The 72,089-nt window shown below is 42.3% G+C and overlaps 1 long non-coding RNA gene across 2 annotated transcripts; it reads right to left on the bottom strand.

Annotated features, from left to right (window-relative positions):
• Positions 1–39,363: 39,363 nt before the first annotated feature.
• Positions 39,364–40,248, bottom strand: LOC127134572 (uncharacterized). Of its 2 annotated transcripts, XR_007808318.1 has the most exons (4): positions 40,089–40,248; positions 39,856–39,977; positions 39,539–39,712; positions 39,364–39,420 (listed from the first exon to the last, which is right to left on the bottom strand). It is a non-coding gene; the product is annotated as an uncharacterized LOC127134572 (long non-coding RNA). The 2 variants fall into 2 exon arrangements; XR_007808312.1 differs by lacking the exon at positions 39,364–39,420 and having other exon boundaries at positions 39,509–39,712.
• Between the last annotated feature and the right edge of the window lie 31,841 nt (positions 40,249–72,089).

Below are 72,089 nucleotides of genomic sequence, written 5' to 3'. Positions count from 1 at the left end.
AATTAAATGAGATAAATACTTTGTATACATTCATACGAGAATCATTACAAAGTTAAACTCTCTTTTCAAAACATTTTCTAAACAATTCACCAACACCTTTTCAGACAAAAACATAAGTGATCCAGCAATTAAGAGCCCATGGATAACCATGGATACAAAGGGTGCTAACACCTTCCCTTTGTATAATGTACCTCCCGAACCCAAAATCTAATTAAGGTATTTCCTGTTCTTTTCCGCCTTTCCTTATTGGATAAAAGAAAAGTCGGTGGCGACTCTTGCTATCCGCGACATTGCGATTAAAAGCAAAACACCCAAAGTCAGTTCACCGTATGACAGAACTGGCGACTCTGCTGGGGACATACTTAAAAAGAGGGGTTACCTTAAAAAAACAAGATCACTTATTTGAATTGTCTGATTTACTTTTAAGGGATTGCTTGGGTATCCTATGCTTGAGTGAAAGATCCTACACCCGGATCTAGCGTACCTTAGGTAAGTAGCAATAGATCATCGCGACTATCCGGCGTATACTGGAATGGTCAAAATGATGGCTACGGTTAATGTGACACTTTGGATGTCCTAATGTTCCTCATGTTTACTTGATGAAAAATTTGGCTTCCGCGTGGTGTCATCAAAGCATTAACCAGACCTTTAGAACCCTAATTGACTCATCCTAGCCATTAGAAAGTAGTGAGATAACTGACTTCGGTTTTGACTGGGGTTGGTTGAGACTCGATACTACACTCTTTGAGATTGGACTTTAGGGAAGCTTTGGTCAACCACTTGGTGTTGCACTGAAGTGGACTTAAAGGAAGGTCAATGATTGGAGATCCTTCTAGAACCCGGTTACTATTCTAGGACAGGTTGAACCAACCAAACTTCAGTGGGGAGGGTACTTACCTATGGAACTCATGCAAGCCTTGAAACCTAAGGATGATTGTTGTGTGACTTGCTTGTGCTTATTATTCACTTAACAACATAACATCATAACATCATAACATCATGACATCGTGGCATTGTACTAACCATTTCAAGGACTTTAAACATTGAAAACATTTCATACATTGCATAGCATAACATTGCATAACAGGTATTCTAAGGGATCAGTGTTCTCACGGTTTTCCTCCAAACAGAAAAATGGACCTCGAACAAACTGTCAAAGATCTCCAGGCTCAAAATGCTCGACTCCAAGAGATGATCTTGAACTTATCCAGGGGGCAGGAGGAACTGAAGGCTCTCTTGCTCGAGAAAAAGGAAGACAAGAAACCTGTGAGTTACATTAACCCGGGAAGAAGGCTCAAGCGACAGGCCGCAGGAGTCGAGATTAGAATTCCGAAGGATCAAGAAGAGGAAACAGAGACAGATTCAGAAGATGAGAATGTTGATCTCTTCAACCCTGAGGATGAAGATGAAGATTATGAGAATGAACAGCACCCTCCAAGAGATGATAAGTACAAGTTGCTGGAAGAACGTATGCTAGCTATGGAGGCTCAGAAGGCGCCCGGTCTGGATTTCGAAAGCTTGGGTCTGGTCTCTGATGTGGTCATTCCCCGCAAATTCAAGGTCCCCTCTTTCACTAAGTATGATGGGGCATCTTGTCCTCAGATGCATCTGAGAGCTTATGTGAGAAAGATTCAGCCGCATACCGCTGATAGGAAGCTATGGATCCATTTCTTCCAAGAAAGTCTGGCTGACACACAGTTAGAATGGTACTATCAGCTCGAGAGCTCTAACATCCACACATGGACTGAGTTAGCGACAACTTTCTACAAGCACTACCAGTATAATTCTGAATTGGCACCTACTCGGCTACAGTTGCAGAATATGACTATGGGATCTAAAGAAAGCTTCAAAGAATATGCTCAAAAATGGAGAGATTTGGCTGGCAGAGTCAAACCCCCTATGACTGATCGAGAATTAGTGGGCATGTTCATAAGCACACTGACTGGCCCATTCTACAGCCATCTATTAAGGAGTTCCTCATTGGGTTTCACTGAACTTATACTAACAGGTGAACATGTTGAAAGCGGCATTCGAAGTGGAAAGATACAGGCAGCTACCTCTGATCCTCTGGAGACTCCTAATGTCATCATTGCTCCTCTGCCAAATCATGACAAGACTGTTAATGCTGTAGAAGATGCTGATAGCGATTGCGACTGGGATAGTTGGATTTTCCCAACAATTGGTGACGGACTCGACAATCGGAAGGCTGAAGACACTATCCCGATTTCCTTTAGTCAGGAGTAATTGTTATTGCTATTTTAGCGTTTTAAAGCATTGTGTCTATGCCCGGGGCACAATAGCTAATTTTTCAAGGGTTTTGTCATTTTCATAAGCATATTCACATTCAATGAATCAATGAACTTTTTGCATTCAAGTATTGCGCTCTTTATCTTTCCTGTCATCTTTTAAACAAAGCTATGTATTCTTACACACACTCATGTAACAAATCCCAGATCCATATCCACTCTGGATCCTGTTGATAATAATTCTGCTACTATTCATTATGACTTTGAAAATCCGATCTACCAAGCCGAGGATGGAAGTGAGGAAGATTGGGAAGTACCTGGAGAGCTTGCCAGACTACTGCAAGAAGAAAAGACTATTCAGCCGCATGAGGCATCGATCGAAATCGTAAATCTGGACCACGTCGCCCGATTTAGCTCTCATTTGACCGCTACTTGCAAATCCATCTTCAAATTACTGAGACAAAATCAAGAAGTATCTCCAAGAACCTCCCATTCTGATATCACCAGTGGAAGGAAGACCTCTAATCATGTATTTGACCGTGTTAGAAAATTCAATGGGGTGCGTGTTGGGGCAACATGACGAGTCTGGTCGAAAAGAGCATGCAATATACCACCTTAGCAAAAAGGTACCGACTGTGAAACAAGATACCCACAACTCGAGAAAGCTTGCTGTGCTTTGGCTTAGGCTGCTCGCCGACTAAGACAGTATATGTTGAATCATACCACTTTATTGATTTCTAAGATGGAACTTATCAAATATACATCTGAGAAACCTGCTCTCTCCGGAAGAACAACAAGATGATTACTGAACTCTGCACGTAGTTCAAAATAAAACGCCATAATTCCGAAGTGGCGACTTGGTAATAAAGCGTATCATTCTACCACAAGGTGATTCTAGAGGCAAATGGACTCCCACATACGAAGGGCCATTTGTAGTTAAGAAGGCATCCTCTGGTGGAGCCATGATGCTTGCTACAGTGGATGACGAAGAGTCCCCGCATCCCGTGAACACGGACATAGTTAAAAAAAATACTACGCATGTACACCCGGCAAGTCGAAAACCTGAAAAGGCGGCTTGGGCAAAAAAGGGTATCCTGGTGGACTGAAAACCTGAAAAGGCGGTCCAGGCAAAAATTAGGGATTAAAGCGTATGACTATGTCCCGTTCTCGGTCAGCTTCACCCAAGTCAAAGGGACTGAACAAGCCAATCGCTTATATCCGACAGCAGGAGATGGGAGGCTTGAAGACATAATGACAGTAGTAGAATTAAAATCAATAGGACTTTTTCTGCATAGCTTTCTCTTTGTTTTCTCGACAATTTCCTCTTACTAGGATTTCTGTCTCCTTGTACACAAATTGCCTGTTTATAGGCCCTCTTTCAAAATCAATACAATTTTGTTTCCAAAAAAATGCTTTTGTTTTACTTTCTCTGTTTTGTTTGCGTAAACGTCCATTGATTTAATTTGAATTAATATATGCATTTGAATATGATCGATGTTTATCAAAAATACATGCATAAAATAGCAATAACAGTTACTAAAAGACTTTAGGATCGTGGATAAGGTCTAACCATGCTTTCCGATGAATCCCGTTGCTAATTCTATTCCCCAACAAAAACCAGCTATTTCCCAGAAGAGGTCGGCATCACTAGATGGACTGGTCATCTCTTCTATCCCCAGCCAGGCCCTGTTGAGTATCTCTACCATCAGACAGGAATCAAGTATCCCCGGCTAAGAAAGGGTCATCAATACAAATATCTCCGACCAGAAGACTGAGATTTATTTTCCCCAGTAGAGTCCCCTAGAAGAACGTTTCAGACGCATAATTCATTCACTACATCATTTCACAGCATACCATGCAATATTCGCATTCATTTTCACAAGCATAAAACATCTCATGCATCATGACACGGCATGAAGCTAACTTTATTTTTCAGGTTAATTATCATCCCGATACATTCAAAATAAAGATCCATTCAGACGGGCATCTTCATCGATTACATTCAAGGTTCAGATACATCTTTCAGATATCCATGCTGACAAGCACTCTGATACCCTCCTAATGGTGGCATCTTTAAGCCCATCCCCGACATTTACTGCAAATACAACAAATACTATCAGATATAGCCTAGCATACGGTTCATTCTGATCCAGCTCAACATATGACTCCTTCAACTCAGATGCGATCTAACGTACGATCCCTTCTGACCTTCAACCACTCCAATACGGTCTAATGTACGACCCAGTTGGACCTTTACTCCTTAGATGCTACCTAGCGTACGGTACATTCTGAAGTGTAGTCTGGCGTATGACTACCCCTTTCATCAGATGCAGCCTAACGGACGACTCATTCTGCTCAGAGACGGTCTAGCGTACGACCCATTTGGATGTTCATCTCCTCAGATGCTACCTAGCGTACGGTACATTCTGAAGTGTAGTCTGGCGTACGACTACCCCCTTTCATCATCAGACACAGCCTAACGGACGGCTCATCCTGCTGCTCAGAGACGATCTAGCGTACGATCCATTCTGACCTTTATTTCTCCAGATACAGCCTAACGGACGGCTCATTCTGCAACTCAGATACGATCTAGCGTACGATCCATTCTGATCTCTCATCCCCAGTGAAGTCACCCGCCTAACAGACGGCTCATTCTGCAATTCAGATACGATCTAGCGTATGATCCATTCTGATCTTTTATCCCCAGCAGCGCATAATACATTTTGACTCCCCATCGAAGTCGACAGCCTAATGGATGACTCACTATACGGCCTAGCGTACGACCCGGTGTGGCACCCATGTCTTCAAATTGGTCTGATGTACGACGCACTCTGAAGCTCTCATCATCAAACTTCCTGGATGGCATCTTTAAGCCCATCTCCGTCAAGACTAATTAACAAGTGCAAATTTTCGGGGCATTCTAGTGTTCAATAATCTTCCACCTCCAGGCCACGAATGGCGTACATACCATTCTAGCTCTCTCGGTTCAAGAATATTGAACAGGGGCAGCTGTCATACCCCAAAATTTGCCCGTCAATACTACAAGGCATTTTTCAAGGCACTCCGACTTATTTTCCAAGGCATTGATCTTAAAAGAAAAAGGACCCAGCACACAAATGACAAAATCCATAAAATGGCCCAAACTGGTGTGCTCGCTAGGCGAGCAATTCCTTCGCCTAGCGAACCCTTCGCTATGCCACTCGCCTAGCGAAGCTTGTGAATAACAGAAAATTCTGGGCTTCATTCTGAGCCCATTAGGTCATAAAAAGAGTATTATAAATACCCCAACTTCAGTCAGAAAAAAGGAGAACAGAAACGGAGGAGCAAAGCAAACATTCACTGACGGTAAACCCTGGAGTCTAACCCTGAGAATTCAGAGTAACCCTAAAGGAAACCCTGAAGGAAATCTGCACCAAAGTTACCTCCGCCCAACTCAATCCGATACCAAAAGTGATCTGCCAATTCAACGTTGCAATTCAATTGCAAACAGGTTTGCGCATCACTACTGTTTTATGCTTCCAATCTGTAATCTCTAAATACATAATGCATCATGATTGAATTTTTGGATATGTAATTAGATTTTGCATGTGAGTTTAAGTATGCCTGAATATCCTGAATGTTTGACCATGTTATTTCTGTAATTGAATGCCATAGGATGTGCAACTTCCGGAAATTGTACTGCTGTCATACTCAAACCCGTAGCCGCTCGCTAGCACATCGCTAAGCGAGCATGTAGCGAGCACTCGCTCAGCCTTCGCTAGGCGAGGCAGCAGCGAACATGACAGTCGCTGAATTTTTCTGTTCTGTTTTGTGCCTACGTGATCTGACTTATTGTAATCATGCATTATTTTGCCAGACATTATGTCGCAACCTGAAAAAAATACAGTGTGCGAAAAAACAACCGGCGAAAGAAAATGACAGAAGAGTCGCCACCGTGCGTTATTCATCCCAAAGGAGGGAAAGAAAACGCTCGAAGTAAACCTGAAAAAAGGAAAGGACAAGACGGGGTCTCGCAACCAAATCTTGGGTTCGGGAGTCGGTTATGCGAAGGGAAGGTATTAGCACCCCTACGCATCCGTAGTACTCTACGGGATCCACTTATGTAGTTCTTGTCTAAAGGGTATGGGTTTATCTAATGTACTATTTACTAAAAAAGGGTTAAAGGAAAAGGACTCGCGCGGATGTCGCATCCGCTGCATACGTATCTCATCTGAATATGAGAATCAGAGTCTTCGTAGCTCGGCTGACCTATGGGTTGGGGGGATGTGTGCTCGCTAAGACATCGCGTCTTATGCCTACGTATCTCATCTGGCCTGAGAATCAGAGCAAAATGTAGTTCGGCTAACTACGGGGTTATGGATTGGGTTTTGGACGAACGACGTTACTACGCAATCTACCGGATGCTCGACCTTTGGAGACTTACTCGCCTGTAGCAGAAGGAGTTAGCGTGTTGCTTTGGGTTTTAGGGTTTGGGATGCTCGAGGGAAAAAAGGAAGTCCTTGACGAAGGAACCGCGCTACCTGCAGGGATATGAATACAAAACACAAAACATGTATCTCAAAGTAAAATGCCACCAAGGGGCTCAAACGTTGCCTCATATCGAGGTCTTCCAGCTAGGAAAGCAGTAAAATGCGGGAAAAATGTAAAAGTACCACGCGGATAAAGATCCGAAGTAACAACAATTAGAGGAGTAAGAAACCCTGAGATCCTTCCAAGCTAATGTCATCAAAGAAAAGTGAGTCAGTACAGGTAATTGGAATGAACCTCCAGGGGTTATCCCATAAATAAAGTGGGAAACCACGCAAGTTATCCCTGCAAAAGTCATGTGAGCCCTCACAAAAATTCAACAAAAGGGTTAGTGAAACACCATAAGCATTTTTTCATGAACAACAGTATGGTTTCAGAAACCTCAAACCCTGTGGCATACACTCAAAAATTAAAAGGTTAAACATTCAAGGCATTGTTTATACATTCATATACATATTAAACCCATGGGCGAAAAACCTAATGAAATTCATCCATCATACCTCATACATTCAGAGTACTCAACTTCAAAGCAAAAGGTAATGGGAATAAAGGCAAACCTGATTGGAGAGCTTGATTGAAATTGAATTGCACCCGTGAGGTTTACAGAACAATCTTCAGGGTTTATGTGAGGCAGAGGTGATTCTGTGTAGTTGAGTTCCCTTCGGGGTTTGGAGGCTGCTCTGAACTCCGTTAGGTCTTCTCTCACTATCTTTTTCCTCAGGGTTTTGTTCCAAGGAAACCTCAGAGTATTTTGCTTCTCTTCAAAATCCCCCTTTTGTTCTGTGTTCTCTCAAGTGAAGCCTTGGTATTTATAGACTGAATTTCATGGTTTTGTGGGCTCAAATGAGAGAGACCCAAGTCCAAAATTTTTTATTATATTTTATTTATTTAATTATTTAATTAATTAATTAATTAATTATTATTTTTTTTTTTTTGTAAAAAATTATTTTTATTTTTATTTTTTATTTTTTATTTTTTGTAAAAAATTATTATTTTTTTCGTTTTTTTCGTTTTTTTTTTTTGGATCTAATTCTGATTGACATGATGAAATGCAATATGAAATGCTAAATGAATGCATGAATGAGGAGGGCAAATTTTAGGGTGTTACAGCTGCCCCTATTCAAACATCAGCTAACCCGAGTAGGATGAAAGCGAACAGCTTATCAGACAAACGGGGTGAGCTGTGATTGAATACCAAAGACAGACCGAAAATTTGTGCTCCGAGAATACCACAAAAACGCGGAAATACACCGCGCTGTTTATCTTTCTTCCGATCCTCTGGCTTAATCTGGAGTTTCGATCCTCTGGCTGGATATACTCAATTTAGTCCTCTGGTTGGATATTAATTTTGATCCTCGGGCTGGATACGATTTTGATCTTCTGGCTAGATCTTCTTCGATCTTCTGGCTAGATCTCCTTCGTTTCGATTCTCTGGCTGAATCTATTTCCTTTGATTCTCTGGCTGAATCTACTTCGATCTTCTGGCTAGATCTGAATTGTTGCGATTTTCGATCTTCTGGCTAGATCTTCTTTATTTCGATTCTCTGGCTGAATCTATTTCCTTTGATTCTCTGGCTGAATCTACTTCGATCTTCTGGCTAGATCTGAATTGTTTCGATTCTCTGGTTGAATCTATTTCCGCTCTTCGGGCTAGACCTGACTTCGATCTTCTGGCTAGATCTGGATTGTTTTGATGATAAATTCCCATCATTAGGATCCCGCATCTGAGGTATACGCTGGTTGACCCTCTTTTGAAATCTACACCCAACCTTCATATTAGATATGCAGCTTCGAGCATATTCCACTTTTGGGCTTCGTACATATTCTTCGGGCTAGAACATGTTGTAACGACTCCTCAATTAGACTTGCTGGGGAAATAAAGCTTGTAGGCGACTTCACTGGGGAATCTTCAAATTGAGCCTCAGGCTGACTCTTGGGAAAACGATTCTCAGGCTGAATCTTCAAAAATGACCCTCATGCTGGATCACGGGAAAACGATTCTCAGGCTGAATCTTCAAAAAGTGACCCTCATGCTGGATCACGGGAAAACGATTCTCAGGCTGAATCTTCAAAATGACCCTCAGGCTGGATCACTCACGCTTGATCCTCTGGCTGGATCTCATGACCTTGGTTGTACATTAATTCTTCAGTCTGCTTGGAAGAACCTGTTTATCAGCTTATGTGTATGCTTAATATGATATGCATGCGAATGCAAATGCTATGCATGGTGTAAAAGAAAAAAGAAATCTGCTAGGGGAAGCAAACTCCGGTAGGGAACAGATCGCTGTATCAATCCTTGAATGCTCTATGGGGAATGATCCGTCTGCCGGGACCAATGAGCCACCCAAAATAAATTGGCTGCTTGAAAAGTCGACCTTGCGGGGGGAGTATCAACTATGGAAACTTGGTTCGGCGAGGCTCTGTGAGGAGAGTCTGTGGGGAAAACACTTCCTGGGGAAATGTCGTAGGAAACGACCTTTGCTGGGGATATGAACTTGCTAATCGTCCTCAAGCTGGGGATTAGAACAAATCTGTTAGAAATAATCTGCTGGGGATGAGATGAACACTGGGAACACCACCCTCTTGTCTGTTGGGTATGCAACCACTCCGTTGTTGCTAGGAAGATACAGTCTGACACCGTCAACTCCGCTGGGGATATATAGTCTGGATACTGTCAACTCTACTGGGGATAGACAGTCTGGACTTTGTCAACCGCTTGGGGATGAGGATTCATGACTTGGCATCCGGTTCCTGTGACCTGCAACCAAAAATACACGTATGCCTCGGGGGAATTACTCGGTTTGAATTCACCGTCCGGGATTAAGCACATTCAAAGCAATTTTAAATGTTTTCCTATGCAAATCATCTGCAAAAGCCAACATTATGTTCATATGCAATATGTTTTATCAAAAATTCAGACATTTTTGCAAACAAACTGATAAATGAAAAATAAAGAGGCTCTTTAACTGAATTATTCGACTCTTAATGGGGAGAAAATTTGTGCCAGGAATAGGCGAGGGTATCAGGAAGCTGATCCCTGAAAAGAGGTGATCGCTATAAAAAAGAGAACTATCCTAATGGCAATGTGGAAACGGGGTCCCACTGAGTTTCGACTCTGCTATGGTTCGTATGTCCTCAAGACGCTCTGCTCATCTTGCTTTCTGAAGTGGATGATTAGTCGATCTTTAACCTTCGAAGATTGCCGGATTGAATGAAACGGTGATATAACACTGATGAACTCAGATCACAGTCATTCGCTTATTCCCTAACTTTTGCCTGGATCGCCCCCTTTTCGGGTTTTCAATCCACCGGGATACCCATTTTTGCCTGAGCCGCCCTTTTGGGTTTTCGACTCACCGGGTGTACTCTTTTTTTTTTATATATCCCTAATTTTTGCCCGAACCTCTTTATTCTTGTTTTTGGTTCGTCGGGATGCCCCTTTTTTGCCTGGACTATTCTTTTTACTGTCCAGCGGGTCTATTTTATGCGAAGTATTTTTTTTTAACTGCGTCTGAGTTAATAGGGGACGGGATCCTTCGCCCTCCATGGTTGTTAGTGTCAAAGCTCCGTCAGATAAAACTCTTTTAACCACGTATGGACCCTCATAGTTCGGTGTCCATTTTCCCCTGTGATCTGTGTTGGGAGGAAGAAATCTTTTGAGTACCAATTCACCGACTTGATACCCCCGAGGGCGCACTTTTTAACCAAATGCTTTCTTCATTCGTCTTTGGCCAAGATACGTCAGTTCTGGGTACGTAGTTCCAACATAGAACCATTTCCCCTTGGTTTGATTGATAACCCAAGCTGAATCCTCGTATACATCCAGGGTTTTAATCTGTATATTGACGGCTTCCTCAAGTCTTAGGATACAAGCTTCGTATTCGGCTTCATTGTTGGTGCAGGGAAAAGTTATTCTGGCACCAAATGGCATATGAACCCCCTTTCGGTGTGATCAACACTACACCAACTCCGCGACCATTGACGTGGACCGCCCCATCAAACATCATAACCCATTTGGATTCAGGGTCAGGCCCCTCCTCCGGGAGTGGTTCCTCTCAATCTTTCGATTTGAGAAACATGATGTCCTCATCAGGAAAGTCAAACCTCATAGGTTGGTAATCATCAATCGGTTGCTCTGCAAGATAGTCTGACAAGACACTTCCCTTGATGGCTTTTTGTGAAGTGTATTGGACGTCGTACTCTGTCGGTATCATTTGTCGCCTAGTAACCTTTCCGGTAAGTGCTGGCTTTTCAAAAATATACTTGACTGGATCCATTTTTGATATCAATAGAGTCGTGTGAGTCAACATATACTATCTTAGTCGGCGAGCAGCCCATGCCAAAGCGCGGCAAGTTTTCTCGAGCAATGAGTATCTTTGTTCACAGTCGGTAAACTTTTGCTAAGGTAGTATATTGCATTCTCTTTTCGACCTGACTCGTCATGCTGACCGAGCACACAACCCATCGACCTTTCTAACACAGTCAAGTACATGATCAACGGTCTTTTCTCTCTGCTTGTAGACTTGCCCCGATCTTGATCTTTTTCTTGTCGTCCTCGATACCAACGTTGATGGTCTCAACCACCTCCTGATAAGGTGTAATAGCTCGGTCCTCCTGTTTCAACAATCTGGCTAACCCTTCAGGCAATTCACAATCTTCCTCAGCCCCTTCTTCGACTTGATAGATAGGATTGTCGAAGTCATACTTGGCCATAGCAGTGTCGTTAGCAGTGAGATCCGGGTGGTCGGCTCTGCATGATGGAGGATCATGCTTTACCTTAGAATGAGAGATTTTTTTTTGGAAAGAGAGAAAAAACGAAAAAAGAAACATTGCCATTTTTTTTGTAAAAGTAAAAAAACTGAAAGAAAGAGAACACAAAATTGTTTGCAAAAGTCGTCCTTTATTGATGATAAAAATAATTGCGAAACGTAATTAAATGGATGGCCCTACAAATGAGCCGTTACACCTTGGGCAAAGTGTAAGACTTTATTATGCATGTAATAAAGGAAAACAATAAAAATCACTCTTTCAGTAGAGTAACCCGAACGGTTTTTCAGACGACCAATTGTCGAGCTTTTCTCCCGGGACACACGGGCGAATCCAGCTATCTAAGTCACAGTCGCTGTCAGCCTTGTCTTCATCTACAGCATTGACGATGTGGGGAGAAACCAAACCCCCGCTGGAGAGAGTACCGGTTTCATTCTTCTGAGATCCCGGAGCATACCCCAATCCAAACTTGTCTTCTTTGATGACTAGCTCCACAAATTTGCCCCAGCCTTGGGCATTACCAGCTTTAACCACTTCGACAACTTGCTTGTATGAAGAGATAGAAGTCCCGACCTTCTCAAACTCAGGTGAAAATACAGCTTCGGGCGCGACCTCATTGATGTTTGTAGTTTCGAAGCCCTGACACAGCATCTCATGCATCTCGCCATCCATCTCTACATACTTAAATGTAGACAGGTGGCTAACAAAAATATCCTCTTCACCACATACAGTGACGATCTGACCTTCTAGTTCATATTTGAGCTTCTAGTGGAGGGTAGAAGTAACAGCACCGACAACATGAATCCAAGGCCGACCTAGCAGACAACTGTAGGCAGGCTGGATATCCATCACATAAAAGGTGCTCTTGAACACCTGCGGTCCAATCTTAACTGGCAACTCAACTTCGCCAAAGACAGCTCTCTTAGAGCCATCAAAAGCCCTCACAACTAAGTTACTTGGCCTCAGGATGGTGTCATCGCAATCCAACTTCGTTAAGGCTTTCTTTGGAAGAACATTCAGAGAAGAGCCTGTATCAACCAAAACATGGGAAAGCACCACCCCTTTGCACTCCATTGTGATATGCAAGGCTTTGTTGTGATTCCTGCCCTCAGGTGTCAAGTCATTATCGGTGAAACCTAGCCCCCGGCTAGCGTTTACATTGGAAACTACCGACTCCAGCTGGTTAACAGTTATCTCCGGTGGAACATAGGCCATATTCAGTACTTTCAACAAGGCTGCTCTGTGCGCCTCAGAGCACAGCAATAGTGAGAGAATGGAGATCTTTGAGGGTGTCTGATTTAGCTGGTCGACTACCTTGTAGTCACTTTTCTTGATAATCCTCATAAACTCATCCACTTCCTTCTCGAATGTGGTCTTAGGAGGATCTTCCTCAGTAGTAACCTCTTCGGTGGATACCTGTTTCCTTTTAGCTTTGGCAGCTGCCTCGGCTTCAGTATTCGCGCGTAATGTTGATGGTGCAAATAGGCGTCCACTGCGAGTGAAGCCACCAACCCCTCCAACATTGTCTACAGCGGAGCTACCAATGTCAATGTCTTCTTCGTTAACTTTCTGCCCCTGGCAGTAGATATCAGCCCCATAGTGCCACGGGATAGCACTGTCTTTCTCATACGGAACAGGTCCTGGTATTGTGATGGTGATCGGACCAACCAAAGTTGGTTGAGGGCTGTCAGAGTAAATTGCGACTGGTGCTGAACTTTCGATGTTCACCGCTGCTGGTTCTGTACTTTCTGGGAAATATATTGTTGTCGGAGCGAGTCTCTCGGGAACATATATTTCTTCAGGAGTGAAATAAAATGTCACCGTTGATACATCATTCTTCACCGGACGGGTCTGATCGAACTGAAGACAACCTTCATCTATCAGCTGCTGAATACCCCTTCTCAAACTGTCACATCCGTTTTCGGCATCTTGACAATTTCTGCATTCTTCCCCACAACCCGGGAAAATCTGTCCTTTCACGCATATCAGCCAGCTCTTTCTGTACTTGGTCCATCGCTAGTTGTGGACGATTTTCCTTTGTCGGGTACCTGTGGACTCGCTTAGGACCAATAACTGCCTGATACATGGAACAAACATTAGACACTGCGGTGACACCTGCAAAACAGACAAGGGTTAATATGCATGGTATGCGATGCACTGCTTGTTCAGTTTTAAGGCACCCTCGTTTTGAAAGGGAATACCCTGCAAATGAATAAGCATGAGATGTTGGATGCAAATATGCAGATGATGTTATGCAATACGAAGGCATGTCAATCAGAATTGATGTATCTGCTTGAACATCTGTCAGGTTGCACTGTCTGGAGAGAAATTAAGAGCACACCAAAACAAAGGTCATGGGATGGATCATGTTATCCTTAATATCAACCACCCATTTTGGTGGATTATGGTTTACATCTTATCAACACCCGAGTTCCATTGATATTAAGGATACCTGATCGGATTAACCATGAATCAAGGGTTTGTTGCAAGTCACGAGCATGGAGTTTAGGTTAAGAACCACCCAAAAGGAGTGTACTAAGGTTTAAACCTGCCAAACATGTTCTACAAAAGGTTCCCATAGTCATAATCCCATCTTTCGGATATTATCAGAGGAACGACTACTCGTATTCCAACAATATTCTCAAGAGAGACTCTTATGAGTGTAGTATCGCATAACAATCGTATCAAATCTTACACTTGAACGACTTTCGCACTACGTCCTACGAATAGGCCAAGATGGGTTTGGTAAACTAAGGTCCTTGGCTTCTAAGGTCTATATTGGAACAAGTAATGTCTAACCACAACTTACTTATGTGACATTATTGATCTCAACATGACCTCCACCAAGTGAATGGGCTTGCAAGTCAACTCGCTAAGGAATAACTCCACACAAGTCGACAGGACTATGCCATTCTCCTATCCTAAGTGCACTCGAGTTCGGGTATAGAACTCGTCTCACAAAGATCACCAAGCAGCCATAGCCAGCCAACAGATAAAGCAATGATATGTACACAATGCAATAAGGTAAAGCAGGTAAATAAATAACCGTACAAAAGCATGAACACCCAATAAACAAACTACAAAAGCTAGGAGGGACTCGCTTAGGGAAACCTGTTCCCCAGCAGGGTCGCCAGCTGTCGCAACCTGAAAAAAATACAGTGTGCGAAAAAACAACCGGCGAAAGAAAATGACAGAAGAGTCGCCAACGTGCGTTATTCATCCCAAAGGAGGGAAAGGAAACGCTCGAAGTAAATTTGAAAAAAGGAAAGGACAAGACGGGGTCTCGCAACCAAATCTTGGGTTCGTGAGTCGGTTATGCGAAGGGAAGGTATTAGCACCCCTACGCATCCGTAGTACTCTACGGGATCCACTTATGTAGTTCTTGTCTAAAGGGTATGAGTTTATCTAATGTACTATTTACTAAAAAAGGGTTAAAGGAAAAGGACTCGCGCGGATGTCGCATCCGCTGCATACGTATCTCATCTGAATATGAGAATCAGAGTCTTCGTAGCTCGGCTGACCTATGGGTTGGGGGGATGTGTGCTCGCTAAGACATTGCGTCTTATGTCTACGTATCTCATCTGGCCTGAGAATCAGAGCCAAACGTAGTTCGGCTAACTACGGGGTTATGGATTGGGTTTTGGACGAACGACGTTACTACGCAATCTACCGGATGCTCGACCTTTGGAGACTTACTCGCCTGTAGCAGAAGGAGTTGTAAGAACAAAAATTGTTCTACAATAGATTCCTTGATTTTGATGATAACAAAGGATGAAACCAAAAATGGCACCCTAACGAAAAGTTTCTAAGTGTGCAGGGTTCTAAAGAAAGAAGTAATAAATCTGATGATGTCATCAGATGCACAACAAGATCAGATACAAATTCTCAAGTATCAGAAGCATCTGAAGTGGAATCTCGTTCAAGAAAGTCTGACTCTGGACAAAACTACAAAGTATCAGAAGCATCTGAATATGAAGTAAAGTCTAGAAGCTCTGATTCTGAACAACGCCCTCTGAAGAATCTATTTAGATCAACATCAGAAGCAAGATTCCTAGTTTCTCCAGTTACACAAATACTCTGATTATGGATTTGCTAATCATGAAAGAGTAACGTTCAAGTCAAGTAAAGATTTTCAAATAGATTTCCTAAACAGAGAAAGAGACGTTAATCTCCACTTCCAAGAGAGAAGATACTACTTGTGGTAAGTAGTCACTTCAAAGATGAAAACTTAAACTGCAGAAGCTATTTAAGTGATGGAGTAAACTCAGTTTAATATCCACCAGGTTCAACCACTACTTCAACTCATATATAAATAGAGCTGCAATCAACATTCAGTAACAAGAAATCAACTAGCCAAAACTATACTGAATTATTTCACGCTCAAGAAAATCATCTTTGCTCTCAAAGAATTTCACTAAGCTTCTGCTTATTAAGTGAAAAATCTGTTCTTAAGTTTGTAATACTTGCTTTCTTAGAAGCACTCTAGATTACATATCTTGTATCTTTTATTTGTTTGATTTCCTCAAGTGATTTTGTGTGGTCTGTAGACTTGAGAAGACTAAGAGATTTTCTTCTCTCTTAGGTGTTGTTTGTAATCTTTCAAGATTAGTGGATTAAGTCCTTGTTGAAGGCGAAATCACCTTGGCCGGGTGGACTGGAGTAGCTTTGTGTTATAAGCGAACCAGTATAAAATCCTTGTGTGATTTTCATTTTGAAAAGCGCTTATTTTTCCAAACAATTCAAACCCCCCCTTTCTTGTTTTTCTCACCTTCAATTGGTATCAGAGCTCCGGCTCTGTTATTGATTTTCTAATCAAACACTTAACCGTGTAGAGAGATCCAGTACGAGAAAAACAATGGCCCACTCAAATGAAAGAGATTCTTACAATGCCAAGCCTCCTGTTTTTGATGGAGAAAAATTTGATTACTGGAAAGACAGAATCGAAAGTTTCTTTCTGGGTTATGATGCTGACCTCTGGGACATTGTCACAGATGGATACAAACCTCCAGTCTTAAATGGAGCTGAAGTTCCCAGAAGCAAAATGTCAGAAGATCAGAAACGTGACTTCAAAAATCACCACAAGGCCAGAACAATACTTCTAAATGTTATATCATACAACGAATATGAAAAAATCACCAACAGAGAGACAGCCAAAGATATACTTGACTCTCTGAAGATGACCCATGAAGGAAACTCCCAAGTCAAGGAGACGAAGGCTCTGGCGCTTATCCAGAAGTATGAAGCCTTCAAGATGGAAGATGATGAAGCTATAGAAGCTATGTTTTCCAGATTTCAAACTCTTATTGCAGGTCTTAAAGTGCTAGACAAAGGATACACGACTGCAGATCATGTTAAGAAGATAGTCAGAAGTCTGCCAAAGAAATGGAGACCTATGGTTACTGCTCTAAAGCTGTCAAAGGATCTGAACAATATCAGCCTTGAAGAACTTGTTAGTTCTCTCAGAAGCCATGAGATAGAACTAGAGGAGGATGAGCCTCAGAAAAGGAACAAGTCCGTAGCGCTTAAGTCCAGATCTGAAAGACGGAAGCCTGACAGAACCAAAGCTCTCCAGGCAGAAACTGAAGATACTGACGATTCTGAACCAGAAGACTCTGATGACGAAGAAGAGTTGTCCCTACTAACCAGAAGAGTCAAGCAACTCTGGAAAAAGAGGAACAACAACTTCAGAAGACCAAGACCCAGAGGGGATAGATCAGAGTCAACTTCAAAAGGTAAAGCTAACAAAGATATTACCTGTTATGAATGTAAAGAAACAGGTCATTACAGAAATGAATGCCCCAAGCTGAAGAAAGACAACCCTAGAAAAGAAAGCTTCAAGAAAAACACCTTCAGAACAAAGAAAGGACTGATGGCTACCTGGGATGACAGTGAATCTGGATCATCAGAATCTGACTCTGATGAACAGGCTAACGTAGCACTTATGGCTATCACATCCAGCTGCTCAGACGAAGAATCTGAAGAGGTATTTTCTGAACTTTCTAGATCTGACTTAGAATCATGTTTGTCAGAAACTCTTACTTCTTATCAGAAATTAAAACAAAAAGTTAAAAACATTAAAGGCCTTCTTAAAGCAAAATCTGAAGAATGTAGTAAACTTGAGACAACAATTCTAGCACAAGAAGATACAATCAGATCTTTAACGTTAGAAAGAGATGAAGCTAAAACAAAAAGCTTAGAATTAGTAGAAGCGTTGTCTCAAGCACCACAAACTTCAAATGAAATTATTTATAAATATGAAGAAGCCTTTCAAAAATTTCTGAAGAATGGAATAGATAGGAGTATTATGGCATCCATGATTTATGGAGTAAGTCAGAATAATAAAAGGGGAATTGGGTATGATCCTAAGGAAGATGAAACCTCTACCAGTAACCAAATTAAATCGCCTTTTTCATATCACTACACACACACACAAGAACACAAATTTAAAAATGCTAGAAGACCCAAAGTTGTAAGAAACTCTGGGAAAACTAATCTGAAAGGACCCAAGAGATTCTGGGTACCGAAAGATAAGATTATCTATGTTGCAGATATCCTATGCAGCAAAGTTCAGACACCAGTCATGGTACCTGGACTCTGGATGCTCGCGACATATGACAGGAAGAAAGTCTATGTTCCAAAGCCTGGAACTTAAAGACGCTGGATTTGTAGGCTTCGGAGGAGATCAGAAAGGAAGAATCAGAGGCTCCGGAACTATTGGTAATGGTACTCTTCCCTCTATATCTGATGTTCTTTATGTAGAAGGATTAATGCATAACTTGTTATCCATAAGTCAATTAAGTGATAACGGTTATGATGTAATCTTTAATCAAAAAACATGTAAAGCCATTAATCAGAACGATGGCTCTGTCCTTTTCACAGGCAAGAGGAAAAACAACATTTATAAAATAAATCTTTCTGATCTAAAAGATCAAAATGTTAAATGTTTAATGTCAGTTCACGAAGAGCATTGGGTATGGCATAGACGCTTAGGCCACATTAGCATGAGAAAACTTTCTCAGCTAACTAAACTTGAGTTAGTCAGAGGCTTACCTAAACTGAAGTTTTCTTCAGATGCTCTGTGTGAAGCTTGTCAGAAAGGAAAGTTTTCAAAAACATCTTTTAAAAAGAAAAATGTTGTTTCTACCTCTAAGCCTCTGGAGCTTCTTCACATTGACTTATTTGGTCCTGTGAAAACAGCATCAGTCAATGGAAAGAAGTATGGACTAGTAATCGTTGATGATTACAGCCGCTGGACATGGGTAAAATTCCTAAAGCACAAGAGTGAGTCTCACTCTGTATTCACCAGTTTCTGTTCTAAAGTGCAAAAAGAATTTGACTCTAAAATTGTTAGAGTCAGAAGTGATCATGGTGGAGAATTTGAAAATAAAGATTTTGAAGAATTATTTGATTCTAATGGAATATCCCATGATTTCTCCTGCCCTAGAACTCCACAACAAAATGGAGTTGTAGAGAGGAAGAATAGGACACTCCAAGAGATGGCCAGAACCATGATCAATGAAACTAATGTAGCAAAGCACTTTTGGGCAGAAGCTGTAAATACAGCGTGTTACATTCAGAATAGAATCTCTATAAGACCTATTCTGGAAAAGACTCCCTATGAACTGTGTAAGGGAAGAAAACCCAACATCTCATATTTTCATCCTTTTGGATGCATTTGCTTTATATTAAATACTAAAGAACATCTGAACAAGTTTGATTCCAAAGCACAGAAAGGTATTATGTTAGGATACTCAGAACGCTCTAAAGGCTATAGAGTATACAACACAGAAACCAAAATTGTGGAGGAATCAATTCATGTCAGATTTGATGATAAGCTTGACCCTGAAAAGTCAAAGCTAGTTGAAAAGTTTGCAGATTTGGAAATCACTCTTGTAGAATCTGAGAAAACTCCAGAAGCAACTGTCACTCCAGACTCTGAAGAAATTAAATCTCCAGAAATTCCAAGGAAAGTTAAAAGTCGTATTAACGTATCTGAAGATTTGATTTTGGGAAACAAAGATGAACCTGTTAGAACCAGATCTACCTTCAGAACTTCTGAAGATATTCCTCTGGGACTAGTGTCTCTGATTGAGCCTACGTCCTGTGATGAAGCTCTTCAAGATATCGATTGGGTGGCAGCTATGCAAGAAGAGTTAGATCAATTCTCCAAGAATGATGTCTGGGATCTCGTTCCTAAACCCAGAGGCACTCATGTCATTGGAACCAGATGGGTTTTCAGAAACAAGCTGAACGAGAAAGGTGAAGTTGTCAGAAACAAGGCTCGACTGGTAGCTCAAGGTTATAGTCAACAAGAAGGTATTGATTATAATGAAACTTTTGCTCCAGTCGCGAGGTTAGAATCTATTCGTCTTCTTGTATCTTTTGCTATTAATCATTCTATCAAATTATACCAAATGGATGTCAAGAGTGCATTTCTTAATGGTTATATTTCAGAAGAAGTGTATGTCAATCAACCTCCAGGTTTTGAAAATTCAAACTTTCCAGAACATGTTTTTAAACTTAAGAAATCCTTATATGGACTTAAACAAGCTCCCAGAGCTTGGTATGAACGCTTAAGCAATTTTCTTCTGGAACAAAATTTTATCAGAGGGAAAGTTGATTCTACACTCTTCTGTAAAAACCTTAATAATGATCTCATGATATGCCAGATTTATGTGGATGATATTATTTTTGGTTCTGCTAATATCTCTGTTTGCCAAGAATTTTCTAAGTTAATGCAGGCTGAGTTTGAAATGAGTTTAATGCAAGAACTAAAGTTCTTTCTGGGAATTCAAATTAATCAAACTCCAGAAGTCACGTACATTCATCAAAGCAAGTACATTAAAGACATTCTGAAGAAGTTTGACATGACTGAATGCAACTCTGCAAAAACTCCTATGCACCCAACTTGCATTCTGGAAAAGGAAGAGGTAAGCAACAAGGTTTGTCAGAAGCTCTATCGAGGTATGATAGGCTCTCTTCTCTATCTGACTGCTACTCGTCCTGATATTCTCTTTAGTGTCTGTCTTTGTGCCAGATTCCAATCAGATCCTAGAGAATCTCATTTAACAGCTGTTAAGAGAATTCTTAAGTATCTGAAAGGAACTCCTAACCTGGGCCTGATGTATGAGAAAACATCAGAGTATAGACTCTCGGGTTATTGTGATGCAGATTATGCAGGAGATAGAATAGAACGAAAAAGCACATCTGGAAATTGCCAGCTTCTGGGAAACAATCTAGTCTCCTGGGCTAGCAAAAGACAGTCAACTATTGCTCTATCAACTGCAGAAGCAGAATACATCTCAGCATCACTGTGCACAACTCAGATGCTCTGGATGAAGCATCAGCTAGAAGATCTTCAGATATTTGAGAGTAACATTCCTATCTTTTGTGATAATACTGCTGCTATTTGTTTAAGTAAGAATCCCATTCTACATTCCAGAGCCAAACACATAGAAATAAAACATCATTTTATCAGAGACTATGTTCAGAAAGGGATAGTAACATTGAAGTTCATTGATACAGAACATCAATGGGCAGATATCTTTACTAAGCCTCTAGCTGAAGATAGATTTCTTTTTATATTAGAAAATCTGAACATTAAAAATTGCCCTGAGTAAAATTTGGCTCTGAAAATGTAAAATGTGAATCTGATGTAAACAAATGTACTTCTGCCTCTGACTCTGATACTTCTACAAGTTAAGAAGATATCTGAGTTAGAAATCTTCAGAAACCAACCCCTTGGTATTCCTGAAGATCAGATACATCAACACGTGGAGCATTAAAACGTCTAACCCTAGAACTTCTAGACAGCTGTCAAAAGAAATCAAAGGTCAGAACGTTTGAAATCTCCTTGAGCAGTGTGCGTACTGTTGGGATTAGACATTCATTTATTAGCTGTAATCATTTTTCCCCCCAAGCGTGCTATTTTGAGTGTTGTGTCTAACGCATTCTGAGGTGTCGTTTTGCATGTGTTTTTCTTAGAGTATATAAACACTTTCTCTCACATTTCACACTTATCACTCTCACTCACTCTAAAACCCTAAACCCTCTCTCGAAGCATTCTCTGCAAGTTTCTTCATCTTCATCTTCTTCTTTACAATGGATGCTCAACAACAACAACTGTTCAACTACTCACAGCAAATGGAGTCAAGTTCCACCGCTCAAACCTCTAGTATTTCAACTCCAACCGTCACCGGTGTTTCTATAACCCCTGTTTATCAAGAACCCCACATTCTTGACCGAGAACGCCACATTAACCTTGCAACCCCTTTTGAAGGATTGGACGTGTTGTGTGAATCATTAGTTGATTTTGACAACCTAAAAAGAAATGGCGTTGATCTTACTAGAGAACTTCGTCAACAAGGATGGGAAACCTACTTCAACAGGCTTTATGGTCCTATCTACCCTCTTCTGGTCAAGGAATTCTGGAGACATGCTGATGCAGATGACCAATTCATTGTCTCTTTTGTTCTAGGGGTAAAGATTGTTATCACTGAAGCATCAATTGCCTCCTTGCTGAACATGGAGACAACTGGAGGAAAAAGGATTTACAACATCCCTCCTAGGTCTAAACGCATCACTGAAGTTATCAACCCAACAATATTCAAACCAAATGTTGAAGGAAACCCCTCTAAGAACAAAGAGCTACACCAGAACCTCCGAGTGTGGCTAAAAATCATTCTGGGTACTATTCACCATCGCCCAGCCTCCAACTCCTCTGATTACATAAATGCTGATCAAAAATGCATTTTATACTGTATTCAGAAGGGTATCCAGATCAACCTCCCTGTTCTCCTTTTCAGATATCTGAGGGATTCTGTCAAAGAAACCAGAAACAATATGAAGCCAAGGTCTTACATTCCTCTGGGAAGATTGCTTTCTGATGTCTTCATTGAGCATGGATTGGTTGACCAATTGGAAAAGGCCAAGCTGATGAATGATCTGGCTATAGAAACTGGGAAGCCTTTAAATGCCAGAAACCTCAAAAGCATGGGAATCATCAAAGAGATTAGAGTCAAGCCCACTCTGGATACATCCTGGGAATCTCTAAAAGATCAGAGGAAGATGCCTCATGGCCTTGCCAGGTTCTTCAAGAATGAACCCAAGAGTGCCATTGCTATCTACCTTCAGTGTCGGCTGGATGAGGGTGTTGATATTTCTGATTTCAGTCTCGACGACTGTCTGGATTCAGAAGAAGATCTAGTCAGATACAAGAGAGGTGTCTCTGAGAAACAGATAGCTGCTGAGGCAAGAAAAGCAAAGAAAGCCAGAATTGGAGAAGTTTCTGGAACCAAATCTCCTGCTCCTTTGCAAATTTCTTCTTCTGGTACGTCTATTCCTCCTGTTACTTCTGTACCTATGGCTTCTTCTCATCCTCTCACAACACCTCCCTTATATACTACCTCTGAAATCCCACCCTCAATCACCAGAACCTCCCAACCTACACCAGTTCTAAACATAGCAAGAACTTTCATTCCTCCCTCTATACCTGCACAAACTCACCAAAGCACTTCTTCTTCTTCATCATCCTCAATGCCAGAATCACCACCTTATGTTTCTGTCTCTTCTGACTCTGAACATTCTGACCCTAATTCCCCCACCATAGCCACTCTCTACGCTCATAGACTTGCTTCTCAACAAACCACAGAACCTGAAACAACTTCACTTCCACCACAACAAACAACAACCTTACCCTCTGAAACTCTACCCTCTGAAATTCAACCATCCGATCCCCACACCGCTGATATCACCCCACCAAAAATTCCCGCTGCACCTGAAGCAGAATCTGAACCCTTAGACTTAAACCCTCTTTACGCTTCATCCCAATCTTCTGAACCTCAACCTGAACCAGAAATTGAACCAGAACCTCTCACTTTAAATCTCAGCCCTCCAAACTCTCCACCTCACACCTCTGAACCTGAACCTGAACCTGAACTTACCATACCTACCCTTGAGGAAGCCATCAGGCAGGTGGCAGAAGCTTCAATCCAGAAGGTCAAGTCTCTGGCTAACAACTCTGAAGTCAGTGATGATCCTAAATCTGTTAGGACACACTGGAACAGAGTCATTAGTTGGATGACCTCTGAGTCCTATAGGCTGAAGAATGTCTCTGAACAAGTCAGAAATGGCTACATCAGAGATGCTGAGGAAAGATTCCAGGAGAGACTAGCCAGAGAAGCTGAAGCCAGAAGGCTAGAGGAGGAGAGATTGGCTAAGGAAGCTGAAGAAGAAGCAAAAAGACTAGAGGAAGAAAGACTGGCAAAAGAAGCAGAAATCCTAAGGGAACAGGAAGCTAAGGCTCTGGCGGATGCAGAAGCCCAAGCTGCTGCTGAAGCTGAAGCTCAGCAGGCTCTGACTCAGGGGGAGTCTTCAACTGCTATTCCGATGATTCTTCAGACTTTGAAGGACCTTAAGGAAGATCAGAATATCCTCCGAGACAGAATGGACAAGCAAGATTCGGTCAATGAGAACATCCAGAAGATGCTTGCCATGATCCTGCAGAAATTGCCTCAGAACCCTTAGGCACTTAGGATTTTATGTTTTGCTTGCCTTTTGTTATTTTTGCTTCTGTCATCTTTTTGGATCTGATGTTTTGTTCTTGATCTTTTTGAATCTGATGCTTTGTGTCTCTATTTTAATGAAATGTTTTTCTCTTTAAGTTAATTTTTATTACTATGTCTTTTTGATTCTGACAAAAAGGGGGAGAAATCATTAAATAGCTCTGATGAAAATTGTCTAAAACCTTAAGCACTCTGCAACAATTGTAGAAATGGCTCTGATGAAAATAACTCTGTTTAAATAGCTCTAACATTAAATTTAAGAAATTGCAGAAAGTTTTCAGAAATCTCATTACTTGGAAAGCTCTGGTAAGAACTTCTGAACTCCCTAGCACTAACTCAGGGGGAGCTTTTGTCTATCTGATCTTATTTTATTCATGTTTCATCTGCTATTTTAAGTTGTTTTGTCATCATCAAAAAGGGGGAGATTGTAAGAACAAAAATTGTTCTACAATAGATTCCTTGATTTTGATGATAACAAAGGATGAAACCAAAAATGGCACCCTAACGAAAAGTTTCTAAGTGTGCAGGGTTCTAAAGAAAGAAGTAATAAATCTGATGATGTCATCAGATGCACAACAAGATCAGATACAAATTCTCAAGTATCAGAAGCATCTGAAGTGGAATCTCGTTCAAGAAAGTCTGACTCTGGACAAAACTACAAAGTATCAGAAGCATCTGAATATGAAGTAAAGTCTAGAAGCTCTGATTCTGAACAACGCCCTCTGAAGAATCTATTTAGATCAACATCAGAAGCAAGATTCCTAGTTTCTCCAGTTACACAAATACTCTGATTATGGATTTGCTAATCATGAAAGAGTAACGTTCAAGTCAAGTAAAGATTTTCAAATAGATTTCCTAAACAGAGAAAGAGACGTTAATCTCCACTTCCAAGAGAGAAGATACTACTTGTGGTAAGTAGTCACTTCAAAGATGAAAAGTTAAACTACAGAAGCTATTTAAGTGATGGAGTAAACTCAGTTTAATATCCACCAGGTTCAACCACTACTTCAACTCATATATAAATAGAGCTGCAATCAACATTCAGTAACAAGAAATCAACTAGCCAAAACTATACTGAATTATTTCACGCTCAAGAAAATCATCTTTGCTCTCAAAGAATTTCACTAAGCTTCTGCTTATTAAGTGAAAAATCTGTTCTTAAGTTTGTAATACTTGCTTTCTTAGAAGCACTCTAGATTACATATCTTGTATCTTTTATTTGTTTGATTTCCTCAAGTGATTTTGTGTGGTCTGTAGACTTGAGAAGACTAAGAGATTTTCTTCTCTCTTAGGTGTTGTTTGTAATCTTTCAAGATTAGTGGATTAAGTCCTTGTTGAAGGCGAAATCACCTTGGCCGGGTGGACTGGAGTAGCTTTGTGTTATAAGCGAACCAGTATAAAATCCTTGTGTGATTTTCATTTTGAAAAGCGCTTATTTTTCCAAACAATTCAAACCCCCCCTTTCTTGTTTTTCTCACCTTCAGGAGTTAGCGTGTTGCTTTGGGTTTTAGGGTTTGGGATGCTCGAGGGAAAAAAGGCAGTCCTTGACGAAGGAACCGCGCTACCTGCAGGGATATGAATACAAAACACAAAACATGTATCTCAAAGTAAAATGCCACCAAGGGGCTCAAACGTTGCCTCATATCGAGGTCTTCCATCTAGGAAAGCAGTAAAATGCGGGAAAAATGTAAAAGTACCACGCGGATAAAGATCCGAAGTAACAGCAATTAGAGGAGTAAGAAACCCTGAGATCCTTCCAAGCTAATGTCATCAAAGAAAAGTGAGTCAGTACATGTAATCGGAATGAACCTCCAGGGGTTATCCCACAAATAAAGTGGGAAACCACGCAAGTTATCCCTGCAAAAGTCATGTGAGCCCTCACAAAAATTCAACAAAAGGGTTAGTGAAACACCATAAGCATTTTTTCATGAACAACAGTATGGTTTCAGAAACCTCAAACCCTGTGGCATACACTCAAAAATTAAAAGGTTAAACATTCAAGGCATTCTTTATACATTCATATACATATTAAACCCATGGACGAAAAACCTAATGAAATTCATCCATCATACCTCATACATTCAGAGTATTCAACTTCAAAGCAAAAGGTAATGCGAATAAAGGCAAACCTGATTGGAGAGCTTGATTGAAATTGAGTTGCACCCGTGAGGTTTACAGAACAATCTTCAGGGTTTATGTGAGGCAGAGGTGATTCTGTGTAGTTGAGTTCCCTTCGGGGTTTGGAGGCTGCTCTGAACTCCGTTAGGTCTTCTCTCACTATCTTTTTCCTCAGGGTTTTGTTCCAAGAAAACCTCAGAGTATTTTGCTTCTCTTCAAAATCCCCCTTTTGTTCTGTGTTCTCTCAAGTGAAGCCTTGGTATTTATAGACTGAATTTCATGGTTTTGTGGGCTAAAATGAGAGAGACCCAAGTCCAAAAATTTTTATTATATTTTATTTATTTAATTATTTAATTAATTAATTAATTAATTAATTAATTAATTATTTTATTTTATTTTTGTAAAAAATAATTTTTATTTTTATTTATTTATTTATTTTTTGTAAAAAATGATTTTTTTTTTTCGTTTTTTTTTTTTGGATCTAATTCTGATTGACATGATGAAATGCAATATGAAATGCTAAATGAATGCATGAATGAGGAGGGCAAATTTTGGGGTGTTACACATTATTGCTGCTGTGTTTCTGTTGGGGTGCAACTCTCAATAGCACTTTGTTTCGATGTTCTAACCCGTTTGCTGAATTTTGTAAGGGTTTACATACTCCCGAAGAAACGGTCTGCTAGGTATTCCACTTTATTTGTGGGATACCCTTGTGGATATTCACCCTAAATTACTCAATTGATTTTAATGTATTAATGCTATGGCAAAGATCCACCCTCAATTATTTAATTGCTTTAATGTATTAATTTCAATGTGGAAAGTCATCCTAATTACCTAATTGATTGTAAAATATGGCCTTTGAATATGTGATCTTGGACCTCTCTTTGTTGCCTTACGGTATTACGGTCATGTCCCGCGAATGTGGGGATACACTTAGCAAAGACCCTTCGAGTAAATCATCATGCCCCTATAAAATAAATCATAGTCCCTCGGATGTTGCCTTCGAATATATGATTTTGTCCCTCGATGACCCTTCGGTGCAGCCTACGACTAAATGATGATCGTCCCTTCGAATGCTAAGGTATCCTTACAAATGTTGCCTTCAATGACCAATCGATGACCCTACGATGTCCCTTAAATCCAAAAGGATAAAACTACTTGCTTCTCAATAGTAAGGACAGTTTTACCCTCATAAGGATAGGAAATGCCTATAAAGACCTTGGGTAGGTATAACTCTTAATTGCTGACTCACAACCTAAAACATTTTCCATACCTCACACTTTGCAAATACTAGAAAATCACCACTTGGCATACATTCATACTAGAATCATTGCCAAGTTATATTTTTCTAAACCGTTTTCAAAATTAAATGAGATAAATACTTTGTATACATTCATACGAGAATCATTACAAAGTTAAACTCTCTTTTCAAAACATTTTCTAAACAATTCGCCAACACCTTTTCAGACAAAAACATAAGTGATCCAGCAATTAAGAGCCCATGGATAACCATGGATACAAAGGGTGCTAACACCTTCCCTTTGTATAATGTACCTCCCGAACCCAAAATCTAATTAAGGTCTTTCCTGTTCTTTTCCGCCTTTCCTTATTGGATAAAAGAAAAGTCGGTGGCGACTCTTGCTATCCGCGACATTGCGATTAAAAGCAAAACACCCAAAGTCAGTTCACCGTATGACACTCCTCGCATAATCTCTATATGGGATGAGGCCAGGCTGATTCGTCTCCCATTCACCCTTAATCTGATTAACAATAAGGGCCGAATCACCATAAACATCAAGATGGTTGATCCTAAGATCAATACATTCTTCCAAACCCATAATACAAGCCTCATACTCCACCATATTATTCGTGCATTTGAAAGTTAATCTTGTTGTAAAAGGAAAATGTGTGCCTTGAGGAGTAATAATCACTGCCCCAATACCATTTCCATATTGATTAACAGCACCATCGAACACCATACCCCATCGGGAACCAGGCTCTGGCCCTTCATCGAGTGTAGGCTCATCACAATCATTCATTTTCAAATACAGAATCTCTTCATCAGGGAAGTCGTATTGTACGGACTGATAATCTTCAATTGGTTGATGTGCCAAATGATCAGCCAAGATACTACCTTTAATAGCTTTTTGAGCTCGATACTCAATATCATACTCAGATAACAACATTTGCCAACGGGAAATTCTCCTAGTTAAAGCAGGATTCTAAAAAATGTACTTGATTGGATCCAATTTGGATATCAACCAAGTCGTGTGATTCAACATGTACTGGCGTAAGCGCTTAGCAGCCCAAGCCAGAGCACAACATGTCTTCTCAAGCAATGAAAATCGAGACTCACAATCAGTAAACTTCTTACTTAAGTAGTATATTGCATACTCTTTCTTTCCTGATTCATCTTGCTGACCCAATACACAACCCATTGAGTCATCAAGCACAGTCAGATACATAATCAATGGTCTCCCTTCAATAGGCGGAGACAGAATCGGGGGCTCAGACAGATACTCTTTGATACTGTCAAAAGCTTTCTGGAAATCCTCGGTCCAATCATGACGCTGATCTTTCTGGAGGAGCTTGAATATAGGCGCACATGTGGCAGTCATGTGGGATATAAATCTCGAAATGTAATTCAAGCGGCCAAGAAAACCTCGGACTTGCTTCTCAGTTTTGGGCGCAGACATCTCTTGTATTGCTTTGACCTTGGCAGGATCAACTTCAATACCTTTTTCGGTGACAATAAAGCCCAATAACTTGCTGGAACGGACTCCAAATGTACACTTGTTCGGATTCAGGCAGAGTTTGTACTTCCTCAAACGCTGAAAAAGCTTCAACAAGTGTTTTACATGTTCAACTTCCGTTTTCAACTTTGCAACCATATCATCAACATAGCGCGTTGATACGTGGCTCCGGCGTTCTTCAAACCGAAGGGCATCATTCGATAACAAAATGTTCCCCAAGGTGTGATGAATGTTGTCTTCTCCATATCCTCGGGTGCCATCTTAATCTGGTTATAACCGGAAAATCCGTCCATAAAAGAGAAGACGTTGAATTTAGCCGTATTGTCTACCAACATATCAATGTGTGGTAGAGGAAAATCATCTTTTGGACTAGCTTTATTCAAGTCACGGTAATCCACACACATTAAGACTTTTCCATCTTTCTTAGGCACAGGCACGATATTGGCCACCCATTGAGGATATGTAGATGTCACCAGAAACCCCGCATCAATTTGCTTCTGAATTTCTTCTTTAATCTTCACTGCCATATCAGGATGAGTCCTTCTGAGCTTCTGCTTCACAGGCACACACTTAGGCTTCAACGACAAGAAATGTTGCACAATATCAGTATCTAGACCAGGCATGTCTTCATATGACCAGGCAAAGATGTCGACATATTCTTGTATCAGCTCAATCAACCCCTTCTTAACAGTCTCTTCAAGGAGTGCCCCAATCTTTACTTCAAGAATGCAGTCTTCAGACCCCAAGTTGACTGTTTCCAGATTCTCAAGATGTGGCTGAATGATCTTCTCCTCGTGCTCAAGCAAACGGGTAATCTCATCAGGAATCTCTTCAACATCATCTTCTTCTGCCTCAAATACAGGGAACTCAAATTTGGGAGATGGCGTTGGATCATTATGTCCAATGGGTTTGATTAACCTGCATAATGATTTTGAGTATAAAAGAGATTTCAGAATTCAAACAAGGCAAATCATTATGCAGATGAAAAAATTGATTTTATTTTCTTTTTAGGGTTTTATGGTGATCACCAATTTCATGCAAAAAGGAAAAATAATTTTGGAAAAACAAACATTTAACATGTGATTATTGAATGAATATCATTGTATTAATCAAATTGTGCCAACAATGTCTTCACTTCTCCTTTTGGCATGGGAAAAGGGTTTTCAAACAAAATGAACACATTACGTTGACTTGTGGATAACTGTTGGAACATCAACAGCAACCCAATTATTGCAGATTCCTCCGGGTATGACAAAGTTGCCAAGGTCTTCCTCTTCATCATCTTCAACAATGGCAGCAGCTTCTTGATCTTCAACAGTGTGATGAAACCACCACTCTGGAACATCCCACGCTCATTGGAAACACCAGAAGAGTACCCTATGCCAGCTCGGGACTTGTTATCCTCCAACTTGATCATTTGCCCCACACCAGTGGTTGCACCATGCTCAATGGCCAACTTTGCATCGTTGTAGGAGACAAATGAAGAAAGTCCTTTCCTTTAAGGCTCAGCAATAGATAAGGCTTGGAACGGAGTCCCAACCTCATCCTCAGCATCAATATAGGAGAAGGAAGATAGATGACTGACCAAGAGAGCCTTCTCTCCCCCTATCACCACCAACTTTTTATTCTTTACGAATTTCAACTTTTGGTGTAGGGTGGATGTCACGGCGCCTGCCTCATGAATCCAAGGTCTGCCAAGCAAACAACTGTAAGATGGATGAATATCCAGGATCTGGAAGGTGATCTGGAAATCACTAGGTCCAATCTTGATCGGGAGTTCTAATTCGCCGATCACAGTTTTAGGCGATCCATCAAACGCATTCACTACCACTCCACTCTGCCTCATGGGAGGCCCCTGGTAAGAAAGTTTAGCAAGAGTAGATTTTGGCAACACATTAAATGATGACCCTGTATCCACCAACACATTGGACAAGGCATCATCCTTACAGGTCATAGATATGTGTAAAGCCAAATTGTGGTCTTTTCCCTCCTCGGGAAGATCAGCATCACAGAAGCTCAAGTTGTTGCAGGCGGTTATATTTGCAATAGTGCTATCAAACTGCTCTATTGTGACATCGTGGTCCACGTATGCCACGTTGTAACACCCCAAAATTTGCCCTCCTCATTCATGCATTCATTTTTTAGGTCATTTAACATTTCATACTGCATTTCATCATGTCAATCAGAATCCGATTCAAGAAGCTTGAATATCATCCGAGACACTTTGTGGGTCCTATCTGGGTGATCAGTCAACACAAGGGAAAGACTTGAGTTACTTCCAATAGGTGCAAATGGGGCCTATCTACCATGCAAAATGCCAAGCTGGAAGGAGCAAAAAGCAGAGTCTGAGCTGTCATGCTCGCTAGGCGAGCAGCATGGTTCGCCTATCGAACCTGGAACTGTCATGCTCGCTAGGCGAGCAGATCCTTCGCTAGGCGAAGCGCACGCGTTTTCAGAAAATAACAGAAAGTCATGGGCTTGAGTTGCCCTCATTTGATCCCACCAAGCTGAAGGAGAATTGCCATCCAAGGCGCAGCGGAATTTAAAAATTTCTCCATTTAGTGATCCTTACGAATGGGCATGATCAGTGATAGAATCGTTACCTCTTGTGGCGATTCAAACCTTTGGTGCAGATCTCTGATAATGATCAAAACCTTTGATACAGATCCACGGGGCGATCACGAACGTTGAACGATGACAACGTCTCTACTCAGTCCACACGAACGGATTCCTTCAATCGCACTGCTAGCTGTTATGAATGAAGGCTTTGAGTGAGAGAAAGAGGGAAACAAAATTCCAAGTCTCTACTTGAATTTCAGTCTGAGTGGAGTGGAGTTGTAATGCTTCTACCCAAGGGGTTCTATTTATAGAACTACTTATGTGGGCTTCAAGCTAAAAAGCCCACTTAAGTGTATTTTGGCCCATATCTTATAATATGCCCAAAATCACTTAAGTATTTGGTACCTTACCATATTTCGTCTCCCACTTAAGTGCACCGTACCTTACGGTGTTCCTTAGTTACTCTATCTCTCATCAATCCGTCCTTTGTGTGTGACCCTATAGGTTTTCGCGGTGTTGGCAATTATATTAAATCACGCATTTAACATAATAAATAGTGAGCGGTATCTAGCAACACATCACTGCTACCCAAGTCACGAAAATGTCATGTGATCTGACAAAACCTCATGTGATAATAATTATGTGTATAATTACCCCTTTGCCCTTATGTCTATATTGAACACAAGGTATAGACCGTGTCACCCTTGTCCAGTTCAATATTGGGCCCATAGACATTTATCCTGTTACGCAGGATTGGCAAATTCCATCTAGGACACTCATGTCCCTCAGCATGCTTCGTGGAGTACCCATCAACTGTCTTTATGGTTATCTAGTTACGGACAACGTTGGATCAGCAATAAAGCACTCGACTCTACATCTAAGATCCATAGTGGTTTCAGGTCGAAGAGTGGTATACACTATTATCACCATGAGAATAACTTATGACACTTTGCATAACCTTCTATATAGTATTCTCATAGCGGGTCAATCCGGTATAAATATTACTCCTAATATTCATACCTATGTTTAAGACTTGATAACTCTTTATCCATGATCCATGAGATGTGATCATCAGTCTACAAACATAATAGTCTTAATGCTTTAATGTTATCCCACTTCACATTAAAGCTCGACTACGGATACTTTAAGAATAGTGTCCTTATGTTTAATGTGTTCTCATGATTAAGTCACACTTAATACATTAAATGGACTATCTATTCCAGGGACTTTATTAATCAACCATAATAAAGAAAATGCCTTTTTATTATTAATAAATAATTCGATACAAGTACCAAAAGTATTGGCCTCTAGGGCTTACACCAACACAAGCCACCAATATCAGGCTATAAATACTAGAGTTTCAGTAGAACAAAACCCTGGAGAAAAAGAGAGAGAAAAGGGTGACCTACGAACTAATCTGCAGCAGCCTCCAGACAGCTCTGAAAAGTTCACTCTGACTCACACACTTTTTCACCTCCGCCTCACGCAAACCCTAACATTGCTTTGCAAACCCATCCGTGCCATTCGATTTTAATCGGTCTCTCCCATCAGGTTTGCCCTTATTCCCATTACTCTATGCTTTCAATTTGAATTCTATGAATGTATGGGGTATCGTTAGGTTTTGCCCACGGGTTTAGATATGCATGAATGTGTAAACAATACCTTGAATGTTCAATCACTTAATTTCGGAGATGGATACCATAGGGTTTGGGTTACCGAGATCGGACTGTTATCAATGAAGAACCCAAAACCCGCAGGCCTTCGCTAGCACCTTCGCTAGGCGAGCCTGCAGCGAAGCTTCGCTAAGCCTTCGCTAGGCGAAGCAGTAGCGAGCGCGACAGTATTTTATTTTTTCTGTTTGCTCTAATATATTTTGTGTTCGTCATGGCATGCTTTCTCCTGATTCTATCCTGTTACTCTAACCTGTTTGTTGAGTTTTTGTGAGGGCTCACATGACTCTTGCAGAGATGGCTTGCGGGGTATTCCACTTTATCTGTGGGATAACATATGGAGGTTTATTCCGATTACCTGTACTGACTCGCTTTCTTTGATGATGTTAGCTTGGAAGGATCTCTGGGTTTCTTATTTCTTTAATCGCTATTACTTCGGATCTTTATCCGTGCGGTAGATCTCTTGATCCCTTCATTTTCCCGCATTTTACTGTTTTCTTAGCTGGAAGACCTCAATAGGAGGCAATGTTTTTGTGTGTTTGCTTTTGTGCCCAAAGACCTCCCGAAAGAGGCACCAGTGCTAAAGACCTCCATGAAGAGGCAATTGACGGATAAAAGGGATTAGTAATCAATCCCCCGTTATTCAGTGCATCATTCTTTAAGCTCACACTACGTGTCGATGCTTCAGAACAAAAGCCCAAGATCCTTTGTCCGGTCAGTCAGTGGAGAGGGTTCCACCTTCCTGAATCCCCACTTTTTGTCATGAGCTCACCTTGTCCAGGGTTAAGAGCTATGAGGTCTTATCCTCATTACCCGCTTGATCTGCTCACCCTGACGTTCAATGTCAGTGGTTAAGAGCCCGTTTGATTACCCTTTTCATGGCTTGTTTGTCGAGGTTGATATGACCCCTCTTGACTAAAGCCCTACCCATATATGTTTGAGCCCCCCTTGTTGGTGTGTTTACTTTATGCATATTTGTTTTGTATGGTATGATCGTCTCCCTATAGGATAGTCTCCAATTTGCATGTCAATTAAGGTAGCGCGGTTCCCTCGTCTAGGACTACCCTTTTGCATGAGCATCCCTAAAACACAAAAAAATTCATTGATTTTTCTTCTCCTAAAAACACGTTTACTCCTTCTACTACAGGCGAGTAAGTCTCCAAAGGTCGAGCATCCGGTAGAATGCGAGGTAACGTCGTTCGCCCAAAACACAACCCTTAACCCGTAGTTAGCCGAACTACGGTTCGCTCTGATTCTCATTCCAGATGAGATACGTAGGCATAAGACGCGACGTATTAGCGAGCACACTGCCCTCTAACCCATAGGTAGCCGAGCTACGAAGACTCTGATTCTCATATTCAGATGAGATACGTATGCAGTGGATGCGACATCCGTGCGAGTCATTTTATTTTGACCCCTCTTTTAGTAAATAGTACATTAGATAAACCCACACCCTTTAGACAAGAACAACAAAAGTGGATCTCGTAGAGTACTACGGATGCGTAGGGGTGCTAATACCTTCCCTTTGCATAACCGGCCCCCGAACCCAAGATTTGGTTGTGAGACCTTGTCTTTTCCTTTCCGTTTTCCAAGTTTACTTCGAGCGTTTCCTTTCCCTCCTTTGGGATAAATAACGTACGGTGGTGACTCTTCTGTCATTCCTTCCTTCGTCGGTTGTTTTTTTTTCACAGGTTGCGACAGCTGGCGCCTCTGCTGGGGACTTATTTTCCCTAGTGGGCCTTTCCTAGCGTTTGTTTGTTTATTGTCTATTGTGTGTTATTTATTTATTTATTGCTTTGCATACTTATCTGCTTGCATTGCATCCTATGTGCGCTTTACTTTTTCATGCATACTGTGCTGGCTATGTATCTGTCTCGCTGTGGGGTGGGATTCACAAGAGGTAAAAGGCCCAATACACAGGCTATGAGTGAACTTTAGGACACCTAGGAATAGAGTGGTTCATGGGAAGCGGGTGGTATGGCGCCACTTAGCAGAACATGGTATCACGAGCAGTTCAGATTCTGATGGGGTATTATCGTTGCATACACCTGGTGTGCATATGATGATATCCTTGAAAGGATTGTTTATCCTGCGTTTCTCTTGACCTCACCCTGGCCTAGATTACACCCGTGAGTGGGCGGGAATGAATCATTTACAGGTACTGATGGTGACTTGTTTTGTTGGTGACCGTGTTCTGATGGTGACTTGTTCTGTTGGTGACCGTGTTCTGATGGTGACTTGTTCTGTTGGTGAGCATGTTTTGTTGGTGACCGTGTCCTGTTGGTGACTTTTGTTTGGTTCTTGTTGGTGACCGTTGGTTCTGAAGTATGGGTTCCAAGTTGATGAATGTGTTCTACGGTTCCCGGTTCCGAATTCATGCTGAAGTTCCGATCCTGTGCCTCGTGATACAGCAATTCTGATTGACATGTCCTTTACATTGCATAACATCATCTGCATATTTGCATCCAACATCTCATGTTTATTCATTTGTGGGTATTCCCTTTCTCGGGTTGGTTTGGCTGATCTGTGCTTATCATGGAGGCTCCCAGGAAGGGTATTGTGACCTATCATTTCTTCGATACTAAGATCGGCCCATTGCGTCAGATAAAAGCTTTGATTACTCCTGACCATGTGGGTCTATTCCAGGATATTTATGGCAACATCTTGCCTATGGTTGAAGACTTGGATGCTTCTCAGAGGAGTCTAAGAGTCCTGTTGGATGTCAAGCTAGATGAAGCTGAATGGATTCGAACAAGGTTCAACGAGTTGAGTCTTATCGAAGAGAAGCGAATGGCAGCTATTTGTCATGGGCAGTTGTATCAGAGTCGGATGAAGAGAGCCTTTGATCAGAAAGTGCGTCCTCGATATTTCCAAGTTGGAGATTTGGTGTTGAAAAGGATCCTTCCTCCTCAAACAGATCACAGGGGCAAGTGGACTCCTAACTATGAGGGACCTTATATTGTCACCAAGGTTTTTGATGGAGGGGCCTTAATGCTCGCAACGATGGATGGCGAAGACTTCACTTCCCCGGTAAACTCAGACGCAGTTAAAAAATACTTCGCATAAAATAGACCCGCTGGACGGTAAAAAGAATAGTCCAGGCAAAAATGGGCATCCCGACGAACCAAGAAAATGAAAAGGTTCGGGCAAAAATTAGGGATTTAAAAATTAAAAGATTGTACACCCAGTAAGTTGAAAACCTGAAAAGGCAACTTAGGCAAAAATGGGTATCCCGGTGGATTGAAAACCCGAAAGGGCGATCTAGACAAAAGTTAGGGATTAAGCGAATGACTGCGTTCTGAGTAGTTCTGAATCTCATCTTGTGTCGATGACTGGAAACTTTCAAAGGATAGAAACAGTCCAATCACCTTTTTCCGAAGGCTGATCATCTGGAGGATCTTGAAGACGAGCAAGTCATAGCAGAATTGGAACCCAATAGAAATCCATTTCACATTGCCATTAGATTAATTTATATTTTATCTTTTGTGCAATTACCTCTTTCCAGGGATTGCTTCCTGATGTAAATGCCTATTCAGAGGCCATTCAATCAATAAAATCATGTTATTCAGTACATCTCTGTGTTCATTTTCATTTTACTGTTTTGTTTGCAAAAAAAATGACGTCCGAATTTTTGATAAACATTGCATCATGAAACATAAGAGCTTTACAGGTACATGCTCAATGAACATTTAAAATTGCTGTAAATTTTAAGTACTTTGAATCATCTATTCAGAACAGGTACGCTCGGGGCATTTCTTTAAGATTCTCAGCAGGTTCTCACTACGGTGCTTCCCAAGCATGTGCTTCAGACTATACACTCCCTATTAGAGTTAACAGTGCCAGACTGTATATCCCCAGCGGAGTTGACAGTACCAGACTGTACCTTCCCAGCAGAAGCAGCTGCTCCTCGGAGTTCGATGCCAGATCGATGTTTTCAATCCCAGATCGATGATCTCTTTCCTGGAAGCATAACCTCGGTACCGTATCGGTGTTTGCCCCCCCTGCGGAGTCACCTCTCGTAGATTATGGTTGCCAGAACCACTGTCGCTTCCCCCAACAACAGGTTTTCAGTGCCATTCTCTCCCTAGTCAGAGTCTCGGTATTTCGCAATTGCCAGAACACCGCGCGGCCTGTCATTTCCCCAACAGGATTCCTTGCTTCGGCTTGGCATTTTCCCCAGCATTTCGCATCCCTGCATGTAGAATCATATTGCATTGCATCCTCCCAAATCGCGTAGCATTTCCATTTTCATGGAGCATTACGCCATCGCAAAATTCAAACATACGCATGTAAGCATAAAAACATTCTCGGTATCCCAAGTGACAAGCCAGAAGTTTGTTTCCAATGCTCAGACTGAAGGTTGTTCATGACTTATTATCCCCAGCATGGGTCGTCGGCCCACGTGCCGCCTCAATTATTTTTGTTCCCTATTTCTGCCGATGCTGACAAGCATGAAAGTTTCCGGTATTCAGACCGAAGTGGCATTAAGGCCAATTTTCCGGTATTCAGACCGAAGTGGCATTCAGGCCAGTTTCCGATATTCAGATCGAAGAAGTTTCCGACATTCAGGTCGATGCAACTTGTGGCATTCAGGCCAGTTTCCGGTATTCAGACCGAAGTGGCATTCATGCCAGTTTTTTCCGATTTTTAGATCGAAGAAGTTTCCGACATTCAGGTCAATGCAACTTGTGGCATTCAGGCCAGTTTCCGGTATCCAGACTGAAGTGGCGTTCAGGCCAGTTTCCGATTTTCAGATCGAAGAAGTTTCCGACGATCAAGTCGAAGTACTTGTGGCATTCAGGCCAGTTTTCCGATTTCCAGATCGAAGTCGTGTTCAGACCAGATTTCCAGTGATCAGACCAACATTGATACTCTCATATTCCGATGCTTAGTGTTCAGACTAATGTGCGGCGTTCAGGCCATGGGTATTCCTGTGTTACCATTTATTTTGGGTATCCAGGTCAACTTTCTGTTTCGGTACTCAGGCCGATTTTCACCGTACCAGACGGATTCTTCTTTTGAGATTGTTTCTTTGCCGATTCTGTCAGGCATTGTTAACTATTTCATAGGGATTCAGGATCAAAATCCGGGTCTTCTTAGTATTTAATCATCTCCCACTATGATCATATGAAGAACGCTTTGCTTCATATTCTCTAGTTGAAGACGCTTAAATAGGGGCAACTGTCATACCCCGATTTTGGTCTTATGTTTTTTATTTTTTGTTTAGCATGCTTGGCCTAACCTTACTTTGGTCTTATATGAGGATTGGTCTTGGTCCAAAGTCATGGTGTTGTTCATGTGATTGTTAATACTCATATGGTCTTGGTCATCCAAACAACCAACCTTCTTGTGTCACAAGCCAATTGCCAATCACGCCACTTGATTCATGAATATCCCTTTCAAATCCTAATCTTATACCATCATTTCATGGCCTTGTTAACACATACTACCAGTCAAGTCATGTTCTTTTCAAAGTCAAGCATTCAAGTCATAAAATAAACCAATTGTAAAACAAACTTCAAACCATTTGTTAATCCATTTCAATCTATTTCATGTCATTGTAAACCATTACATGTGATTCAACACAAGAAAATTACAAGTCTTGACAATTTTGACCATTTGTTGACTTTGGTCAACAGTTGACTTTTTGGTCAACTTCGACCAAAGTCAACCCAAACTCCGTAAACCTTAAAATCACCCACAATCATCAATTCAATGTCCTCTTACATGAAAAATACAAAGAAAAGTGAATTTTGACTAACTGTTGACTTGGGCCAGCAATTGACTTTTTGGTCAACTTTGACCAAAGTGAACCTTCCCATCTTTTAACCCTCACAAACCTAATCTAAACCACTTGGCCTTGACACATCATCCAAAGGTCTTGATTTGATATGCTTTGCTTGGTTTCTTAATTTTCAAGTAATTTGGCCCATTGGTAATATCATGCTCACCATGCCTTTATTTGAGCCTTTACCTAACCATGCTTGTTTGTCCATCCAACCATGACCTGCAAGATAAACAACAGCAAATGCCAGCACAATCCGTATTCTAACCATAACCTTCCATGTTCCATTTTGATCCTTGAATAACCAATGGTACATGTTGCTTTAAAATCCAACCTTGTTGTTATAAAAGCCATGACCAAATTCCCCAGCAGAGTCACCAAGTAATTGAGCAATGAACTAAGCTGCAGTGCAAACCTAAACCAGTGATGAACCTGTGAAACCATGCAAAAACAATGCATAAGTTCAAAGTTAGTATGGCTACATAATGCACCTCAAAATTAAGACATGTCCACAAAACTGAACCAATGCCATATGAACCTGCCAGCCAACCTTGCCACAAACCATCCAATTTGCTATTGAACAATGAAACTGGACCAAACAGTTCAACATGCCAGCTGGAACCATCATGCATATGGACCTATCTGCAAACTTGAAGCACGCCAGGCCAATAACAGAAGCACCACAGTCAATTGAGCCTACAACTTTGCAACCAATCCAAACCTGCTGTAATGCATAACAACAATGGTCATCAATATCCACGGCAATACAAGCTCAAGCAAGTCCACAAAGTGCCTGCTGCTACATCAAAAGCCATGACAAAACACAAGGTGTCACTACAATATGAAACCAACTCCCAATCAACTAACCTAACATCAACTGCAGCACCACCACAAGAGTATGCTCATTCCTTGCTCACAGTGCACCACACTACAAGGCTAAGGCTCTATGCTTGAACCAACAAAAGACCATGACAAACCCACCATTGGCCCTGCAGCAGACAGGAAGCATGAATGGAAGCCACAATAGTTTTACCCAAAACCTACTAGATACCATTGCCCTATTTCAAGCCAACATTAACTTTGAGCAATAGAAACTCTACCTTGGTTCAGCTATGGCGCACAAACAGACAAATGCATTCCAAGTTTTAGATGACAGCATACCACAAGTCTACTGCAACTGGCCTAGAATGTCCAAGATGCATGTGTTGAAGCAGCCAGCATTGCTGAACAGCCAATTTCCTATGTCCAAGAATGCTCCATTTTTTTTTCACTGCGGTAAAACAAAAAAACACAAGTTAATTAGCCAACAGTAAAATTCAAATTTCAGAAATATCCCAAATTGGCATGAAGTCAAAACAGAGCAAGAAAGCTTAAGTTCAGATTACCGTTCCGAAATTTAGCATCAAAAAGGGAGAGAAATTAACGACAGAGAGATTGGAGGCGGAATTGAATCAAAACCCTAAAAAAAAAATTTCAATACAAGGAAAACCAAAAAAAAAGATAGAAGAACAGGAGAAGCGAGGACAAGAAATAACCGGCAGAACAAACTATACTTACTTTCCATCGGGATATCACTGAAATCGTAAGGCTCCGGTAAAGTCTTCTCTCTTTTACTCCTTTTCTTCAAACCTCCAAGAAGGTTGAAGCTCCATTTTGTTTTCATTGATTCTTGGCTTGCGATTGTTTGCTTTGCCGGTACCCTGCTTGCTGGTTCCGTTGAACCTTTGAGTTGTAGCCCACTCCCCTTTTAGATCCAGAAAGTTATGGCCTGTGTTGAAATTTGTTTTTAACTTAAGAACTCTCAGTATCGATTTTTCTGTGTTGGTTGTGTGTGAATCTTGGTTGGCTTTATCAACAATCACTGTTTTAAGCCTTTGAATATTGGGAGGAGGGTTTGTGTTTTGGAACTGGCACCATAGCATCAATGTTATTGATGACGTTCGATTCCCTTGAATCCGTCACCCAACAGCCATGCGGCTAGGGTGACCGTTGGGATCTTTTCTCTATTTCACATGATGGGATATTTTGAAATGGGCCTCTTTTGACCCGAATTTGGAACTTAGTTTTTTTTGGGCTCTAGCCAATCCTCAACCCGGCGGCCCAGGTTTGGGCCTCCCCGTTTTCTTCCTTGGGGAGTTCTCGGTTAGAACTTATTTTTTGTGGGTCTTAATCTAGCAGTAAGCAAGTCTTTGGCCTAGTGGAGGTGGGGATAACTCACTTCCTCTTTGGTCCTGGGTTCAATACCCGGGTATGTTGCCTTGGTTTTCCAACACTTTGATTTTTTTCCATATTTTCTTCAATTCTCACATTTAATTATCTAGCCTTATCATTTAACTAACATGTTTCTATCATTTATTCATTTTTTTATTATTTTATTTTTAATATGACGTATGTGATTATTCATTTTTTTTTGGGATTTATGTGAATTATTATATTTGTGTTTGTTCATTCATTTGTACAAATTATTTGCCTTTATGTGTGAGTTACGTTACAATCATGATAAGTCATCACAATCTCATTGATAAAAAAAAACCCATTCAAAACCATTTTAAAATTATAAAAAATCATATTTTCTCGATTCAATGTCGAGCCCATTTTTCCACACCCTTGTAAGTCGATTGCTTTTTAAGCATCGCCATCAACCTCACATAGCTTACTCTTGAGCTTTCTTACAATGAGCCGGTTCTCTTGCACTTACACTCATATTTCGAGTCATTTTGTTTGGGCCCGATTTAATTATTTCATGATTTTTGTCAACCCCCATTCATAACAAATGTATCCCTCTCCCATGAAATGTATAATATTTATTCTTTCATTCTTTATTCATCTGTTAATACAAGAATTAAAATGAACATTCGATAACCATTTCAAAACAAGATCAAACTTCGATCCAACGTCGAGTAATCATTTTTCAAAACCTAACAGAACCAGCACGTATTCATCCACCCTTTTGTAAGTCGATTGCTTTATGCATCGCCATCAACCTTGTAAGTCGATTGCTTCATGCATCGCCATCTACCCTTATCCCTAACACTTCTTCTTGCTCCACTCGTCAACTCTTGTTCCGATTAGGTAGCACCCATTAGATAGAACCCTTTGTATGATAACATAGGTAAGATTCCCATATCCTTTTGTATGATAACATAGGTAGGATCCCCTTATTATTTTGTATGATAACATAGGTAGAATTCCCATATTCTTTGCATGCTAACATTAGGTAGATATTCCCATTTGTAAATCCTAAACACTTAAGTACACATTGCATGACAACTCTAGGGCAGAGCTTCCCCATTTCTTTTAGACCTTTCCGAGCGTCTCCGATCTTGTGGCATGTAGTCCGTCCTATTGCAAAGAGGTAACTGCCTAAGACTCGATTCAGCGAGTTGCGACACCTACTGCTAGGACGTGAACACATTGCCCACTCTCCTTTGACACAACTGGTGTCCTCCTTTGTAAGTCCGTGTTCAGATGGCAATCCCTATGTAGCCAAACGACGGCAACTCTGATTCTCATGTTCAGATGAGATACGTAGGCACAAGATGCGATGTCTTGCCGAGTTTGACTAACAACTAACGACTAATCCTTGTTTGCTTTCGCCCTCGTTGCGATCCTTTCTCTCGCCCTCATTGCGATCGAGACTTTCCTTTTCTCTTGCCCTAGTTGCAATCGAGACCCTTGTTCCCGTAGTTAGTTTGAACTACGTTTTGCTCTGATTCTCATTCCCGATGAGATACGTAGGCATAAGACGCGATGTCTTAGCGAGCACACTTATCCTTAACCCTTAGGTAGCCGAGCTACGAAGACTCTGATTCTCATATTCAGATGAGATACGTATGCAATGGATGCGACATCCGTGCGAGTCATTTCCTTTTGACCCTTTCTCTTTTAGTAAATAATACATTAGATAAACTCACACCCTTTAGACAGAAACAACAAGAGTGGATCCCGTAGAGTACTACAGATGCGTAGGGGTGCTAATACCTTCCCTTCGCATAATCGACTCCCGAACCCAAGATTTGGTTGCGAGACCTTGTCTTTTCCTTTCCTCTTTTTAGGTTTACTTCGAGCGTTCCCTTTCCCTCCTTTGGGATAAATAACGCACGGTGGCGACTCTTCTGTCATTTCTTCTTCACCGGTTGTTTTTTCGCACGCTGCATTTTTTAGGTTGCGACAACTGGCGACTCTGCTGGGGAACGAACCCAAAATCTCTGGTTTCCCTAAGCGAGTCCCTCCTAGCTTTTGTAGGTTTCTTGTTTGTTGGGTGTTTATTCTTTTGTACAGTTATTTATTTTCAGCATTTACCTGCTCTACCTTATTGCATTCATGTACATATGTTTGTTGTATCTGTGGGTTCTATGGGTTGACTGTTTGTTTGGGATGAGATATTTTATGAGAGATAAGCCCACTACCCAGGCTTGAGTGTACACATAGGTGTTAGAGTGGATAGTCATGAGGCTTGCGTGGCGTGTTGCTACGTTAAGTCGTTCATGAGACCCACATTCCAGACGAGGTTTCTGTTGGATATATTTTGTCCTATGGGTGTTCCATAACGACAGATATTCCTTTAGAAATCGTCGACTCTGGTGACCATTTCCCGAGAACTCAGTCGAGGCCTCTCCTCCGAGACGCGTTTATGTTAGCTCTGGTGGGCGCATTCTCGCTGCTCAATCCGAGGACCCCGAGACTGGGAACTTGCTTTAGGATATCCTGTTGAGGGGAGTCATCAGAGGTCTTTTATCCCGTAATAATGCCAAACCTTCAGTGGTAAACGTATTATTCTTGACTGAAGGGCTAAAGCTGACAAACTTCTATTCTTAGAACCTACCAGTGAGGGGTGGGCTAAATTCAGGAAACCTTGACCTTCAACCAACCCGGTTTTCTGGAGCAGAGTTTTGATCTTGTATTATATTCCTCAGTGGGTTTCTCTTCAGACAGTGCAACCTGACAGTTGCTCAAGCAGATACAACAATCTTGAATTCCATGACACTGCATTGCATCACATCATTCTGCATTCATATCATTTAACACATGTTTATCCATTTCTAGGGGGTTTACATCTTCTTCTTGATTTCGGTCGGGGTTTTCTGGTTCTCTTAAGATGGATATTGGCAGAAAGAGACATGTAGCCTACAAGTTTCCGGTGGTCTGTCTGGAGCCTATTCAACAGTTGATGAAGTTAATGGATCTTGATTCTCTAGAAGGATTCCGAAAGGATTACGGTTTGATCCTAAGTTTCGTCACGGTTCTTTCCAAGGATCAACATGATGCTCTATTCACACTGCTGCAGTTCTATGACCCTCCATTGAGGTGTTTCACATTCCCGGATTATATTTTGGTCCCTACTTTGGAGGAGATTGCCAGTTTTCTCAGAGTTCCTATCAAGTCACAGTTGTTGTTCTACAGTTCTGAGTTTCTGCCCGATCTCAGCATGGTTGCTTCGGCCACATATTTGGGGAAATCAGTCTTGAAGGCTAATATGTGTCAGAAGGGAGGAGTCAGTGGTTTTCATTTGAGTTTCTTGCTGGGAGAAGCAAAGAAGAAACTTGAAGATGGTGACCAGAGGGGTTTCAATGCTGTGTTGGCTCTTTGTGTGTATGGGATTGTCCTGTTCCCTAATGTTGCCAAATTTGTGGACATGGACGCAATACGCCTCTTCGTGTTGGGAAATCTAGTGCCAACCTTGCTAGGAGATTTATTTCATTCGGTGCACCACAGGAATGAGAATAGAAAAGAAGGATTGTTGAATTGTTGTGCGCCTTTGTTTTATAAGTGGTTCAGTTCTCACCTACCCAAATCAGGAGCGTTCGTTGATATCAAGGACTCGTTGAGTTGGTCGAAGAGATTGATGGGGTTGAGAGCTGAAGATGTTTCTTGGTGGTCTGACCGGAGCTTGCTTCGGGCGGATATTATTCACAGTTGTGGGAACTTCCCAAATGTACCGTTGGTAGGAAGAAGAGGAGGAATCAACTATAATCCTTCTCTAGCAGTTAGACAGTTTGGATATGCTTTAAGAACTCCGCCTTTGGAAAGGGATGTGGAAGAATCTCTGTTTTTCCATTCTTCGCCTGATTTGACTGTATCCCGTAAGGCAGCTGAGGCTTGGCTCAAGGTGATCAAGAGAGGAAGAACTGTGCTTGGAAAAGGAGATTGTAGAACTTACCCTCAGTATGGAGAGTGGCTTCAAGGAAGAGTCGAAGAGTTGGGTTTGCCGTTTCCTATAGAAGAACCTTTGTATCCACCTACTCCTGCGCAGTCAACAATGTTGAGCCGAGAGGAGTATGACAAATTGAAGAAAGCCATGGAGGAGCTTCAAATTGAAAACTCGGAGTTAAATGTGAAGTTGATAGACTATATGCATCAATTCCATGAGGCAGAATATCAGAAGGGGGAAGCCGTCAGATTGCAAGGGGAAGCAGAAAGGAAATTAGCTGTGGAGGTGGACTTCTTCAGGAAGACAGACAAGGCCTTGGGATCATCCAGTTCTGAGTTGAAACGAGTCAAGCAACAATTAATGGATGCTCATGGTAAATTGGCAGGGTGGCAAGAGCGATGGGATGCATTTTCAACTTCTCGGAAGGAAAAGGAGGAGGAGATGGTGACCGAACTGACTGGTCAGATGGAGAAATTGAAGACTTTGCTGAAGGAGAAGAACAATGAGCTTTTGTACGCCCGTTCTACCAATGGTTACATCACCGATCAACTCAATGAGGCTCGAGGACAGATTGAAGAACTTAAGGTGTTGGCAGGTTTGAAGAAATCCAGACTTGAAGAGGTATTAGGAGAAGATGATGGGAATTACTACAGAGAGTACATCAACGAGTTGGATGGAGTTATTCACCAAAGGAATTTGCTTATCCGACGTTTGATAGAATTCCCAGATCATCCTGACACGATAGCATTGCTGGCTGAAGTGAGGAGCAGTCCTCATGGTTTGTACACAGGAGGCTAAGTCCTGATTATTGCTCCTCCTTTTACTTATTGCTTTGTTGTTGTGTGGTGATGATCCACAGGCTTGTTGTGGAGATCCTCTTTTGATGTACTTTCGGCTAAGGCCCCTTTCCTTGAACTTGTTTGTATGGTGGTTTCCCTTTATTGCATATTGATCTCGGAAGTTTATCCATGACTCGGTCTTCTTGCACTATTCACCTGATGTGAGACTGGAATCAAGGGGGTAGAATACCTTTTGGATTTGATAAACATGTCATTGCATTTACATATTCATTTTCATATCTTGCATAACAGGTACCGCTGCGGTGTTCTCATATTATTTGGTGTTCCATCAGTAGGATAGCTGATTCAGGAATTCACCGGTACGGAACCCGCAGAAACCAGCAGAAAGCAATGGAAAGTCTACAAGCAGAACTTGCTGAGATGAGGGTCCGCATGAACCAGTTCATGGACGTGGTTCAGGGAGTAGCGCAAGGACAGCAAGAGATTAGACAAATGATACAAAGGAATCCCGCAACTACTCAACCAGAGGTTGTGACTGATCCTCCAGTTGGAGAGGTTAATGGACCGGGGCCTATCCCGATCCCACATAACAATCCTGATCAACAACCCATTCACGATGATCAGGATGATCAGTTCTTGCTGCCGGAAGACTTTGGCATGGGCCATGGCATGGATCCCATGTTCAGGAGATTAGAGGAGAGGCTGAAGGCGGTAGAAGGACAAAACCCCCTGGGGGTAGATGTTTCTGACTTGGGATTGGTCCCAGGCGTGAGGGTCCCATCGAAGTTCAAAGTCCCAATCTTTGACAAGTACAATGGTAGCTCTTGCCCGAAGACCCACGTGCAAGCCTACTTCCGAAAGATGGTTGCATACTCTGATGACGAGAAGCTACTCATGTACTTCTTCCAGGACAGCCTAGCTGGGGCATCCCTGGAATGGTACATGAGGTTGGATAGAGCCCATATCCGTTGCTGGAGGGATTTGGCGGAGGCTTTTGTGAAGCAATATCAGTATAATGCAGACATGGCCCCAGACAGAACTCAACTCCAGAACCTGTCTCTTAAAAGCAATGAGTGCTTCAGGGAATACCCTCAACGCTGGAGGGAGACAGCTTCCCGTGTTCAACCTCCCATGTTGGAAAAGGAGATGGCCAACATGTTCATGAATACGTTGCCTGGACCTTACCTGGAGCGTCTGGTGGGGTGCAATGCCTCCAACTTTGCTGATGTGGTCTCTACCGGAGAGAGGGTAGAGAATTACCTGAAGACCTACAAGAGCCACAATGGAGGTGGATCTTCATCAGGAGTAAAGAAGCCATCTATGGGAGGACAGAAGCAGAGGGAAGGGGGTGTGAATTCTGTGTCTTCATACCAAAACAGGAGGAATAGTTTCCAAAACTATCATCAGCGACCGTATGTTGCGGTTGTGACCATCCCGGCTGCAGCACCACTACAACGACAACAACCACAATGTCAGCAAACTCAGTATCAACAACAACAACAACCAGGTAACAGACCCGCCTATCAACAGAGGCAGAGGATGATGGACCGGCGTTTCGACACTCTTCCAATGTCGTGCGCTCAACTGCTTGCTAGTCTTCAACAGCTACAACTTGTGCAGTTACGCACTCTGGCTCCTCCTGTTGGTAGACTTCCGGTGGGTTACGATGCCAATGCTAGGTGTAGTTTCCACTCTGGGGCACCTGGCCACAATATTGAGAACTGCAAAGCTTTTAAGCACGTAGTTCAGGACCTCATAGATTCAAAGGCTATCAACCTTGCACTGGCTCCTAATGTCGTCAACAATCCCATGCCACAGCATGGTGGTGCAAACGTTAATATGCTGGAGGAGGAAGCCAAGTCTGTTAAGGATGTGTTGAAGTTGAAGACTCAGTTGTTGGAAATTAAGGAATGCTTGCTGAAGGCTGATGTTTTCCCCGGTTGTGGGAAAGGTTGTTTGGATTGCGCTACACAGGGTAAGGATTGCTTGAAGCTGCAGCAGGGTATCCAGGTTTTGCTTGACAATGGTACCCTCCAAGTTGAAGACTTGTCTGTCAAAGAGTTTGCTGAAGGGGTAGTTGAAGAGGTATTTGAAGATGCTGTTGGAGAATTCACAGATGTTGTTCCTGCTGATTGTGTATTTCCCATGGATGTATTTAATTTTTCAAATGTTGTTGCTGATATACCAAACAATGTGTCTGATATTGATGTAACTGAACTTGATTCCGATGTTCCGAATGTTTTAGTTTCAATGAACGAGATTCCTGAGTATGACTATGATGTCGCTACTATCACCATCTTTTACCCGACTAATCAGATCAGTGTGCCAGAAGCACAACCAGTGCCACCAGTGCGACCGGCCGCTATGACAATCACAACCCCTGGTCCTTTACCTTTCACAAGCAATAGGGCCATTCCTTGGCATTATGGGGGGAGTGTATACACACACGATCATGGGGTAGAACGACCTTTGAAGGTAGAAGAGGGTCAAAAGTCTGAACTCGAAGTTGAAGGTCCCGCAGTGGACAATGTTGGTGGAATCGGGCGATTCACCAGGAGTGGTAGATTGTTCTCACCACCGGTTAGCCAAGCTGATAGTGCTGATGCCGCGGCTAAGGCCAAAGGCAAACAAGTTGTAAATGAGGGCACTTCTGCACCCCAGACTGGCTCAGAGCCTACTTTCTCGAATGATGTGGACGAGCTTTTAAGAATTATAAAGAAAAGAGACTACAAAGTAGTCGATCAGTTGATTTAGACGCCGTCTAAGATATCCATTCTCTCACTCCTGTTGTGTTCAGAAGCACACAGGGAGGCACTTCTGAAGGTCCTTAACGCTGCATATGTGCCTCAGGAGATCTCCGTAAACCAGCTAGAAGGGATCATTGCAAATGTTCATGCGAGCAACGGGCTGGGTTTTACTGATTCTGACTTAACACCAGCTGGACGCAACCATAACAAAGCTTTGCATATCTCAATGGATTGCAAAGACACCGTGTTATCTCATGTTCTGGTGGATACAGGTTCCTCTCTCAATGTGCTACCCAAGAGAGCCCTGTCAAGGTTAGAAGTAGAAGGTTTGATCTTGAAACCTTCCGATCTCATGGTGAGAGCCTTCGATGGTTCTAAGAGGTCGGTGTTTGGAGAGGTAGAATTGCCAATTCAGATTGGATCACAAACCTTCAACACCGTATTCTATGTGATGGATATCAGTCCCTCGTACAATTGCCTTTTGGGTCGTCCTTGGATCCACAATGCTGGGGCAGTCTCATCAAAACTGCATCAGAAGATCAAGTTCCCAGTCAACGGAAGAGTTATCACTGTCTGCGGTGAGGAGGACATACTGGTAAGTAACCTGTCTACCTTCAAGTACGTAGAGGTAGAAGGTGAAATTCATGAGACTCTCTGCCAGGCCTTTGAGTCAGTTCAGATCAAGGATGCAGCTCCGGTGGAAGGGGTTAAAGCAGGAGCCCCTGTCTCATCTTTCAAGCAGGCGCAGGCCTTGGTGGATTCAGGTATTGCTCCCGGTTGGGGACGTCTGTTGGAGTTACCAATGAAAGACGACAAGTTCGGGATTGGGTATCAACCAGCGCTGACTTCTACAACTTCAACACTTCAGACTCGTCAGGGGCCGATTACTTTCTCCAGTGCTGGCGTCATCCAATATGGCCAGATCTCGGCGATCAACGATGAAAATGGAGATAGTGATTGTGACATCGACAACTGGGTGCGTCCGAGGATCCCGGGTGAAGTCATCAACAATTGGTCTGCCGAGGAAATTGTCCAAGTCACTCTTCTAGAGGAGTAATTTTTTCTTTGTTTATTCATGCATGTCCAAGTCTTACGTTCCGCCCAGGGCGTAATGACTCATTGTAGGGCTCATCTATGTGACACTTGCATTTTTTATCATAAATAAAGGACGTCTTTTTGCATTCAAATATTTCATTCCTTGTCTTTCTATTTTTGCAGTTTTTCAAAATAAAAAAAAATGGCAATGTTTTGTTTAGTTTTCACTTCTTGTTCACACTCATAAGCACATACCATCACCCATGCAGATGCACATCACCGGATCCTATTGATAACGATTCTGCTATGGCTCGCTTCGACTTCGAAAACCCAATCTTCCAAGCTGAAGAAGAGGGTGATGAAGACTGTGAACTCCCTGAAGAACTTGCCAGGCTGTTAAAACAGGAGGAAAGGGTCATTCAGCCGTATCAAGAGTCTACTGAAGTGATTAATCTTGGCACCGAGGACGCCAAGAGAGAAATCAAGATAGGGGCTGCTTTGGAAGATGATGTGAAGAAATGGCTGATTGAATTGCTGCAAGAATATGTTGACATCTTCGCCTGGTCTTATCAGGACATGCCCGGGCTTGACACAGACATCGTGGTACACCACTTGCCTCTCAAAGAAGGTTGTCCTCCGGTCAAGCAGAAGCTCAGAAGAACAAGACCAGAGATAGCTGTCAAGATAAAGGAAGAAGTGCAAAAGCAGTTGGATGCAGGGTTTCTAGCAGTCACAAATTATCCGCCTTGGGTTGCAAACATCGTCCCAGTACCTAAGAAGGATGGAAAGGTACGGATGTGTGTTGACTACCGGGATCTGAACAGAGCCAGTCCTAAAGATGATTTCCCATTACCTCACATCGACGTCTTGGTGGATAACACGGCTCAGTTCTCGGTATTCTCCTTCATGGATGGCTTTTCTGGTTATAACCAAATCAAGATGGCACCAGAAGACATGGAGAAGACAACTTTCATAACCCCATGGGGCACCTTCTGCTACAAGGTGATGCCGTTTGGTCTGAAAAACGCTGGGGCAACATATCAACGAGCTATGGTGACTCTGTTCCATGATATGGTTCATCATGAAATCGAGGTTTATGTGGACGATATGATTGCCAAATCTCAGACAGAAGAAGAACATCTGGTGAATCTGCAGAAACTGTTTGAACGGTTAAGGAAATTCAAGTTGAGGCTTAATCCAAACAAGTGCATTTTCGGGGTGAGGTCTGGAAAATTGCTAGGTTTTATTGTTAGCGGAAAAGGGATTGAGGTGGATCCTGACAAAGTGAAAGCAATACAGGAAATGCCTGAGCCAAGAACGGAGAAGCAAGTCCGTGGTTTCTTAGGGAGGTTGAACTACATTGCAAGGTTCATCTCTCACCTAACAGCCACGTGTGAGCCAATTTTCAAATTGCTGAGGAAAGATCAGGCTATCAGGTGGAATAACGATTGTCAAAGGGCTTTTGAAAAGATAAAAGAGTATTTGCAGAATCCCCCTATCCTCATGCCTCCAGTCCCAGGGAGGCCGCTGATTATGTACTTGACAGTACTCGACAATTCCATGGGTTGTGTTCTCGGTCAACACGACGAGACAGGTAAAAAAGAACATGCCATCTACTACTTGAGTAAGAAGTTCACAGATTGTGAGTCGAGATACTCAATGCTTGAAAAGACATGTTGTGCACTTGCATGGGCTGCTAAGCGATTGAGACAATACATGCTGACTCACACAACCTTACTGATCTCCAAGATGGATCCAGTCAAGTACATATTTGAGAAGCCAGCTCTCACCGGAAGGGTTGCTCGTTGGCAAATGGTACTGACAGAGTACGACATCCAGTATACATCCCAGAAAGCCATCAAAGGGAGTATTCTGTCAGACTATCTTGCTCAGCAGCCGATTGATGATTACGAGCCGATGAAGTTTGATTTTCCAGATGAAGATATCATGTTCCTCAAGATGAAAGACTGTGAAGATCCAGTTGTTGAGGAGGGACCTGATCCAGATGAAAAGTGGACTTTAACGTTTGATGGGGCTGTCAATGCTAGAGGAAGTGGAATTGGTGTTGTCATTACCACTCCGAAAGGTGCCCACATGCCTTTCACCGCTCGTCTGACTTTCGAGTGCACCAATAATGAAGCTGAGTACAAGGCCTGTATCTTGGGTATTGAGCAAGCCATTGATTTGAGAATCAAGACTCTGGACATCTTCGGAGATTCAACTCTAGTGATCAATCAAGTGAATGGTGATTGGAACACTCTCCAGCCTACTTTGGTCCCCTACATAGATTACACGGGAAGACTGTTGACTTTCTTCACAACAGTAAAGTTGTATCATATACCTCGTGATGAGAACCAGATGGCAGATGCTCTTGCTACTCTATCCTCCATGATCAAGGTGGTTCGGTGGAACCATGCTCCCAGGATCGATGTAATGCGCCTTGACAGGGCCGCATATGTGTTTGCTGCTGAACTGGTAGTTGATGATAAGCCCTGGTATCACGACATCAAATGCTTTCTGAAGAATCAAGAGTACCCTGCAGGGGCATCCAACAATGACCGAAAGACTTTGAGAAGATTGGCAGGCAGTTTCTTCTTGAACAAAGACGATGTACTGTATAAGAGGAACTTCGACATGGTTTTGCTCAGATGCATGGACAAACACGAGGCGGACATGTTAATGCAGGAAGTTCATGAAGGTTCCTTCGGTACTCATGCCGGCGGACATGCAATGGCTAAGAAATTGTTAAGGGCGGGTTATTACTGGATGACCACGGAATCAGATTGTTTCAAGTATGCTCGGAAGTGCCATAAATGCCAGATTTATGCTGATAAGGTGCATGTACCGCCGAATCCTCTGAATGTGATGTCTTCGCCGTGGCCGTTTGCGATGTGGGGCATCGACATGATTGGAAAGATTGAGCCGACTGCTTCCAATGGGCATCGCTTCATCCTTGTTGCCATCGACTATTTCCCCAAGTGGGTCGAAGCAGCGTCGTTCGCGAATGTCACCAGACATGTGGTTGCCCGTTTCATCAAGAAAGAAATCATTTGTCGCTATGGGATTCCCGAGAGAATCATTACTGATAATGGTTCCAATCTCAATAACAAAATGATGAAGGAGTTGTGCCAGAACTTCAACATTCAGCATCACAATTCTTCCCCTTATCGTCCTAAGATGAACGGCGCTGTTGAGGCGGCAAATAAGAACATAAAGAAGATTGTGCAGAAGATGGTCGTTACGTACAGAGATTGGCATGAGATGCTACCCTTTGCCTTGCATGGGTACCGTACTTCAGTACGTACATCGACCGGGGCAACCCCTTACTCCCTTGTGTATGGTATGGAAGCAGTTCTACCTGTTGAAGTGGAGATTCCTTCTCTAAGAGTCCTGTTGGATGTCAAGCTAGATGAAGCTGAATGGATTCGGACAAGGTTCAACGAGTTGAGTCTTATCGAAGAGAAGCGAATGGCAGCCATTTGTCATGGGCAGTTGTATCAGAGTCAGATGAAGAGAGCCTTTGATCAGAAAGTGCGTCCTCGATGTTTCCAAGTTGGAGATTTGGTGTTGAAAAGGATCCTTCCTCCTCAGACAGATCACAGGGGCAAGTGGACTCCTAACTATGAGGGACCTTATATTGTCACCAAGGTTTTTGATGGAGGGGCCTTAATGCTCGCAACGATGGATGGCGAAGACTTCACTTCCCCGGTAAACTCAGACGCAGTTAAAAAATACTTCGCATAAAATAGACCCGCTGGACGGTAAAAAGAATAGTCCAGGCAAAAATGGGCATCCCGACGAACCAAGAAAATGAAAAGGTTCGGGCAAAAATTAGGGATTTAAAAATTAAAAGATTGTACACCCGGTAAGTTGAAAACCTGAAAAGGCAACTTAGGCAAAAATGGGTATCCCGGTGGATTGAAAACCCGAAAGGGCGATCTAGACAAAAGTTAGGGATTAAGCGAATGACTGCGTTCTGAGTAGTTCTGAATCTCATCTTGTGTCGATGACTGGAAACTTTCAAAGGATAGAAACAGTCCAATCACCTTTTTCCGAAGGCTGATCATCTGGAGGATCTTGAAGACGAGCAAGTCATAGCAGAATTGGAACCCAATAGAAATCCATTTCACATTGCCATTAGATTAATTTATATTTTATCTTTTGTGCAATTACCTCTTTCCAGGGATTGCTTCCTGATGTAAATGCCTATTCAGAGGCCATTCAATCAATAAAATCATGTTATTCAGTACATCTCTGTGTTCATTTTCATTTTACTGTTTTGTTTGCAAAAAAAATGACGTCCGAATTTTTGATAAACATTGCATCATGAAACATAAGAGCTTTACAGGTACATGCTCAATGAACATTTAAAATTGCTGTAAATTTTAAGTACTTTGAATCATCTATTCATAACAGGTACACTCGGGGCATTTCTTTAAGATTCCCAGCAGGTTCTCACTACGGTGCTTCCCAAGCATGTGCTTCAGACTATACACTCCCTATTAGAGTTAACAGTGTCAGACTGTATATCCCCAGCGGAGTTGACAGTACCAGACTGTACCTTCCCAGCAGAAGCAGCTGCTCCTCGGAGTTCGATGCCAGACCAATGTTTTCAATCCCAGATCGATGATCTCTTTCCTGGAAGCATAACCTCGGTACCGTATCGGTGTTTGCCCCCCCTGCGGAGTCACCTCTCGTAGATTATGGTTGCCAGAACCACTGTCGCTTCCCCCAACAATAGGTTTTCAGTGCCATTCTCTCCCCAGTCAGAGTCTCGGTATTTCGCCATTGCCAGAACACCGCGCGGCCGGTCATTTCCCCAACAGGATTCCTTGCTTCGGCTTGGCATTTTCCCCAGCATTTCGCATCCCTGCATGTAGAATCATATTGCATTGCATCCTCCCAAATCGCGTAGCATTTCCATTTTCATGGAGCATTACGCCATCGCAAAATTCAAACATACGCATGAAAGCATAAAAACATTCTCGGTATCCCAAGTGACAAGCCAGAAGTTTGTTTCCAATGCTCAGACTGAAGGTTGTTCATGACTTATTATCCCCAACATGGGTCGTCGGCCCACGTGCCGCCTCAATTATTTTTGTTCCCTATTTCTGCCGATGCTGACAGGCATGAAAGTTTCCGGTATTCAGACCGAAGTGGCATTAAGGCCAATTTTCCGGTATTCAGACCGAAGTGGCATTCAGGCCAGTTTCCGATATTCAGATCGAAGAAGTTTCCGACATTCAGGTCGATGCAACTTGTGGCATTCAGGCCAGTTTCCGGTATTCAGACCGAAGTGACATTCATGCCATTTTTTCCGATTTTTAGATCGAAGAAGTTTCCGACATTCAGGTCAATGCAACTTGTGGCATTCAGGCCAGTTTCCGGTATCCAGACTGAAGTGGCGTTCCGGCCAGTTTCCGATTTTCAGATCGAAGAAGTTTCCGACGATCAAGTCGAAGTACTTGTGGCATTCAGGCCAGTTTTCCGATTTCCAGATCGAAGTCGTGTTCAGACCAGATTTCCGGTGATGAGACCAACATTGATACTCTCATATTCCGATGCTTAGTGTTCAGACTAATGTGCGGCGTTCAGGCCATGGGTATTCCTGTGTTACCATTTATTTTGGGTATCCAGGTCAACTTTCTGTTTCGGTACTCAGGCCGATTTTCACCGTACCAGATGGATTCTTCTTTTGAGATTGTTTCTTTGCCGATTCTGTCAGGCATTGTTAACTATTTCATAGGGATTCAGGATCAAAATCCGGGTCTTCTTAGTATTTAATCATCTCCCACTATGATCATATGAAGAACGCTTTGCTTCATATTCTCTAGTTGAAGACGCTTAAATAGGGGCAACTGTCATACCCCGATTTTGGTCTTATGTTTTTTATTTTTTGTTTAGCATGCTTGGCCTAACCTTACTTTGGTCTTATATGAGGATTGGTCTTGGTCCAAAGTCATGGTGTTGTTCATGTGATTGTTAATACTCATATGGTCTTGGTCATCCAAACAACCAACCTTCTTGTGTCACAAGCCAATTGCCAATCACGCCACTTGATTCATGAATATCCCTTTCAAATCCTAATCTTATACCATCATTTCATGGCCTTGTTAACACATACTACCAGTCAAGTCATGTTCTTTTCAAAGTCAAGCATTCAAGTCATAAAATAAACCAATTGTAAAACAAACTTCAAACCATTTGTTAATCCATTTCAATCTATTTCATGTCATTGTAAACCATTACATGTGATTCAACACAAGAAAATTACAAGTCTTGACAATTTTGACCATTTGTTGACTTTGGTCAACAGTTGACTTTTTGGTCAACTTCGACCAAAGTCAACCCAAACTCCGTAAACCTTAAAATCACCCACAATCATCAATTCAATGTCCTCTTACATGAAAAATACAAAGAAAAGTGAATTTTGACTAACTGTTGACTTGGGCCAGCAATTGACTTTTTGGTCAACTTTGACCAAAGTGAACCTTCCCATCTTTTAACCCTCACAAACCTAATCTAAACCACTTGGCCTTGACACATCATCCAAAGGTCTTGATTTGATATGCTTTGCTTGGTTTCTTAATTTTCAAGTAATTTGTCCCATTGGTAATATCATGCTCACCATGCCTTTATTTGAGCCTTTACCTAACCATGCTTGTTTGTCCATCCAACCATGACCTGCAAGATAAACAACAGCAAATGCCAGCATAATCCGTATTCTAACCATAACCTTCCATGTTCCATTTTGATCCTTGAATAACCAATGGTACATGTTCCTTTAAAATCCAACCTTGTTGTTATAAAAGCCATGACTAAATTCCCCAGCAGAGTCACCAAGTAATTGAGCAATGAACTAAGCTGCAGTGCAAACCTAAACCAGTGATGAACCTGTGAAACCATGCAAAAACAATGCATAAGTTCAAAGTTAGTATGGCTACATAATGCACCTCAAAATTAAGACATGTCCACAAAACTGAACCAATGCCATATGAACCTGCCAGCCAACCTTGCCACAAACCATCCAATTTGCTATTGAACAATGAAACTGGACCAAACAGTTCAACATGCCAGCTGGAACCATCATGCATATGGACCTATCTGCAAACTTGAAGCACGCCAGGCCAATAACAGAAGCACCACAGTCAATTGAGCCTACAACTTTGCAACCAATCCAAACCTGCTGTAATGCATAACAACAATGGTCATCAATATCCACGGCAATACAAGCTCAAGCAAGTCCACAAAGTGCCTGCTGCTACATCAAAAGCCATGACAAAACACAAGGTGTCACTACAATATGAAACCAACTCCCAATCAACTAACCTAACATCAACTGCAGCACCACCACAAGAGTATGCTCATTCCTTGCTCATAGTGCACCATACTACAAGGCTAAGGCTCTATGCTTGAACCAACAAAAGACCATGACAAACCCACCATTGGCCCTGCAGCAGACAGGAAGCATGAATGGAAGCCACAATAGTTTTACCCAAAACCTACTAGATACCATTGCCCTGTTTCAAGCCAACATCAACCTTGAGCAATAGAAACTCTACCTTGGTTCAGCTATGGCGCACAAACAGACAAATGCATTCCAAGTTTTAGATGACAGCATACCACAAGTCTACTGCAACTGGCCTAGAATGTCCAAGATGCATGTGTTGAAGCAGCCAACATTGCTGAACAGCCAATTTCCTATGTCCAAGAATGCTCCATTTTTTTTTCACTGCGGTAAAACAAAAAAACACAAGTTAATTAGCCAACAGTAAAATTCAAATTTCAGAAATATCCCAAATTGGCATGAAGTCAAAACAGAGCAAGAAAGCTTAAGTTCAGATTACCGTTCCGAAATTTAGCATCAAAAAAGGCCGTTCCAATCTCTGAGCACAAAAGGAACTTGGCAGAGATACTCTTTTGAACATCAAAGACCCCCTTGGAAACCCTAATCAGGAGGACATAAATAGAGAGGGAGAGAAATTAACGACAGAGAGATTGGAGGCGGAATTGAATCAAAACCCTAAAAAAAAATTTCAATACAAGGAAAACCAAAAAAAAAAGATAGAAGAACAGGAGAAGCGAGGACAAGAAATAACCGGCAGAACAAACTATACTTACTTTCCATCGGGATATCACTGAAATCGTAAGGCTCCGGTAAAGTCTTCTCTCTTTTACTCCTTTTCTTCAAACCTCCAAGAAGGTTGAAGCTCCATTTTGTTTTCATTGATTCTTGGCTTGCGATTGTTTGCTTTGCCGGTACCCTGCTTGCTGGTTCCGTTGAACCTTTGAGTTGTAGCCCACTCCCCTTTTAGATCCAGAAAGTTATGGCCTGTGTTGAAATTTGTTTTTAACTTAAGAACTCTCAGTACCGATTTTTCTGTGTTGGTTGTGTGTGAATCTTGGTTGGCTTTATCAACAATCACTGTTTTAAGCCTTTGAATATTGGGAGGAGGGTTTGTGTTTTGGAACTGGCACCATAGCATCAATGTTATTGATGACGTTCGATTCCCTTGAATCCGTCACCCAACAGCCATGCGGCTAGGGTGACCGTTGGGATCTTTTCTCTGTTTCACACGATGGGATATTTTGAAATGGGCCTCTTTTGACCCGAATTTGGAACTTAGTTTTTTTTGGGCTCTAGCCAATCCTCAACCCGGCGGCCCAGGTTTGGGCCTCCCCATTTTCTTCCTTGGGGAGTTCTCGGTTAGAACTTATTTTTTGTGGGTCTTAATCTAGCAGTAAGCAAGTCTTTGGCCTAGTGGAGGTGGGGATAACTCACTTCCTCTTTGGTCCTGGGTTCAATACCCGGGTATGTTGCCTTGGTTTTCCAACACTTTGATTTTTTTCCATATTTTCTTCAATTCTCACATTTAATTATCTAGCCTTATCATTTAACTAACATGTTTCTATCATTTATTCATTTTTTTATTATTTTATTTTTAATATGACGTATGTGATTATTCATTTGTTTTTGGGATTTATGTGAATTATTATATTTGTGTTTGTTCATTCATTTGTACAAATTATTTGCCTTTATGTGTGAGTTACGTTACAATCATGATAAGTCATCACAATCTCATTGATAAAAAAAACCCCTTTCAAAACCATTTTAAAATTATAAAAAATCATATTTTCTCGATTCAATGTCGAACCCATTTTTCCACACCCTTGTAAGTCGATTGCTTTTTAAGCATCGCCATCAACCTCACATAGCTTACTCTTGGGCTTTCTTACAATGAGCCGGTTCTCTTGCACTTACACTCATATTTCGAGTCATTTTGTTTGGGCCCGATTTAATTATTTCATGATTTTTGTCAACCCCCATTCATAACAAATGTATCCCTCTCCCATGAAATGTATAATATTTATTCTTTCATTCTTTATTCATCTGTTAATACAAGAATTAAAATGAACATTCGATAACCATTTCAAAACAAGATCAAACTTCGATCCAACGTCGAGTAATCATTTTTCAAAACCTAACAGAACCAGCACGTATTCATCCACCCTTTTGTAAGTCGATTGCTTTATGCATCGCCATCAACCTTGTAAGTCGATTTCTTCATGCATCGCCATCTACCCTTATCCCTAACACTTCTCCTTGCTCCACTCGTCAACTCTTGTTCCGATTAGGTAGCACCCATTAGATAGAACCCTTTGTATGATAACATAGGTAAGATTCCCATATCCTTTTGTATGATAACATAGGTAGGATCCCCTTATTCTTTTGTATGATAACATAGGTAGAATTCCCATATTCTTTGCATGCTAACATTAGGTAGATATTCCCATTTGTAAATCCTAAACACTTAAGTACACATTGCATGACAACTCTAGGGCAGAGCTTCCCCATTTCTTTTAGACCTTTACGAGCGTCTCCGATCTTGTGGCATGTAGTCCGTCCTATTGCAAAGAGGTAACTGCCTAAGACTCGATTCAGCGAGCTGCGACACCTACTGCTAGGACGTGAACACATCGCCCACTCTCCTTTGACACAACTGGTGTCCTCCTTTGTAAGTCCATGTTCAGATGGCAATCCCTATGTAGCCGAACTACGGCAACTCTGATTCTCATGTTCAGATGAGATACGTAGGCACAAGATGCGATGTCTTGCCGAGTTTGACTAACAACTAACGACTAATCCTTGTTTGCTTTCGCCCTCGTTGCGATCCTTTCTCTCACCCTCATTGCGATCGAGACTTTCCTTTTCTCTTGCCCTAGTTGCAATCGAGACCCTTGTTCCCGTAGTTAGTTTGAACTACGTTTTGCTCTGATTCTCATTCCCGATGAGATACGTAGGTATAAGACGCGATGTCTTAGCGAGCACACTTATCCTTAACCCTTAGGTAGCCGAGCTACGAAGACTCAGATTCTCATATTCAGATGAGATACGTATGCAATGGATGCGACATCCGTGCGAGTCATTTCCTTTTGACCCTTTCTCTTTTAGTAAATAATACATTAGATAAACTCACACCCTTTAGACAGAAACAACAAGAGTGGATCCCGTAGAGTACTACGGATGCGTAGGGGTGCTAATACCTTCCCTTCGCATAATCGACTCCCGAACCCAAGATTTGGTTGCGAGACCTTGTATTTTCCTTTCCTCTTTTTAGGTTTACTTCGAGCGTTCCCTTTCCCTCCTTTGGGATAAATAACGCACGGTGGCGACTCTTCTGTCATTTCTTCTTCGCCGGTTGTTTTTTCGCACGCTGCATTTTTCAGGTTGCGACAGATTGCACTTGTACATGTTGTTCTGGAAGGTCAAACCGGAATTGAGGAGGGGGTGCCTCAAAATTGAATAAGCAGTGCATCGCATACCATGCATATTAACCCTTATTTGTTTTGCAGGTCTCATCGCAGTGTCTAAGTTTGTTCCCTGTTTCAGGCATCATTGGTCCCAAGCGAGTCCACAGGTACCCGACAAAGGAAAATCGTCCACAACTAGCGATGGACCAGGTACAGAAGGAGCTGGCTGATATGCGTGAAAGGATGGATCAGTTCATGACATTGATGACTGGTATGGCAGAAGGCCAGGAAAAGCTGAGGGAATTGGTTGAGCAACCGAGGCCCGATCCAGAGGTGGAGATACCAAATGCTGAGGGAAACCCTGGTAACCCTGGGAACGCTGATAACCCTGTGAACGCTAGTAACATGGGTAACGCAAATGCTGATGGAAACCCGGGTAATATTGGCAACACGGGGAATGCTGGAAATGGTATTGGCGGAAGATACAATGTGAATCAAGGAATTCGGATTAACGGGCACCCCGTCACTGAAGATTATCAGTATGATCAATTCTCTTTGCACGACGAAGCTCACAAGACCACTCGCCGTATGGATGAGCTTGCTGAGAAGCTCAAATCTTTGGAGTCTCAAAATTCCTTAGGTTTTGATGTCACAAATCTTGGTCTGGTTCAGGGAGTAAGGATTCCTCACAAGTTCAAACCCCCTACTTTTGAGAAATACAACGGGGCTTCTTGCCCACACACTCATCTCCAATCTTATTTGGGAAGGTTGAGAGCTCACACGGAAGATGAAAAGCTGTGGATGTACTATTTTGAAGACAGTCTAACTGGAGCTTCTCGTGAATGGTATTCTCATTTGTCTCGTACTACCATCAAGAGCTAGAAAGACTTGGCAGAGGCTTTTGTCAAGCAATATCAATACAACTTGGACATGGCTCCAAATCGGACCTTGTTGCAAGGAATGTCTCAGACTGCCAAGGAAACCTTTAGAGAATATGCTCAGCGTTGGAGACAGATTGCTGCATCCGTCCAACCCTCTATGTCTGAAAGGGAGATGGCGGACATGTTCATGAACACTCTTCAAGGCAATTATATTGAGAGATTGGTTGCTTGCCCGTCAATCAGCTTTGCAGAGATAGTAATTGCTGGAGAAAGAATCGAGAGTTTGTTGAAGATGGGCCGAATTCAAGACAACAGTGCTTCCAGCTCATTAGGTCCCAAGAAACCGTTTGCTGGTAATGGTCAGCGAAGAAGAGAAGGCGAGACAAGCGTTGTGTATGCCGGCAGAGGCAGGGGCAGAGGAGGCCCTAATTATTATCAAGATCAAGTGGCTGCAGTCACTATTCCAACACCTGCTCCTCAACATCAACCGCATTATCATCCGCAACAGCAACTCAGGTACAACAATCAACAACAAGGAGGTAATCCGGGTCAGTAGAGACACTATCAACAACGTCCAAGGCAGACGGACCGGGTCATTGAGCCAATCCCAATGCCTTATTCTGTATTACTTCCCAGGCTGATTGACCTGAATCTGGTTACGTTAAGAACTCTGGCCCCGCCAATCGATCCCAATAATTTGCCTAGAGGTTATGATGTTAACGCCAGATGTGCTTTTCACTCCAACGCACCTGGCCATACTACAGATAATTGCAAGGCTCTCCAGCTAAAGGTACAAGATTTGAGAGATGCCCAGGCTATCAATTTTTCTCCAGTGCCTAATATTATCCGAAACCCGATGCCAGCCCACGGCGGGCAGAGGATTAACGCTGTTGATAGTGGGGAAACTTTGAATTTGGTTTCTGATGTGACTAAAGTGAAGACTTCGCTGTCGGTGGTTAAAGACCGGCTCTTGAAAGGACAGATTGTCCCGGGCTATGGGGAAGAGTGCAGAAATTGTCAAGCTGCTGAGAACAGATGTGACAGTTTGAGAAGGGGTATTCAGCAACTGATAGATGAAGGTTGTCTTCAGTTCGATCAGACCCGTCCAGTGAAGAATGATGTGTCGACAGTGACGATTTATTTCACTCCTGAAGAAATATATGTTCCCGAGAGACCCGCTCCGACAACAATATATTTCCCAGAAGGTACAAAACCAGCAACGGCGAACATCAAAAGTCCAGCACCAGTTACAATTTACTCTGACGGCCCTCAACCGGCTTTGGGTAGTCCGGTCACCATCACGGTGCCAGGACCTGTTCCGTATGAGAAAGACAGTGATATCTCGTGGCATTATGGGGCTGATGTCTACTTCCAGGGGCGAAAAGTTAACAGGGAAGACATTGACATTGGTAGCTCCGCTGTAGACAATGTTGGAGGGGTTGGTGGCTTCACTCGCAGTGGACGCCTATTTGCACCATCAACATTGCGCACGAATACTGAAGCTGAGGCAGCTGCCAAGGCTAAAGGAAAACAGGTAGCCACCGAAGAGGTTACTACGGAGGAATCTCCTCCTAAGACCGCATTCGAGAAGGAAGTGGATGAGTTTATGAGGGTTATCAAGAAAAGTGACTACAAGGTAGTCGACCAGTTGAATCAGACACCCTCAAAGATCTCTATTCTCTCATTATTGATGTGCTCTGAGGCGCACAGAGCAGCCTTGTTGAAAGTACTGAATATGGCTTATGTTCCACCAGAGATAACTGTTAACCAGCTGGAGTCGGTAGTTTCAAATGTAAACGCTAGCCATGGGCTAGGTTTCACCGATTATGACCTGACATCTGAGGGCAGGAATCACAACAAAGCTTTGCATATCACAATGGAATGCAAAGGGGCGGTGCTTTCCCATGTTTTGGTTGATACAGGCTCTTCTCTGAATGTTCTTCCAAAGAAAGCCTTAATGAAGTTGGATTGCGATGGCATCATCTTGAGACCAAGTAATTTAGTTGTGAGGGCTTTTGATGGCTCTAAGAGATCTGTCTTTGGCGAAGTTGAGTTTCTAGTTAAGATTGGACCGCAGGTGTTCAAGGGCACCTTTTATGTGATGGATATCCAGCCTGCCTATAGCTGTCTGCTAGGTCGGCCCTGGATTCATGTTGCCGGCGCTGTTACTTCTACTCTCCACCAGAAGCTCAAATATGAACAAAGCTCAAACAATTTTGTGTTCCCTTTCTTTCAATTATTTTTTACTTTTAAAAATGGAAATGTTTCTTTTTCGTTTTCTTTCCAAAAAAAATCTCGTTCTAAGGTAAAGCATGATCCTCCATCATACAGAGCTGATCACCTGGATCTCACTGCTAACGACACTGTTATGGCCAAGTATGACTTCGACAATCCTATCTATCAAGCCGAAGAAGGGATTGAGGAATATTGTGAATTGCCTGAAGAGTTAGCCAGGTTGTTGAAACAGGAGGACCGAGCTATTACACCTCATCAGGAGGTGATTGAGACCGTCAACATTGGTACCGAAGACGGCAAGAAACAGAAAGAGAGGTTCGTGGCTTCCTGGGCAGATTGAACTACATTTCAAGATTCATATCTAATCTTACAGCCACATGCGAGCCATTGTTCAAGATGCTAAGAAAAGAGCAAGAGGTCAGGTGGAATGATGATTGTTAGAAAGCCTTTGAAAGAGTAAAAGAGTATTTGCAGGAACCCCCGATTCTAATGCCCCCAGTAGAGGGAAGACCGTTGATCATTTACTTGACTGTGTTAGAAAGGTCAATGGGTTGTGTGCTCGGTCAGCATGACGAGTCAGGTCGAAAAGAGCATGCAATATATTACCTTAGCAAAAAGTTTACCGATTATGAACAAAGATACTCACTGCTCGAGAAAACTTGCTGCGCTTTGGCATGGGCTGCTCGCCGACTAAGACAGTATATGTTGACTAACACGACTCTATTGATATCAAAGATGGATCCAGTCAAGTATATTTTTGAAAAGCCAGCGCTTACCGGAAGGGTTTCTAGGTGGCAAATGATACTGACAGAGTATGACATCCAATACACTTTGCAGAAAGCCATCAAAGGAAGTGTCTTGTCAGACTATCTTGCAGAGCAACCGATTGATGATTACCAACCTATGAGGTTCGAATTTCCTGATGAGGACATCATGTTTCTCAAATCGAAAGATTGCGAGGAACCACTCCCGGAGGAGGGGCCTGACCCTGAATCCAAATGGATTATGATGTTTGATGGGGCGGTCAACGTCAATGGTCGCGGAGTTGGTGCAATGTTGATCACACCGGAGGGGGTTCATATGCCATTTTGTGCTAGAATAACTTTTCTCTGCACCAACAATGAAGCCGAATACGAAGCTTGTATCCTAGGACTTGAGGAAGCCATCAACCTACGGATTAAAACCCTGGAAGTATACGGGGATTCAGCTTTGGTCATAAATCAAACCAACGGGAAATGGTATACACATCAACCTCATTTGGTTCCTTACAGAGACTACACAAGAATATTGTTGACTTTCTTTACGACGGTGAAGCTGCATTACATTCCTCGTGAAGAAAACCAATTTGCTGATGCTTTGGCTACCTTGTCTTCGATGATTAAGGTGCTATGTTGGAACTACGTACCCAGAATTGACGTATCTCGGCTTGATATACCCGCCTATGTGTTTGCTGCCGATGCAGTATCTGATGATAAGCCGTGGTATCATGACATCAAGCGTTTCCTGAAGAGTCAAGAGTACCCAACTGGGGCATATTCGAAAGATAAGAAAACGTTGAGGAGGTTAGCCGGTAGCTTTTTTCTGAACTCAGATGATACTATGTACAAGCGAAATTTTGACATGGTCTTGCTCAGATGTGTGGACAAGCAGGAAGCGGACATGTTAATGCAAGAAGTACATGAGGGATCTTTCGGTACCCATGTCGGGGGGCATGCAATGGCTAAGAAGTTGTTAAGATCGGGGTATTATTGGTTAGCAATGGAGGCAGACTGTTGCGCATACGCCCGAAAGTGTCACAAGTGCCAGATTTACGCAGATAAGGTGCATATCCCTCCAAGCCCATTGAATGTCATGTCGTCACCTTGGCCTTTTGCAATGTGGGGCATTGAAATGATTGGCAAGATCGAACCGACTGCTTCCAACGGCCATAGATTCATTTTGGTCGCTATTGATTACTTCACTAAGTGGGTGGAAGCAGCATCCTATGCGAATGTTACGAAGCAGGTGGTAGCTCGATTTCTGAAAAGAGATATCATCTGCAGATACGGAGTTCCCGAGCGGATCATTACTGATAATAGTTTGAATCTCAATAACAAAATGATGGTAGAGATTTGTCGGGACTTCAAAATCGAGCATCACAATTCTTCCCCTTACAGGCCAAAGATGAATGGCGCTGTTGAGGCAGCTAAAAAGAATATTAAGAAGATTGTGCAGAAGATGGTGGTAACATACAAGGACTGGCATGAGATGTTACCGTTTGCATTATATGGGTAACGAACTTCAATTAGAACATCCACTGGGGCAACACCTTATCAGCTTGTATATGGCATGGATGCAGTTCTTCCGGTTGAAGTCGAAGTTCCGTCTTTGCGGGTCCTGATGGATGTTAAGCTGGACGAAGCAGAATGGGTCCGTTCTCGATACAATCAGCTAAGCCTAGTTGAGGAAAAGAGACTAGCAGCTATATGCCATGGCCAACTATATCAAAGACGAATGAATAGAGCATTTGATCAGAAAGTGCGCCCTCGGGAATATCAGGTCGGTGAATTGGTACTCAAAAGAATTCTTCCTCCCAACACAGATCACAGGGGCAAATGGACGCCGAACTATGAGGGACCATACGTGGTTAAAAGGGTTTTCTCTGGCGGAGCTTTGATGCTAACAACCATGGATGGCGAAGACTTCCCATCCCCTGTCAACTCAGACGCAGTTAAAAAATACTTCGCATAATTGACCCGCTGGGCAAAAGAAAAAGAGTCCAGGCAAAAAAGGGTATCCCGACGAACAAAAAAAAAACAGAATAAAGAGGTTCGGGCAAAAATTAGGGATATAAAAAAAATGTACACCCGGTGAGTCGAAAACCCGAAAGGGCGGCTCAGGCAAAAAGGGGTATCCCGGTGGATTGAAAACCCAAAAGGGCGGTCCATGCAAAAGAGGGAATAAGCGAATAACTGCAATCTGAGTTCATCCGTGTTATATCACCGTTTCATTCAATCCGGCAATCTTCGAAGGTTAAAGATCGACTAATCATCCACTTCAGAAAGCAAGATGAGCAGAGCGTCTTAAGGTCATACGAGCCATAGCAGAGTCGAAACTCAGTGGGACCCCGTATCCACATTGCCATTAGGATAGTTTCTTTTGTTCAATTTATAGCGATCGCCTCTTTTCAGGGATCAGCTTCCTGATGTACTCGCCTATTCCTGGCACAAATTTTTCAACCAATAAAAGTCGAATAATTCAGTTAAAGAGCCTCTTTGTTTTTTATCAGTTTGTTTGTAAAAAAATGTCCGAATTTTTGATAAAACATATTGCAGTTGAATATAATGGTGGCTTTTGCAGATGATTTGCACAGGAAAACATTTAAAATTGCTTTGAATGTGCTTAAATCCCGGACGATGAATTCAAACCGAGTAATTCCCCCAGGACATACGTGTGTTTTTTGGTTGCAGGTCACAGGAACCGGATGCCAAGTCATGAATCCTCATCCCCAAGTGGTTGACAAAGTCTCTCCTCAGCAGAGCATGCCCCTCAGTAGAGTTGCACCTTGTATCCCCGGCAACAGCGGAGTAGTTGCGTACCCAACAGTCAAGAGGGTGGAGTTCCCAGTGTTCATCTCATTCCCCAGCGGATTATTTTTAATAGATTTGTTTTGATCCTCAGCCTGAGGACAATTAGCAGGTTCATATCCCCAACAAAGGTCGATTCCTACGACATTTCCCCAGGAAGTGCTTTCCCCGCAGAATCTCCTCACAGAGCCTCGCCAAACAAAGGTCCCATAGTTGATACTCCCCCATCAAGGTCAACTTTCCAAAGAGTTGATTTATTTTCGGTGGCTCCCCGGTCCCGGTAGACGGATCATTCCCCACAGAGCATTCAAGGATTGATACAGCGATCCGTTCCCTACCGGAGTTTGCTTCCCCAAGCAGATTCCTTTTTACACCATGCATAACATTTGCATTTTGCACGCATATCAAGCATACACATAAGCTGATAAACAGGTTCTTCAAAGCAGACCGAAGAATTGCTTCACAACCAAAGTCATGAGATTCAGCCAGAGGATCAAGTGTGCGTGATCCAGCATGAGGGTCATTTTGAAGATTCAGCCAGAGAATCGTTTTCCAATGAGCCAGCCTAAGGTTCAATTCGAAGATTCAGCCATAGAGTCGCCTACAAGCGTTATTTCCTCAACAAGCCAGCTAGAGGAGTAGAGTGACAGCTCAATAGAAAATCAACCAACAAGAGGATCCAGCCCGCGGATCGCAATTCAAAAACAAAGTCTAATTGAGGAGTCGTTACATCATGTTCTAGCCTGAAGAATATGTACGAAGCCCAAAAAGTGGAATATTCTCGAAGCTACATATCTAACATGAAGATTGGGTGTAGATTTCGAAAGAGGGTCAACCAGCGCATGCCTCAGATGCGAGATCCTGATGATTGGAATTTATCACTGAAACGATCCAGATCTAGCCAGAAGATCGAAGTCAGATCTAGCCAAAAGACCGAAAATAGATTCAGCCAGAGAATCGAAACAAAGAAGATCTAGCCAGAAGATCGAAATAGATTCGTCCTGAGAATCAAAGAGGATAGATTCAGCCAGAGAATCGAAACAAAGAAGATCTAGCCAGAAGATCGAAATAGATTCGGCCAGAGAATCGAAACAAAGAAGATCTAACCAGAAGATCGAAGTCAGATTCAGCCAGAGAATCGAAAGAAAGAAGATCTAGCCATAAGATCGAAGTAGATCTAGCCAGAAGATCGAAGTCAGGTCTAGCCCAAAGACCGAGAATAGATTCAGCCAGAGAATCGAAACAAAGTAGATCTAGCCAAAAGATCGAAGTCAAGTCTAGCCCGAAGACCGGAAACAGATTCAGCCAGAGAATCGAAACAAAGAAGATCTAGCCAGAAGATCAAAGTGGGTCTAGCCAGAAGATCGAATTAGTATCTAGCCAGAAGATTGAAATCGTATCCAGCCCAAGGATCAAAGTCGTATCCAGCCCGAGGATCAAAATTAGTACCCAACCAGAGGACTAAATTGAGTATAAATTCAGCCAGAGGATTGAAACTCCAGATCAAGTCAGAAGACTGATTCAGATTCATCCAGAGGATCGGAAGAAAGATAAACAGCGCGGTGTATTTCAGCATTTTTTGTGGTGTTCTCAGAGCGCAAATTTTCGGTCTGTCTTTGGTATTCAATCACAGCTCACCCTGTTTGTCTAATAAGCTGTTCGCTTTCATCCTGCTCGGGTCAGCTGATGATTGAATAGGGGCAGCTGTAACACCCCAAAATTTTCCCTCCTCATTCATGCATTCATTTTTTAGGTCATTTAACATTTCATACTGCATTTCATCATGTCAATCAGAATCCGATCCAAGAAGCTTGAATATCTTCTGAGACACTTTGTGGGTCCTATTTGGGTGATCAGTCAACACAAGGGAAAGACTTGAGTTACTTCCAACAGGTGCAAATGGGGCCTATCTACCATGCAAAATGCCAAGCTGGAGGGAGCAAAAAGCAGAGTCTGAGCTGTCATGCTCGCTAGGTGAGCAGCATGGTTCGCCTAGCGAACCTTGAACTGTCATGCTCGCTAGGCGAGCAGATCCTTCGCTAGGCGAAGCGCACGCGTTTTCAGAAAATAACAGAAAGTCATGGGCTTGAGTTGCCCTCATTTGAGCCCACCAAGCCACCAATATCAGGCTATAAATACTAGAGTTTCAGTAGAACAAAACCCTGGAGAAAAAGAGAGAGAAAAGGGTGACCTACGAACTAATCTGCAGTAGCCTCCAAACAGCTCTGAAAAGTTCACTCTGACTCACACACTTTTTCACCTCCGTCTCACGCAAACCCTAACATTGCTTTGCAATCCCAACCGTGCCATTCGATTTTAATCGGTCTCTCCCATCAGGTTTGCCCTTATTTCCATTACTCTATGCTTTCAATTTGAATTCTCTGAATGTATGGGGTATCATTAGGTTTTTCCCACGAGTTTAGATATGCATGAATGTGTAAACAATACCTTGAATGTTCAATCACTTAATTTCTGAGATGGATACCATAGGGTTTGGGTTACCGAGATCGGACTGTTATCAATGAAGAACCCAAAACCCGCAGGCCTTCGCTAGCACCTTCATTAGGCGAGCCTGCAACGAAGCTTCGCTAAGCCTTCGCTAGGCGAAGCAGTAGCGAGCGCGACAGTATTTGATTTTTTCTTTTTGCTCTAATCTGTTTTGTGTTCGTCATGGCATGCTTTCTCTTGATTCTATCCTGTTACTCTAACCTGTTTGTTGAGTTTTTGTGAGGGCTCACATGACTCTTGCAGAGATGGCTTGCGGGGTATTCCACTTTATCTGTGGGATACCATCTGGAGGTTTATTCCGATTACCTGTACTGACTCGCTTTCTTTGATGATGTTAGCTTGGAAGGATCTCTAGGTTTCTTATTTATTTAATCGTTGTTACTTCGGATCTTTATCCGTGCGGTAGATCTCTTGATCCCTTCATTTTCCCGCATTTTACTATTTTCTTAGCTGGAAGACCTCAATAGGAGGCAATGTTTTTGTGTGTTTGCTTTTGTGCCCAAAGACCTCCCGAAAGAGGCACCAGTGCTAAAGACCTCCATGAAGAGGCAATTGACGGATAAAAGGGATTAGTAATCAATCCCCCGTTATTCAGTGCATCGTTCTTTAAGCTCACACTACGTGTCGATGCTTTAGAACAAAAGCCCAAGATCCTTTGTCCGGTCAGTCAGTGGAGAGGGTTCCACCTTCCTGAATCCCCACTTTTTGTCTTGAGCTCACCCTGTCCAGGGTTAAGAGCTATGAGGTCTTATCCTCATTACCCGCTTGATCTGCTCACCCTGATGTTCAATGTCAGTGGTTAAGAGCCTGTTTGATTACCCTTTTCATGGCTTGTTTGTCGAGGTTGATATGACCCCTCTTGACTAAATCCCTACCCATATATGTTTGAGCCCCCCTTGTTGGTGTGTTACTTTATGCATATTTGTTTTGTATGGTATGATCGTCTCCCTATAGGATAGTCTCTTGTTTGCATGTTAATTAAGGTAGCACGGTTCCCTCGTCTAGGACTACCCTTTTGCATGAGCATCCCTAAAACACAAACAAATTCATTGATTTTTCTTCTCCTAAAAACACGTTTACTCCTTCTACTACAGGCGAGTAAGTCTCCAAAGGTCGAGCATCCGGTAGATTGCGAGGTAACATCGTTCGCCCAAAACACAACCCTTAACCCGTAGTTAGCTGAACTACGGTTCACTCTGATTCTCATTCCAGATGAGATACGTAGGCATAAGACGCGACGTCTTAGCGAGCACACTGCCCTCTAACCCATAGGTAGCCGAGCTACGAAGACTCTGATTCTCATATTCAGATGAGATACGTATGCAGTGGATGCGACATCCGTGCGAGTCATTTTCTTTTGACCCCTCTTTTAGTAAATAGTACATTAGATAAACCCACACCCTTTAGACAAGAACAACAAAAGTGGATCTCGTAGAGTACTACGGATGCGTAGGGGTGCTAATACCTTCCCTTCGCATAACCGGACCCCGAACCCAAGATTTGGTTGCGAGACCTTGTCTTTTCCTTTCCTTTTTCCAGGTTTACTTCGAGCGTTTCCTTTCCCTCCTTTGGGATAAATAACGCACGGTGGCGACTCTTCTGTCATTCCTTCCTTCGCCGGTTGTTTTTTTTCCGCAGGTTGCGACACACGTCCAACACCCTCTACAAAGGTTCACGGTGTGGCTCAAAATTCATCAACAAAGATAAGACAGACATCTTTTATGGAGTTTGTAGCAACTGATCAACAACATTATATTCACTCCTTTTGATGAGCCTCAACATCTCATCACCATCCTCTTTTATAATGCCAAACTGGCCAACCAGGAAAGGAGTATTATTATTCTTCACAACAACAGGGTCAACACCCTTCACAACAGGAACACAATTATTTGAAGAAGAAGTCCCCATGGGACCGGCAGGATCAACAGCAGTCCTCTTCATGACATCTTCATGGGATTTCGGCTGAGCCGAGAAAACACGACCACTACGGGTCACACCACTGACGTCTGAAAAAGCTCACTACGGAAGTTGAGGGCAACGACACCTCTTTCCCATCTTCTAGCATAACAACGTTGTATCGATAGGGAACAACCTTGTCTGATACATAGGGGACAGGGCCCGCTGGCTTGATCACAAGAGTTGGTGATACCTTCTTCTTGCTTCCATCATACTTGACGACAACAGGTTCAGGAATTCTAAACACAGGGGAGATAACGTCGACTTCATCCTCATTACGATTCTGAAGTATTTCAATCATTCCCTGATCAGTCATCTCTTGGATGTCCTTTCTCACTTGACGGCATCCTCTCTCATTGATAGTGCACACCTAGAACCTACCGTGGTCATGCTCATAATGGTTGTGTTCACACAACAGCTTGTGCATCTCGACCAAAGATTGCCTTATGTCATTAACATACAGGACTTTA

This window comes from Lathyrus oleraceus, chromosome 1, assembly GCF_024323335.1.
Source record: "Lathyrus oleraceus cultivar Zhongwan6 chromosome 1, CAAS_Psat_ZW6_1.0, whole genome shotgun sequence".
NCBI lineage: Eukaryota > Viridiplantae > Streptophyta > Magnoliopsida > Fabales > Fabaceae > Lathyrus > Lathyrus oleraceus.
The sequence above is the reverse complement of the archived record's forward strand: the minus strand, read 5'-3'. Positions and strand labels throughout refer to the sequence as shown.